Raw genomic sequence first — 72,089 nt, forward strand, 5'->3', positions numbered from 1 at the left:
AAGAGCAGTGGATGTGAACTTGCCTGGTTGATGGACCAAAGCAAAAGGGAAGGAAGAGTGAGAAAGTCAATCCAGTTCATGGAGAGAGAAAGTTAGCTCTTGCCCCATATGCAGTAGAAGGCGACGTGACGTGCGCAGGCACGCGCGCCCCAAAAGGACGCGCAGTTGGTCTGTCAACCGTTCAGGTTGGAAGCTGGTTCGAAAAAGGAAGGAAACAGCTTGTCTCTTGCTTTTATAGTTGTTTCCGATGGTCTTTTGCGCATGTGTGGATTTCCTTCAAAGGGGAAGTGACGTTGCCCATGTGTGCATACGTGTGCGCGTATGTGTGCGTACATGTGTGTATGTTAGCGTGTGTGTGTATGCACGTGAATGTGAGTGTATGTACGTGAACGTGAATATATGTACGTGTGTGTACGTGTGCACGTATGTATGTGTGCGCGTATGTGTATGACAAGAAAAGTGTCTTGAGATGTGAACGCGTGTTTTTGTGTGAGACTAGAAAGGGCTCGCACACCTCTCTTCCGTACTTGAATCCAGAGCTAATAGCATGCGTGCACACAGCATTAAAAAGATGACTAAAACCCATCACAACTTAATGAACACACACACACACACGCACATAACATTTGAACACTCTTTCAATTTCTTTCTAATAATATTAAAAACAATGAACAGTGTCTTTAATGACTTTTAATTAAGAAAATATGATTCATATAATTGAGCGGAAAAGTTGCTACAATCCTCTATTCCTAAAAACATATTAAATATCTCTTGTATGAATGTATTCCTCGCTAAGTTTTTATTTGCTTTGTTTTTTTTCTTTTCCTTTAACATGTCTCTTGTCTTTCTCTCAATAGGAGCACCCCAATAAAACTGAAGATTTTACAAGTGATGGCCCCCCAAAAGACATTCATAGTACAATGAACGGATATTTGTAATTTTATAGAAGCCTCGTATTTTTTAAATTTGTTTTTTTTCTTTCAGCCCTCTCACCACTCCTTTCAAAGCACTGGCCACATTGCCATAGCACCACCCATTAAAATAGAAAGATGAATAACCGTGTATAGTGGATGACCTCATAAAATGATGACGTCATCCATCAAACCAGAGAGAGAAAAGGGAAATGATTTTTCATGATGTTATGTTTTCATACTTTAGTGACCTCATTCACTGTGCACGCTTACCGGTTTGATTTAGACAAAACATCACAAATCATCTACTAGACAAATCGGGTCTGTTATGGTGTCTCAACACATAAAGAATAAATCGAGTACACAACATTGAATTTCATTGTGCCTCGAGGGGCATCTTTATTTAAATGTTAGAAAGAGGAGGGAAAATTACTTTTTTAATCCTTCCTAATTGGAGAGTTCTACTAAAGGATGTTACTGGGGTCACAACATCACAGTGTCTAGAAAGCTACTAGAACTCTGTTGTACATCCTGTTTGTTTGTTTGTTACCGTGCACAGTGGACATATCTTCATGCATATCCTATTTTAGTTTGGTTGCTTTGTTTTACAGCATTTCATTACAGAAATTTTATTATCCACTTTGTCCCGTGGAAGTTAATTCTTCTTAAACAATTAATCGTTACTACTAACTCTGAAACTGAAGGAAAAAATTACAAACAAAAAGAGAAAAAATAGGAGAAACAGAATTTATTAACAAAGATATCTAAAGAAAAAGTAATGATCTCTATGGGCTGCCAAAAATGTCCATCTGGCTTACAAGAGTCTTGTCTTGTAGTAGTAACCAAAACGGGGGAGAAAGAGTGAAGGGAAATAGAAGGAAAGAGAGATAGAGAAGGAGGAAGAAGGGGGGAAAAAAGGAGGGGATCACTTACTGGAAGCTTCTGGGCGCCCTTTTACGAAAGGAACATTTAGAAAGTTCGTTTCCTTGTTGGTTTTATTTTTGAGTTTGTGTTGTTTAAAGTTCCCTTTTTCTTTTTTTTTTTTTCCTGGAAATTCGTTTTCGTAGTCCTCTCAGCAAGGTAGAAATTTCTTGAGGCTGGATATTCTGGTGTTTTCTGGTATCTTCGAAAACTTCCCTGCGGCGAATATTCTGTTCAAAACATCTATTATCTTTTCTCGATAATAGAATTAGTTTTCAAGTGTCTTAGAAAACTGGGTTCTTCTTTTCAACTTCTATTATCTTTTCTCGATAATAGTATTAGTTTTCAAGTGTCTTAGAAAACTAGGTTATTCTGTTCAAAACTTCTATTATCTTTTCTCGATAATAGTATTAGTTTTCAAGTGTCTTAGAAAACTAGGTTCTTCTGTTCAAAACTTCTATTATCTTTTCTCGATAATAGTATTAGTTTTCAAGTGTCTTAGAAAACTAGGTTCTTCTTTTCAACGAATTTAATGTCTCGTCAAGACAGAGTTGTACAACGCCTTAGTAAATTCCAGGCGTCCCTTTTTATCCGAGACCGACAGTTCGACCGTTCTGGTCCCCTCGAAGCCTTGTTCACAACTGCCCACTTTAACTCAAAATATCACACACGTGCGTCAATTTAGCGCGAAAACGTCTCATCCAATCAACGGGCATAAGGGAGTCAGGTGACATAAAAAAAAGGGGGAAGCTAGGGAAGGGGGTAGAAAAGGGGTTAAGAAGAAAGGAAGGAAGAACAGAGCAGCAAAAAGAAGGAAAGAAAAAGGAAAGAAAGATGGTGGAAGATAATTTCCACACTGCAGAACATGAATGAGTTTTGCAATGGGAGAAGGAAAAGGGTTACAGTATTAATGTTTTGTACATTTTAAGTTAGGAAACCAGTCAGGAAGTGGGGGAGATAGAAAGAGAAAGGGGAAATGGGAAGAAAGAAAAAGGGAGGAGGGGGCTTGTTTTTTTTTTGTTTTGCAGAACATAAAGTTTTTCAAAAAGAAGTAGAAAAACAAAAAGCATCAATGTTAGGTACATTTCGTCTCAGGAAGCCAATATCTTCAGACAGCCTGATCTGGTAGCACCAGTAACCTATTTTAAACATATGCGGCGCCAACAGAAACAAACATGTGTACTTAGTTTCTTCTCCCAGAAAAAAAACAAAAAAAAACACCTTTCTTTCACCAGAACGTTCTTGAACCTTTGAATTCTCATTGTTTACAAACTCTTCATTTTTTGTTATCCTAACAAAGTTGTCAAATAAAAATTAATTATTTTGTAGTGATAGACTTTGTCGTTATTTCCTTTGATAGTGTCTGTTCTTCTAGATAGTTATTTGCGACATTGTGTACTCTTTTGGTTAGGAGCAAAGTGTAGTATCTGTTCTGATACTACACCTTAGCCTTTCTGTCATTCTTTCATTTGAGATTACCTTTTTATTTACATCATAAAATAAAAACTACCATTCGTCCTTTATGACGTAAACATGTCTCTATCTCTACTATTATATAAAACGTATTTTGTGTGTGTGTGTGTGTGTGTGTGTGTGTGTGTGTGTGTGCGTGTGTGTGTGTGTGTGTGTGTGTGAGTTTGTTCCCTATGGATTCGAAAATGGCTGGGCAGATTTTTATGAAATATCACATGAAGGTACTTTATGTGCCTGGCAGTGTTCTAGGATAGGTTTTGTATCGGAATGTCTTTGAAAAGTATCGTTAATCAAAATAATCTTATGAAAGAAGAACAAGCGATTTGAATCAAAGTTAATATCTTACACAGCTTAACATCACAAGTGCATTTGAGAAGTTTTATTACTACACAAGCAGAAAGGTCCAACATATAAAATCGACAGTAGGTTCTTTGATATGACAGGGGCACGCTTGGAATGAAAATTTCTTTTTAAAGCACAATTACACCATGATACTTGACTTTTTCATTATTAAACCTAAATTCAAGCCATTATCACTAGAGCACAATTGAACTATGATACTTTTGCATTTTAAACTTTAATTCAAGCCATTATATATATTTTTTTTTTTATAAAATCAACAGTAGGTTCTCTACAGTGCAATGTAGACTACAATGTATTGTGAACTAAGTCACTGCATGGAGGCATGTGAAGCTTCCTCCTGGTGCACCATGATCAATCCCCAACTAGAGCAGGCAATCAATCGATTTGATTAAAAAATGGGCAATTTCACTGATTTTGAGGACAATAAAAATATGGGAGTGTAAAACATTTGTTGATCATCATTCAATCCAGGGCAACGTCGGCTCTCCCTGCCAGTTAAAAATAAATACACATAGAGGCGAGGTGTGTTTAAAAAATAAGATATACTCATGTAGTTTTTAACTATATAAAAGGCATGCCCATTAAAATCAGGCCCTTTATTAACCTGTAACCCCAACAACACTAACTCTAAATTTTAATTACCAACACGAGAATAAAATAAAGATTTAAAACATATCAGTAGTGCTGAAAAAAAAAAAAAAAGAATAAAAAAATCGCGGCCATTTTCGAAATAGGAAAAATGGTATACAATGTCCCCTCCCCCATTTTTCTTTTCGTCTTGTTTCAATTTTTTTAGCAGATTATAACCAAATTATCTCAAAAAAAAGAAAGAAAAAAAAAAGAATAAAATTCAATATTTGAAGATTTTGAAGGGGTGCCCTATTTCTAATACAAATCGACCCCCCATTCCCATATTGGAACCAGTCGATGAGAATACAAAACCGGGAAGTAGAGTTTTAAGGTGTTTTTTTTTCCTCAAATTATTTTTGAATTTAATGAATAATTATTATTTTCTAGAGGTATTGAATCTGCTTTGAATGAATATCGCATTTAAAATTGTCGCTGAGAAGTAGTTCTCACGATATTAAGACCTTTATTATCCAATGTATTCTATACTGATTTCACAAGTCGCCGTTTTGTTTTCGTGCGCCTATTCTATTTGTGCACATGTGCAAAATGAATGCACGCGAGGAAACAAACATGGCAACCAGTGAAAACAATAAGGAATACGTTAGATAATAAATGCCTTAATATCATTGCCCTTAGATAAATAAAAAATCCTTTACGTAAGAAGGGTGTGCGTGTTTTCATCGAGTGGTTTCAATATCGGAGATCGATTTACGTGAATGCTACATTAAAAACTGAGCATCTCCTACAATATTTGTGCGCTTCTACTCTACTGGGACGAGTTTTTGTAGTCAATAAATGGAGTTTTCAGATGAAAAAAAATATGGTTTCTACTGATTTATTTTTACAATGGTAGCTTTCAAATTATGCAGTCGGAATTACCTTAATATCACTGAATCTTTCTGTATATCTGTAAATGTGAAATTGTCTGTCTGTGTGTGTGTGTCTGTGTGTGTACATTTCTCTACCAAACTACTCTGTCAATTTTCAGTCTACAGACTCGAGATTTGACATAAGGGGTATTGAGATTTGAGAAAATCTTTTTATTCGGTTTTCGTCCAGAAAATAGGCTGTCAAAGAGCCAAAGTTTAACGATTTGACCTATGAAAACTCTACCGAACTTCTCCGCCAATTTTGGGTCTAAACACTTGAAATGTTAGATGTAGGTTACTTGGACATGAATCAAACATTTTAATTTGATTTGAGCCCAATACAATAAATGTTAAGGGGTCAAAATTGGAGTCAAAATTAAAAAACTTTTACTCCTGCAGTATCTACCAAATTACTCGGCCAATCTTTGGTCTAAATATTTAGAATTTTACATAAAGTGTATTCAGACATAGGGCAAGCTTTTTAAATCAGTTTTTGGCCCAAAATTTGACTGCCAAGGGGTCAAAGTTTAAAAGATTTTACCTTTGCAGTCTCTAGCAAACTATTCAGCCATTTGAAATTTTACATAAAGGGTATTCAGACATGCAGCAAGCTTTTTAATCAGTTTTTGGGCGAAAATTTGTCTGTCAAGAAGTCGAAGTTGAAAGAGTTGACCTTTGCAGACTCTACCAAACTTCTTCGCCAATTTTGAGTTTAAACACTTGAAATTTTTGATGTAGGTTATCTGGACATGAGTCAAACTTTTTAATATATATATATATATATATATATATATATATATATATATATATATATATATATATATGCACATAAAGTTATGAACAGTACATAGGCCCGAGCAAAGCCAGGATGAATTGCTAGTTATTAATAAAAAAACAACTTTAATCGTGCTAGCAAGTGAAAAATTGTCACCATCTTATTTAAATCGAAATTAAAAATTATGTCCTTTTTTTGAACTCTCAGAGTTGGATTCTTGTGTCTTACGATCGTTTTCATCAAATTCTATTATTTATTTTCTTTAATAAATAATTTTCTAACTTATCGATGTAACTTTATTATAAGTTAATATTATCAATATAACTTTTGGACCATTTAAAAGAAGGCCAAAATAAACTAGTAATAATTAAAAAAAGTTTTTTTCATCGTACGAAAATAATGAAATTGCGAGACGAAAATCGTGTTTACATAATTGGCGCTTTAAAATAACGTTCCCATGTAGTAAGCATTTTGAACATGAAAACATACCAGTGTTTAATAAATCTAGCAAAAATCAACTAATGGTCAGATTTTCGTGAAATTTTCGATACTTATCCATTTTAGCATGAAATTACATATAAAATGCAGTTTTCCTAAAATATACGAGGGGAAATATTGTTTTTTAGTGCGTGCCCCCCCACCTATTTACTTTTTCGAAATTGGAATAAAATATATTTAAATCTATCAAAATTTCTATTTATTATGAAACAGAAGAGTTCAAATAAGTAAAAAATATTTATTTTTTAAAAATTTAAATACACGTATTGAACAAAAACTTACCTTGAAGTTGCAATTAAAAATGATATAAATTTAATATTATTGTTTTTTTTCAAAATAGCGTTTTTTCGAATTAATATATACTATAATCAGTTGAATTGCCAAGAAAAAGGAACTTCCTAAAAATTAATTAATTTTTAAAAGATTAAAACGATTAAAATTCCATTATTTCAAAATGTTCCGTTACAACATAGATTTTTAATTAATTGTGTTTAATTTTTTTTTAAATATTCAGTTTTAATATAAACATGGCTCTTGCCAGCTGTTTTATCGCCAGATTAAAACCGATTTGAAAATATTATTGCACAAATATTAAGCATTTTGTAGGCCCTCCTCATATTTTGTTTGTCTCTTTTTACCGAACAAAATATGGAAGCCAGTAGTTAATCAAATGAACATTCAGTAACACCGTATTTCATATTTAATATACAAATGTTTATAAGATTATTAATCATTAAACTGTGTAAATCTTAAAACCTAACAAAATTATAACAAAGATTAATTATTAATTGCAGTTTGAAGAAGATAAACAAAGGTTTTAAAAACTCATTAAGTCGCTTCTGCTTTTCCATAGTTCACATAGTTAACAACAGAAGCTCTTAGTATTAATGCTGGAGTCCCTCAGGGGTCCATCCTGGGCCCAACTCTCTTCCTGACTATATTACTGATCTTCCAAATCACATCCTTATATCATTCGTAAACATCTATGCTGAGGACACTACTATCTATGGTAGCACATCTAAGACCATAAACGACCAAGTTCTCTCTGATTCTCTCTCCTCTGATCTTGAGCAAGTGGTACAATGGGGAAAGAGGTGGCTTGTTACTTTTAATGCATCTAAAACCAAGCTTTTATCTTTACATCATCAACGCTCTGACCCCCATCTGGCATCAATTGAAATGAATGGCTCTCGTCTTGGGGAGGCTCCATGTTTTGACAAGCTTCTGGGCTTGACCTTCACTCCTGATCTTAAATGGAACACATACATTAAATCCGTTGCCAAGGCCGCTGGAAAATTTTTTTTTTTTTTTAAATTTTTTTTTTAATTACATTTTCACTCCAAATAAGGCACATTGCCACTTTGGTGTAGGGGGCTACTATCAGGGGCAACAACTACTGGGGTACTATGCTGGGATTTGGGCAGCAAGATGTCGGTTCATGTTACACTTGAACTTTTGCATGTCAGTACAGTTGGGGAAGCAGTGGCCTGGAATGGAATTCCAGAGTTTAGCGGTTCTGGGGAAGAAACTACTGGAGTAGAAAGATCTTTTACATCTAGGGATCTCTACTGTGTGGGGGTGAGATTTAGCTGCCTGTCGCGTTTGTTGAGGGTGTCTACGTCATGGGGGCACAAGTGTCTGCAGTTCGCCAGAGTATTCACCATTAAAATACTTGTAGAACAGGCAGAGGGATGCAACATTACGTGGATGGGACAGAGGCTGAAGCTCAGATGCCAGTTCAAGGCCTATCAGATTTGTCATTCTCTTTTGAACCTTGTCTAGGAGCAAGAGACTAGTAGCAGATGGACCAGCCCAAATGTGACAGTAATACTCCATACATGGGCGAATAGTGGTCTTATAGAGGTACAGGATACTTTTGGGTGTTAGTAGTTTTCTAGCATGATAGAGAGAGCCTACCTTCTTCGCAGCGGCCCTGGCAACGCTTTCAATGTAATTGTTCCAACTCATGTTTCCTGTGAACGTTAGGCCAAGCAGTTTGAAAGATGTACTCTCAGATAAAGAGTCACTATTGGTGGCAGAGAAGGTTTCTTGTAATCATTGAAGGAGACCAGTTATGTATGTGACCATCCATTTATGTCCTCATTCAACTACAGATTGGAGGTCATCCTCTAGTGTTTTTGCCATTTCTTTAGATATGTGTTCATTTGTTTTCCTGTTGTGCCTGTTATAGGGTGTGGTGTCATCAGCATATATACCCATCTCAGAGGCAATTTTGTTGGGGAGGTCATTAATGAATATTAGGAACAATAGAGGTCCAAGGATAGACCCCTAAGGCACTCCCGCATTTATATCATATTGTTTAGATGCATGGCCATTGAGGATAACCTGGATTTTTCTCTTATCTAAGAAGGATTTAATTATGTTAAGTATTCTACCAGTGATACCGTATGATCTAATTTTCATGAGGAGACCCTCATGCCACACCCTGTCAAAAGCCTTAGATATATCGAGAGCTACCGCTCTGCCCGCCCCCGCTTTGTCCAGTGAATGGTATATACATTCAGAGATTACAGTTAGGATGTCTGCTGTGGAACGGACTTGTCTAAATCCATATTGTTTGTCAGTCAGAAGTTTAGCATCTGTAAGGTGATGGACTAGAGCATGGTTAATTAAGGTCTCAAATATTTTGGCAAAAAGTGGGAGGAGGCTAATAGGGCGATAATTTAATTTTAGTGGTTTCCGTAAATTCTCTCTTAGCTGTCACTATTTCTTTCTTAATGTTACTTCTAGCTTCTATATACTTCAGTCTGTTTGAACTGGATTTATGTCGGTTAAATCTGTGGTATGCATGCTGCCTTTGAGCAATGGCAGTTGCACAAGTAGAAGTAAACCATTGGGGAGAGTGGGGCTTGCTATAAAATTTCTGCATGGGAACATGTGCTTCAATTGCCGTTTTAAACCATTCAGTGGTCTCATTTGCACACTGTTCAGCAGGAAGAGAAAAAAATATTTCCCCATGGGGCATCTCTGATAAAATATTTGATGGCTTCCCAGTCAGCCTTTTTATAATATCTCGTTGTTTTAAGCACTGGCTCTTCAGTTTTGGGTCTAGAGTTTAGGGCGATTTCGACCATTATCACTGGTGGATCCTTCTATCGATCCAGTAGATATCTCACTGCTGATGCAATTTTCTTTCTATATAAGAGCCAGGTACGTCCAAGGATGGAGTACTGTTGCCACATCTGGGCAGGAGCTGCTAGAAAGGACATCCTGCCTTGATAGAGTTCAAAATAGACTTCATAGCCTTGTGGGGGTGTGTGTCCTTTTCTCTTCCCTGCAACCTCTTTCTCACAGAAGAGATGTTGTGAGTTTGTCTCTGCTTTATCGTTATTTTCCTGGCAGGTGCTCGGCTGAGCTCCATTCTAGTAGTCCCTCCTCGCCAAATTTTCACAAGAAATACCCGTCTAGCAGAAAACACAATCACTAGTTTCCCCCACTCTTTATCTGTGCCTAAAACTTAAGCGTAGATTCCATGAGCAAAGCTTCTTTCTTAGAATTGCACGTCTATGGAATTGTCTTCCGTTTTTCTGCTTTCCAGCTGACTACAATTTGGTTGTCTTCAAGTCTAACGTAAACAAGTTTTTTATGAGCCGTTCCATATAAGTTAACAATTTTACCGAATCTTTTTTTTTTTTTTTTTTACATAGGCATCACCACATTATCAAGGCCCAGAGGCCACTCAAGGATAAGGGTTACAGTAGAAATTGGACAATATAGTAATCATTAGTAATGAAAATTTGGTAAATTTGATAACTTATATGGAACGGCTCATCAAGAACTTATTTACTTTAGACTTGAACACAACCATATTGTAGTCAGCCGGAAAGCAGGAAAACGGAAGACAATTCCACAGAATCTCCATTACTAACGGTTACTATATTGTCCAATTTCTACTTTACACTCTTTAACCCTTATCCTCGAATGGCCTCTTGGCCTCAATAAGTGGTGATGACTATGTAAAAAAAAAAAAAAAAAAAAGTCTGACGTCACGAAATCATGCTTTCTTTTTTTCACATTCGGTTGTTGTCCCTAACGTCGTTCTGTAGCTAAGAAGAACTAGACAACAAACGCTTTATGGGCAAAAAATAGGTGATGTTCTATTATACAGTAACTGAATCTCTCCAATAAAATATTTTATTTTTTCTAGCGTGTGAAGAAATCAAAAATAAAATAAAATTTACCAAAATAAATAAATACATTAATAAATACGAATGGAGGACTATGAGTAAGTTTCCACTGCAGAGAGAGAGAGAGAGAGAGAGAGAGAGAGAGAGAGAGGTTTGCTTTGTCGAAATTTTCTAATTTAAACGCGTGATCTTACGAGAGTTTTGGTGAGATCTCACAAACATAAAGATGGCCGCTGCTATGGAAATTGACGAGGAAGACTTTGTGGAACCTTCAACCTCATCGTCAATAGCTGGAGAAAAACCTGGAAATAAAAAAAGATTTGAAGTGAAGAAGGTGAGTATATAATATAAAGATACGATTAAAAAGAATACTAATTTTTCCTGATCTTTCTTTTCATATTGAGTTTCCCTGGCAGAAAGATTTTATGGTACTTATGTATTTTTGGTAAAGACAGCGACAGCGCTGAAATAATGTTATTTAAGATTAGGAGTGGAGTCTTTTTATTATTTTATAACTATTCTGTGCTTCCACCTAATAATTTAATAAAAAAAACCGTGAAACTTAATTTAACCTGAAAAATCTATTTAAAAATAGCGCGGTACCAAAAATACTTAAGCACTGATTTTATTGTACGCTTTCAGCGTCCAAGATTCTCTTTTTAAAACACGGTAATTTTATCCGATTGTACTTTCAAAGTTATATTTAGCGACAAAGTAAAAATATTCATTAAAAATTATTGGGCACTTAGTAGAGAAGTCCATAAATAAAATAAAAATATATAACAAACATTTCTAAAGGCAAGTTACTCTTCTACCTACCTGGATAAGTTTTCACAATGAATAAGCCGATTCTCAAATTGTATAAACATTTGGTCAATGTCAAGTTTCTTTCCAACTCCTCAAAAAAATTTTAAAATGACGACTTTTATAGGTTTTCGGGTATTATTATACAAACACCGTGACAGCGAATTAGTAAAAACAGACGTAGTATTCTGTTACGTTTCGGTGTGCTGAACACGAATCTGAAAACCGTACCCCTCGCAAATTAATAGTTTCGGAGATATTAACATTTTTAAAAGGGAATATTTTCTTTCAAAAATGGCGTACATCGGCTCTACTCTTAAATCAAAACAAGTGGAGATAATCCATAATGAAAATAAGCGATAATAAAAAAATAAATAAATTAATTATTTCCTTTTCTTTTTAATTAATTCCCCACCACTTCACCACCCCAATTTTATTTGCTCATGCGCAGTATCCCAATTTTACGCGCACAAAATCGATTTTTACCCAATTTCGGATACACTTTCGGATTTTTACCCAATTCGCTGTCACGTTATTTGTATAAATTTACCATTTCGGATACAATTTCGGATTTTTACCCCCAATTTCACTCAATTTCGCTCCTTTATTTGCAAACCTCTTTTACTTTGACTTTCGTTAACTTAATTTCCACTCAACGCTACTTTGATTAACTTTTCCAACATTATGTCTGCCTGTGACCACTGCTCTTATAATCACTACAAGGCTATTAAAGTCTTTTACGAGGAACCAGAAACGTCAGTGGATTTTTTAAGAAGACACGGTGTCTTACCAACTGTCGTCAGTTGCACACGTTGTAACAAAAACTGCACCTTTAGGGAGCAGGGGAGAACGGGCGAATGGCGCTGCAACAGTACATTCCGCATTCCTAAAACCAAAAAAAGGCGCCACTGTTCCTTTTATGCAAGTGACTATAAGGGGACATATCGGCGGGCAAGATATCGTCGTTGAAATAGACGAAACCTTCCTGGTGGTGGTGCGCCGAAAAAATAACAAAGGTCGACACTCGACCTCTGTCACAAATTTGGCTCTTTGGGGGAATAGAGCGAGACTCAAAGAAAAAATTTGTTATCCCACTTTTGGAGCCTGTCGGTGAGAAGAGAGACACAGCTACCTTACTTCCTCTAATAAAAAAATATATCCGTGGAGGATCCATTATAATGAGTGACCGGTGGGGGGCATGCCATATCACTCCCTGAAAACCCACGGGTACACTCACTATATGATAAATCATTCTCAGAACTTTGTTGATCCAACCAATATTAACATACACACACAAACAATTGAACGTCTCTGGAGGGATCTCAAAGAGTGGGTTAAACGACCAGGTATTAGAGCCACTTATCTCCGCCAGTATTTAGCAAGATATTTATTTATAACAAATTATGACGAGAAGGAGGCTCTTTTACACCATTTTTTTGTTATGGCTGGACGTCTCTATCCCCCCCAAGGAGAGCACCAACGTGTTGTTGCTCCAGTTCTCGCTGATGAGGAATTCAGCGACGGAGAAGAACACGATGACGCTAACTAATGTAAGTCTACTTTTGTGGTTTTCTTTTGATTTTTGTGTTGTCTATATATATATATATATATATATATATATATGTATATATATAATGTGTGTCGTGACAGCAAATTAGTAGAAAAAAATGTCCTTTCCTTGTAGAGTTCTGTGTGCTGAACACGAATCTGAAAACCGCATCCGTCGCAAATTAATAGTTTCGGAGATATTAACGTTTTAAGATATTAACGTTTTTTTTTTACTTTTTGGGGGAGGGGTGAGGAGAGGGTCACATAAATTTGAAAAAGAGGGGAGGGGGGGGGGCGTAGTGATTTAAACGGATTTGTGGGGAGGGGGGAAGGGAAGCCGCGTAGTGATTTCACAGGATTTGTCGAGAGGGGGGGGGGTAGTGAGTGATTTCAAAGATTTGTCGAGAGTGGCCAAAAAGTGGGTGCTCATTTTACATTAAATTATTATAGAAAGAGAAATCATATAAAATTACTGCGCCCTCTCCTCACCCCTCCCCTTCCCCAAAAAGTAAAATAAAAGGGTCACATAAATTTGAAAAAGAGGGGAGGGGGGGGGCGTAGTGATTTAAACGGATTTGTGGGGAGGGGGGGAAGGGAAGCCGCGTAGTGATTTCACAGGATTTGTCGAGAGGGGGGGGGGTAGTGAGTGATTTCAAAGATTTGTCGAGAGTGGCCAAAAAGTGGGTGCTCATTTTACATTAAATTATTATAGAAAGAGAAATCATATAAAATTACTGCGCCCTCTCCTCACCCCTCCCCTTCCCCAAAAAGTAAAATAAAAGGGTCACATAAATTTGAAAAAGAGGGGAGGGGGGGGCGTAGTGATTTAAACGGATTTGTGGGGAGGGGGGGGAAGGGAAGCCGTGTAGTGATTTCACAGGATTTGTCGAGAGGGGGGGGGTAGTGAGTGATTTCAAAGATTTGTCGAGAGTGGCCAAAAAGTGGGTGCTCATTTTACATTAAATTATTATAGAAAGAGAAATCATATAAAATTACTGCGCCCTCTCCTCACCCCTCCCCTTCCCCAAAAAGTAAAATAAAAGGGTCACATAAATTTGAAAAAGAGGGGAGGGGGGGGCGTAGTGATTTAAACGGATTTGTGGGGAGGGGGGGAGGGAAGCCGCGTAGTGATTTCACAGGATTTGTCGAGAGGGGGGGTAGTGATTTCAAAAATTTGTCGAGAGTGGCCAAAAAGTGGGTGCTCATTTTACATTAAATTATTATAGAAAATTGATCCCCCACTTCTTAAAACGTTATCTCCGAAACTATTAATTTGCGACGGATGCGGTTTTCAGATTCGTGTTCAGCACACAGAACTCTACAAGGAAAGTACATTTTTTTCTACTAATTCGCTGTCACGGTATTTGTATAAATTTACCGGTTTTCGGTGGTGTTGAAAACGAATATCACATTTAACTTTGTGGCAGAGATAGGTAGTTTTCCTAGAAACTTGACATTGACCGTATATTTTTGTAAACCGCTCGTGTAAGCTTACTGACGGCATTATTAACTTATGAAAAAAATGAACGAATCTGAGAAAAAGAAGAAACCAAACAAAAAAAACGAATATCAGTTAAATTTGTGGTGCTAAGTCCACTTACTGATCCGCGCTATTTTTTTAAATCGTATTTCCAAGTTTAATTAAATTTTTTTTTTTTTTTTTTTTTTATTATTATTCAATTGTAAGGTTAAAGTATAGAATAGTTAAAAAAAAAAAAACACCCTCCTCTCCCCATGTTAAGAACGGCTTTTTAAATGTTATTTCAGCACGGATCAATAAGTGCACGAGTACCAAGTTTGTTTTATATGAAGAAATTATTAGGTGGCCAGAAAATGGTGTTCATTTTACATTAAATTTATATAGGAAAGTGATCCCTCACTTTTTGAAAATAATTTCTTCATATCACACTACACTACTTATCTGCCCGAAATTTAAGAGTTGGAAAGAAACTTGACATTGACCGTTCTAACTTATGAAAAAAATTAACGAATCTCTTAGTAAAAAAAAAAAAAAAAACAAAAAAAAACGGTGCCGATTTTCAGGGGTGCTGAAAACGAATATCAGTTAAATTTTTCTTATGAAGAAATTTTTACTTGTACAGTTTAGTCAAGACATTAAAAAATGAAAATATCGAAAAAGGTTTATATTGTACGTTTTTTTTAGTTCGAAAGAAACTTGATATTGACCAAATTTTTGTTTGGACTTTTAGAACACGCCACGGGGAGATAACTCAATTTAAAGCGCCGACACTCCCTTCCCATCCTTCCATCAGGCTCCCTAAACTGGGGGGGGGGGGCAATTTAAAGCAGAATAAAATTATTTCAGCGCGTTTGGTCCACCGTAGTCGAAAGGCGACAAACGTTTTCAAACGGGATTGAAGAAAATGATATTTTTAACACAAAGGGCACAACATTCCTTGTTTAATAATGGTCATGCATTATTCGGCTCGCTAAAAAAAAAATTAATTTATTTATCAAAGATTTTAAAATGGCTTTTTCGTATAAATATTTAAAAATTTTGTTTTGCTTAACTTTAATTATTTTACTTAACATATTCACCGAATTTCACACTTCAAAACTCAAAAGCGGAATAATTAAACAATAGAATTTCTGATATTCAGACGTCAAAATAAGGTATGCAAACAATTTTTTTTTGTTATTTTAATCTATAATCCTGTCCTTACAACAAGACAATGTTTTGTTCAGTTTCAGATTTGGAACCCCCTCAAAACAAGGGTTTTGTAAGCAAAATAAAAATATATCGTTTATGAAAAATAAGTACACTGTTATAAAGTTTATTCTTCTCTTAATAATTGCTGAAAATTTAGTATTGATTGGATAATTACCTGATTTTTGGTAGATTTTTAAAGGCTGTCCGTCAAAAAGTACTTACCTGCCCCCCCCCCCATGTTTTGGCAGTGCCTAGAGAACTTCATTCCATAACGGATACGTACAATTTAAACTTTTTTCGGTATTTTCATTTCTTAATGTCTTGATTAAACTGTACAAGTACCAAAAATTCCTGTATTAAAATTATGGTTTTCAGTAGTAAAAAAAAAAAATGCATGATTTATTTTTGATTTTGGTACTCCTTGGGCGTTGAGTGGGTTTGTTTTCGAATACACATAGATAGGTGTATTAGAATTTTTGGAATTTTTGAGACCCCTAACAGAAAACTGCGAATAAAATATAAAAAAACTTTTAATTTCTCTTTTTAAAATGGGTTTATTTTCTGTATGGAATATACTTCCAAAATAAACTATTAAAGTTGTTTAAAAAATAATAGAAATATTTTAATTTTTTTTTTTTAAGTGTTTACAAAGTGCTGGTGCACATTCAACCAGACATTTTTACGTATGGAATCAATTGAATTTTATGAGTGAAATTTTTTTCAATTTTTAAACTTTAAAAATCAATTTTTCTATTGGTTCAATTTTTACGATATTTTCAGGGTCAATGTGAAATTGTATGCTCTTTCCAATAAACCGAATATAATTTAGACAAACTTTTTTTTTTTTACCCCCCCCCCCATTTGGAAATGTCTTTAAAAATTTAAATAATTTACTCACCAAAGTTTTATATATCACAAATTGAAGATAAAAGATCAATAAAATATTCTTTTTAAAACAAAAAGGGAAGTTTTTTTTTCTACTTTTTAAAATGAAAGCTTATGTTATGCTTATATCGTCAAGTAAATACCGGACGCTGACGGCAAATTTTTTCTGTTTCATTCAATTTTTTTTCTCTATTATAATCTAAGTAAAATTTTGTTTATTTTCTTTAAAACCGATTTAAAAACAAATATTGCATAATTTGCTATTAAACTTATTTTTTTAAAATTTGGTCTTTGCTCCTTTAATTGAAAAAAAAAAAAAGGGGTTTGAATTACATTTGTCAAGTAGTTATAAGATTCGAAAGATAGTTGATTGAAGTTCATATATGGCATTTTTAATGGCCGGTTCTGATACACCTAACACATAGGTTCGAAAAAGATGTTAAAAACAAAAATAACAAATGTTATCAAAGGCAAGATGAGTTACTTTTCTACCTAACTGGATAAATTTTTAGTGTTTTATTTAATGTAACCCGTTTATTCAGTGTTTACCAGTGTATTGGAAAATTTAAAATGACGCCGTACTCTGAACATGGCTTAACATTGAACAGTTTTTTTTTTTTTTACTATACACATAGATTCGGAAAAGATGTTAAACAAATGTTAGTTACGCTATGCTACAACAGAACACTGACCACTCAATTTTTTTAGAGGTATTTGAGGTCGCTGACAATTAGGTACCTCCAACGTGCATCAGTTTTCACCCCCCCTCCCCCTATATGTAACACTATGTAATTTAATATAACTTTGTTTTTTTTTTTTTTTTTTTTTAACTAATTAAATGTTTACAGCATACAAAAAATCGTGTTTACATTATCGACTCTTTAAAACAACGTTCCTATGTAGTGACGTTTTTGAAGCAGTGGACACGTCCATGTTTTAAAAATATAGCAAAAATCAAATAGTCGTATTTTCCTGAATTTTTTTAATATTTATCCATTATTAAATAAGCTTAATATAATAAAAGGTTTTGTTAAATATATTAAAATTTTTTTTTTTTTTTTTTTTAGGCGTTCTCCCCCCCCCCATATTTCATGGTTCGAAAACTAAACAAAAATGTAGGTCGATAAAAATTGATTTTTGAAAGCTGAAAAATCAAATAACTAAAATATAGTTATATATAAAATTCTGTTATTTATTTCACTTAAAGTTGTAAATAAAATTGGACATAAAATCAATATGCTAAACATTTTTTCTTCATAATTTTTTTTTCTCTGTAATATAATTCTTTGAATTAGAACAAAAAATAATTCTAAAAATTAATTTTTAAAAAGCTTTAACTAATATTAAATTCAAACATTACACGATATGAAGTTTAAAGAGTTTTTTAATTACAGGTTTCCAATACTAAAAAAATATATTCATATAATAGAATATAATACTATTGAGATAATAAAAATTATAAATCCGAAATTGGCTAATAAAATTGATTTTATTTAAATTCATAGAGGGTGATTTTTATGTTTTGCGCCTTTTTCAAAAATGTATGGAAGCCTATAAGTAGCATTATCTTTAGATACCTAAGTGTCAACAGAAAATGTTAAAATTAACTTTATTTTAACGTTCGTCTGTATAGTTCGTTAATAAGAATCTATTTGTTTTACAAAAAGTAAGTTTTATATAATTTTTTTTTTTTTTTGTTTATAGCAAAAAAAAAACATGTTACTTCCCTTATCAATTATAAAGCGAATGCCCGAAATAATGACGTTACTATTAATGTATACAATGCTGACGTTTTACACACCACTGTGGAGATACCTACTGACAACAAATCTGAAAATCAAACCTGTTGCAAATTTACTGCTTGCATGGTATGAACCCCCTGGACCTGGAACTATTTTGCGCTATTTCACTGCCTTCAGTAGTGTTTTCTTGTGAAGTGACTTATCACATCACGGAGAAATCTTTAGCAAACATTTGAAATAACAAAGTTTTAAAAAAAAAAAAAAAAGAAAATAGGATTTATTTTTTTTTGTTGCATAGTTTTCAATGCTTTTTGATTGATCTAAGAAATTAAGACCCATGGGTAGAATAGGTAAATATCGGCACATTACTTACAGAAAAACGGTTAAACTGTAGAAGCACCTGTTAAACTGCACAAGTTCTATAATTAACCCCCCCCCCAAAAAAAAAAGAAAACATAAGTTTTTGTAAACTCATGAAAACTTTTTAGATCAATTAAAAACTACGTAACCAAAAAATGAACCATTTTTTTATTTTTTTTTTTTTATAACTTTATTTCCAATGTCTGCTAAAAATTCCTCCGATGTGATAAATCACTTCACTACGTGCATGTCAATGCATCAAGTAAGAAAACACTACTAAAGGCGGTGAAATGGCGTAAAATAATTCCAGGATCTAGGGGTTCATACCATGCAAATGGTAAATTTGTGACAGGTTTGATTATCAGATTCGTTGTCAGCGACCTCGAATACCTGTTAAAAAAAAAAAAAAAAAAAAAAAAAAAATTAATGATTGGCGTTCTGTTGTAGAATAAGATAACATTTACCGAAGTATTTTTCAGGAATATTATGAAAAAAGCCTCCAAAGTCTATATTAATGAATTTCGATATAACCTGGAAGAAAAATGAATTTCTCAAACTGACGATATTGTCATTGAATTAAGCATTGTTTAATATTTTCACATAAATTTATAATTGCCAAAAATATTTCCTCTTTTTAAGATTACATTTTTAGTTTAATTTTTATGTAATATTCTAATATTTTTCCTTGCATGAATGGACATGTAATTTTCAGTGTAAAATAATTTTTGTATAATCTTAAAAAAAAAAAATTTAAAAGCAAGAACACACAAAAATAAAAAAAAAAAGAAAAAATGGTAAAAATTCACGATGGGAATGGACGGATGCACGGCTGGTATATAAAAAAAAAAAAGTTTTGCATCCTCTCCCTTCAACCACTTGATATTATTTTCAGATAGCCTTTTGACTTTGTTTTGTTTTTTGTTGTGCAAAGCAAGCATCTCTTGCTTTTGAAGACGGTAATGTCGCTAAATAGGGTCTTCGGGTTATGAGAAAATAAGGCATTAAAAATGTTTCTTATCTCAAACATTATTACATGAAGAGTCATTTCATGTAGTAAAAAAAAATTATTTTACTCGTTGAAACTTGAGAAATGCATGATTAAATATGTGTAAACATTCAATGAATAAAAAAATGAAGTTAAACGGAACAAATTCATGGGACTTTGGTGAATCAGTTTAGTCTGTAGCTTTATGAATTTATGTGGAGAGGGAGAGTGGCACAAATTTGGCGAAATCCTTTTCTGCATCACTTGCATTTATTCTACATAAATTATTTTTCAGTTTTAAAGATTAAATTTTGCTTAAAAATAAAAGTTGCTGAAAAACTGCATTTTCGGGATTGGCCATTTTGTACGTACCTACAGTAAATTAGGTATGGGCAAAAATATCCGAATAAAGATAGAGGGACATAGTTTTGAAAGCCGATTTATCATAATTGTTTTGTAGGTTCTCAACTATTTTATTGTATCTGAAAAATTCAAGTAAAGTTAATTTCCGAAAGGAAAAAAAAATATTTGTACACGTGAAAATAGTTATGCAAAATATTTTCATGGCGAGCTAACCAATTCAGCTAAATTTTGAAGTTAAATAAATTCATTGTAAAAATCTTTTAAAAGATAAATATTAGTTTTCTGGGTCTATTTCAAAGGTAATTAGTAAAGTCCTAAGATATTGAATTAAAAAAAACAAACAAAAAAAACATCTTGTTTGTACAAAAAATAGCTTAATTAGCACCAAAAAGCGAGGGATTCTGCCCTGCGCAAAATCGCAAGTTTAGTAAACATAGATTATAGGGAAACCCCAAGTCTTAGACACTTGAAAGGCTGTCTGAAAATGACATCCTATAATTAAAAGGAGTTGGGGGTTGCTGGTTTTCTTTTTCCCCAGACGTGCATTTGTACATTCTTATTCTGAACGTTTTTAAATTTTTTATTTTCCAAGATTGTGTACAAATCGATTAAGAGTGAAATTCAAAATCAGAATAAATACTATTAATCAACTTTTAAATATTAAAATATTCTTGGTTTATTATATCATTCTTTATATACTAAATTGAAAACAAACTTTGAAAATCTGTTTTGAACCATATAAGATAATGAAGTTTGTGTGTATGTATATATTGAGATTAATGTGGAAGCACCTTTTCTTTCATTATTTATTGTTAAGTTGCCTCATTTTGATTTTTGATGCTGATTCACTTTGATTTGTTTTTTTCCGACTAATGTATTTCTGCATTAGCAAAAGCTGGTTTTGTTTGGATCAAAAGCTGTACCAGTACCAAATCCTTTAAAACAGAAAGTAAAGTAAATTTTCTTGTTTGGTAACTGTTATTTGCTTTTCACTTTTTTTTTTTTTCTCTATTTGAAATAAAATCCGAATTGCTGAAAAAAAAAATGCTGATTTTACTCCAATCTGTTAAATACATTGGCTTAGAACGGATTGTGCAACTAATTTTAAACAATAGAAATGATTGCCTCATCCTGCCACCTTTTTCGTGTTTCTGAATGACAAATCACCAGAATGCTTTTGAGCAATTACAAAACCTTATTTACTAGTAAACAATAAATGCTATTTGTACAGAATATGAATGAAGACACTTGCCAAACAAGCAAAAGAAAATCTAAAGTCAAGGTGTTTTTTTGAATAATAAAGATTAAGTTCAAATTCTGAAAGTGGTGTAATAATTGATATAATTTTTATTAATGAAAAAACAAAACGATGAATACCATTATCACTGATTTGTATAAAAGTTGTATGCATAAATTTGATACAGTTGCTGAGTTAAAGGAAGTAGGGTTAACTAACACTAGTTCTATTAAAATATTTGTATACAACTTGCACGTACATCAGTGGTGCTTTTTTTTTTTATATTTATTGATAATAGAATGTGAAAAATGTTTTCAGAAAATCAAATACTAAAATGTTCAGTAAAATTTTGTATCTACAGTAAAAACAATGCTCATTGTTTGGGTTTTTTGCATTGTCTTAAATGAATACCAAAATGGCAACTATTAAAACCATTAAAGAATACATTATCTAATAAAGATCTTAATATCATAAAAACTACTTGTCAGCAACAATTTTAAATGTGATATTCGTTCAAAACCGACACAAATGCCATTAAAAAATCAACACTCTCGCCCCTTTTATTTTATGAAATCTGAACAAAATGTATAATTGAAATTTTTTTTATACAAATCAATCGTCTGAAAAACATTGGATTGACTTTTTTTTTTTTTTATACCATAGTTTGATAAAATTTCAGGTGAATTTGTAATTAGTGGAGATAAATTCGATATGTTTTTAAACATTTACTTTAAATATTTTTTAAAATACTTTTAAATATATACTATAATCTGAATTGGAAAATTCTCAAAAGCAAACTTTTTGAAAGATTTGAATTCCTTTAGTTTGTCATTTTTTAAATAAAAATTCTCAATTTTTAAAAATATTTTAAAATAAAACCTGACTTTTATCACTGATAAAATGGTGTCGGCAATGATTAAATAATTTCTCAACATGCATATTTTACCCAGTTAAATAATTTAAATTAAACTTTTCTTTGAAACCACTTTATATAAATATCACTTTAGTTTTGAGATTTAAAAACAACAAAATGAAAACAATTATACATTTTTAAAGTATCCAGAAAATATGATACCATTCTCAGATGTTTTAGTCATCTATGATGCTTCTACAAATACAAAGCAAACTTAAAACAGTTTAATCTTTAAAAAAAAAAAAAAATACCAGACTCGGTTTAGTTTATATTGAAAACCAATTTTTTTTTTTTCCTCCCACATTTGATAATATTACATTGGTTCAGGAGACATTGTAAATTATTAACTAGTAGGGCCATAGAAAACTAAATAGGAAATGCAGTTGGAATTGAGCAACTCTTGTCTCCCTATATTCATCAAGCAGTGCCTGTTCAGAAAATGTTACAATTGGTGATTAGGCAACATTTACCTTCACTGTAGCCTCCTCAAGCAATATCGAATAAAATCTGAAATGTCTACTAAAATTTTAATTTGGACCCCCCCCCCTCAAAAAACAAAAAACAAAAAAAAAACAATGATTCCTCATTTTCTGAATTGAAAAACGATTCTGCAATTTCTTTACAAATTCGTAAATAACATTATAAAATGTCCAAATTAGTAGACCTCTTCTAACAAAATGAAGACCAGTTTACCCTCAAAGAATATTTTTATTAAATTTTAGATAGACACCCAGAGCAATGCCAATCAAGAAAATATAAATTCTGCACATTTTTGTAGTTTTTGACTTTTAACCAGTCATACATACAGACAACTGCCCTTTATATAATCGATGATTGTAATCTTCTAAAAAAGCAGAGGTAGTGGGTGTGGAACTCTCATCAACCTGATAGTCTTGCATAGACTTTTCCATTGATGGCCTTTCTAACCACAATTGTGATTTACTTTAGATGCCATCATTCAAGGTTAGATATTAGCATCTGACATGAGCAGTTAGAAGCTTCGGAGCCTTTAAGTCACATGTTGGGGTACTCAAGTTTGCTATCTCAGAATAAAACTTTCATTTCGATTATAATCCTCAAGTCTAAGCAACATAAGCAATTTTTTTACTTTTTGAAAAAAATAATTGGATTTGCTTAATATTTTATGTAGTATTCAAACAAATTTATATTTTGTAAGAATAATTTAAGATTTGTTTATTTAAAAAAAATTATTGAAATTATTTTATTCTATTTCAGTGGAATGCTGTTGCTTTGTGGGCCTGGGGTAAGTGCATTTTAAAAATCTGTTTCTTTATTTTTTTTTTAATTAAAATGCGGTTGTATTTGAAGTCACCCTACAAGCCTTGAATTACAAAGATCAAACTTTTACAGTTATGGATTGTCCCCAAATCCACTGTAGTTTTTCTCTCTTGCATTATCTAATAATAGTGAAGACAAATTGGTTTCACTCTTTGCATAGCCCAATTTTGTACAATAAAATGTCCTTTTGACATTCACAAGGACCAAAAACAAAGATAAGCAAATCGATAAACATTGATGTCATAATCTGGAAGTAGATGTGAAGAGGACTGATCATGAGGATGCTTGGAAACACTTTCCCAGGATTGCAATACTTGGAAACGCTTGGTTCACAGCTTAAGCTTAAAGTTGGTTGACTGGGCTTGGATCGTAATATGAAAGTGTAGACGTAAAATGTAAATTTCAATAGTTGATGTTAATATGGATATTCGTAAATGCATTAGTGTTGTGATAAGTCAGCAACAGAAAAACAAAGAAAAAGTGCATAAAAGAACAAATTTAAAAGGACACATTGAGCAAATGTGTGTATTGCATGTGTCCTTGTTAGACTGGGATAGTGTTCAGGAGAGATGAGATGGAGAGATATGCTACTAAAAGGTTGCTATTATATATCTGTCTCCCTCATTTTATCTGTCATTATCTCTCGCATTCTTTCAGTCTGTGATCAGTTTTTGCTCATAATCTCCGCAGTAGTGATGTAAAAATACTGAATAACATGACACACATAGGTACAAGCAAAAATGGACAAATAAAGATGGGGGACCTAGTTTTGAAAGGTGATTTATCAAAATTTTTTTGTAGGTTTCCAATTACTTTTTGATGGTATTTGAAAGATTAAAGACTAACCTTAATTTCCACAAGGAAAAAATATTTGTACACCTGAAAAGTTATGAAAAATGTTTTCACGGCAAGCTAACCAATTTAGCTAAATTTTGAAATTAAGAGAGGATGGTGGGTGCTACCCCCCCGCCCCCCAGACGTGCACCCGTACATTTCTATCATGTACGTTTGTATCATTTGTTTACCATTTTTTAACTTATTTTTCTGTGTTCCTGTTTTTAAATTAAATTTTTTTAAAATTATTGTTCAAGATTATATAAAAATTGTTGCGCCGAAAGTTTCACATTCATACACGCAAGGAAAATATTAAAATCTTACATATAAAAATTGAAACACATAATTTAAAAAAAAAAAAAAAAAAAAAGATACTTTTTGCTATTATATATTTTTTTTTTTTTTTATGTGAAATATTAAATAAACCATGCTTAATTCAATGATAATATCGGTAGTGTGAGAAATTAATTTTTCAATTCATTAATATAGACTTTAGGGGCATTTTAATGTTCCTGTAAAAATTGTTATAATTTACGGTGCTTTATTTTCATAAAAAAAGCAAAAATAAATTCATGCACTTCTTGTACTACAGACAACCATAACTTTAGTAAAGGTATTTTTTGTTTAAAAAAAAAAAAATACATTTCCACGAAGATTTAAATAAAAAATGAATTCAATATATTCCATGATCATTATTTGATAAATACTGAAAATTTCATTAAATCGGTTAATTTCCTGACTTTTGGTGGATTTTTAAGTAAAGGGAGGTCAAAATGTTTATACATTTTGAGCATCAACATACATTTTGCATGTACCTATAGATGCACAAACATTCTGTATTAGCATTTCAGCCCGGCGTTGCCGGGGTGTTTGGATGTGTATGTTGAGCAAAAAAAAAAGTGATAGTAGGAAGGCAGGCTCGAACCCGTACCGCAAAGGAGGAAAAGAACGGGGTAACCAAACCGGAAGCCACATTTTTTAAAATTAAGGCTAGACAATCTAAAGGAGAGGATAACTTTCAAAAATATTGGCAAAAAAAAAGTGACCCCCCCTCCCTGTAGAATAGTGCCTAGTTGAAGGGGAAGATATTCATGTTTTTAGACAATTTTTCGATATTTGTCGTATGAAAGGTCGAACTTTAAAACGATACTGATTTTAGTAAAATCCATTGCCTCTATTGAAAGTTTAAGGCAAACATGCAAACAGACATACATACATTTATATATTGGTAACTAAAAATTTTCGACCCAAACTGATGAAAAAGCTTGCCCTATCTTTGAATACCCTTTATGTAAAATTTCAAATATTTAGACCAGAAATTGTCTGAGTAATTTGAAGAAACTGCAGAGGTCAATTTTTTAACTTTGACCCCTATTATGACCCCTTAAAATTTATTGTTTTGGGCTCAAATCAAGTTATTAAGTTAGATCCATGTCCAAGGAACTTATATCTAAAACTTCAAGTGTGTAGACCCAAAATTGTCTGGTAGAGTTCTCAAAAGTCAAATCGTTGAACTTTGACCCCTTAATCACCAAATTTCTGGCCAAAAACCGGTCACATCGATTTTTCCCAAATCTCGGTACCCTGTATATCAAATTTTGAGTTTGTAGACTAAAAATTGACAGTTATTGCGTAGGGAATGTACACACACACATTCACTTTTATAGATATATAGATTGCCTGCTTTCTTCATTTCTCTCTTAGGTCTGTCTCTGTAATGGAAACCTTTGCAGAAATGGTAGTGTAACTGTCAGTTTCTGCAATAAATGATGCAATGAAAATGGGGTAATATGTAATCAAGTGACAGGAGTAATTAATGGGATTGATTTTCTGAATGAATAGAATGAAGTGGTCATGTTAAATTGAACCAAGAAGCATTCTCTAGTGTTTGGTAAATAAGAAATTGTAATGACTTATGTCCCTTCATCCAATGAAAGTGTTGTGTTAGTAATGGAGTGATCATTATTAGAAGAGGCAATGAGCAGGAAGCATCTAATGGCCAAAGGAAATAATTATGATAAATCACAATAAGCATAGATTATGAAATACTGGCTCTAGTGATGACTAGGGTAGTGTAAGTAGACAATAGTATACAAGCTGCTTTGCAACCACTTTCAAGGATGTCGTGATTGGGAGATTTAATTGGAATGGAGAAATTATAGCAATTTACGAATTGTAATGAAACAAAGTAATTATTGGCAGAAAACCTGCATGATACTTTCCTTAGCATGGACAGTCTGGTCTTAGTGCTATGATGTCATTTTGTAGACTGATATAATCTTATTTCATTAGAGAAAAATTTTAACATAATTGTTTAATATCTTAAATTATTGGATGTAAATAGGTTTCAAAGCTATCTTTTTAAGAAACTTTTTTTCTTCTCTCGTCACCATACACTTTATATAACAAATGAATGGAGCGGAATGTTATTGAGGTTGGACATTTTCCCATTTTGCCTATTAATTCTTGTTTACATTTTAGTGTATATAATTTTAATTGTAATCGAAAGTTAAATTTTGAATAAATTTTTCTCTAATTCTATTAATTTGACTTTTCTTTCAGACATTGTTGTAGACAATTGTGCAATTTGTAGAAATCATATTATGGATCTATGTAAGTATTTTCATACCATCTAATTATAAAACTTTCAATCACAATTTTCTAAAGCTTAAGCCGATAATCAGCAAAATCTTGTCCCTTCACTGTTGTGATCCATAGAATCTCAAATTTTTTACTCTAATAGTTTCTTTTTTCAGACTGCTAAGATTTTGGAATTCCCTCTGCTTCCCTGACTACTAGCTTACTAAAGTTTAAATGTAATACGAATAGACATCTTGCTGCTTAATTCCCCCACACTCCCCTGTTAGACATGATCCCAAATAGTAGCCCTCTATGTTCCAAGTGGCAATATGCCTTGTTTGGAGTGAAAGAATAGTTAAAAGAAAACAAATTCTAGCGCATGACTTTCTATTAGACAGTTTAAATGCTTCCAAATTCCTTTCAATTTTATAAAGTAAAAATGTAATTTTTATCTAAAAGAAAAAGTATGGTATTTTTTATTTTATTTTTTTTAAATATAGGATTTCATTACGCTATTGCATTTTTATTTCAATATTTTTGTAATTATCTAAGTTAGATTAATGTAAGACATAACCATGAATTAGTTTCATTTGTTGATATAGATTTTAAAATTTCATTTTTATTTTTAGGCATTGAATGTCAAGCTAACCAAGCATCTGCCACAAGTGAAGAATGTACGGTAGCTTGGGGTGTCTGCAATGTAAGTATTATAAACCTTTTAATATCTTTACCTGTGATAACAGCTACACCTGACATCTAAGATTACATAGAAAACCTGGTGGAATTCATCTGTAAGCTGAATAGCGATTAAAACTCAAATGTTAATGTATTGCCCTGTTCCGGGATTGAACTGATTTTTGTGTTTAATACACATGTTCTTGTATTGTTCCTTCATTACCACCTATTATATAATGTTCACCAGTGATTATGCAGAAATATGTATGCACATCTTAATAAACAAGGACTGGACCAGTGTGTTGTGTGTGTGTTAATTTTTGATTTTTTTAAATCACTGCTATATATTCCCGTCAAAACAGGTTACTGTTAAATCAATCATACAGCATGTTATTTTTTTAATAATCATAGCATCCAGAGTTATTGCCCTTGGATCTCATCAGGTATTGGCTGGCCACTATTAGGTGTCAGGGTAGTGAGGAAAAGGAAAATGACAACCATTACACCAGAGATGTAAACATGTCTCTATGAACCAAAAATATTTATTGCTCACTTAGTGGCTTATCTATGTTCATACTTATTTACATTAATGATGCCATTAAATTTAAAGTTTTATACTTTGCCATAGCATTTGGTGTTTTTTTTTTTTTTAAGTTCAGTCTCTGTTAGGAATCGAAGATATAACTTCTACCTTTCTAATTGATTTGATGCTTTTGGAATGACATGTGCACATTTTCTTTTTAATGTTTTATGAGGGTGTCTGTGTTGATACCAGATATAGTGTGAGTATGTGATTCGGTTTTTTAATTTTATTTCTCTTTAGATAATTTTTGTATTAATCGGATTTGTAAAATTTAAAAGATAAAATAAAACACAATATGAATATACAAATTAAATTCTTTCAACTATTTCATTAGATAAACTTAATTTTTTTTATCTTTTCTTTTGAAATTCATTTAGTTTATTCTTAAATAGCTATTAATTGAATTGCAGCTATTTTTAATCAGATTGGGAAACTTCCAAAAGTGGTAGATTTAGTTTTTGCTAAACTCTTTTCTACCCACAATTTGAGATGTTAAAGTAAAAAAAATCTTTATGGTTCTGAATTTTTGAGATGAAGATTATTTCGATTCTTTAAACTATTGTTCTCATCTTGAGTGTTATTTTCCCATTTTTGTCTATGTAACCTTTGACCTTCAAGTATCTTGTTGAACTAAGGAATCTGCACAGAACCTTAAATGAAACCCTTTATCTAATCAATGCTCTTGTTCTGTCAGTCATAACAGGGTAGAAATCCTAAATAATTTGCAATTGTATTTTTAAATGCCACCTGCACTAAGGATTGAACTTCCAATCTTCAGAAGAGTAACTTTTACAACTGAATTTTATCAAGCGCTCTGCCCACTTCACCATGGGTTTTGTTGCCTTCTACCCAGTCATGACTAATGTAATGAGAACATGCTACTTCTGTGGATTAAATAAAGGGTTTCATTGTAAATTCCATGAAGATTCCAGAGAAGTAGGCCCGAGTTTACATCAACTGAAATGTTGTGAAAATAACACTTCAAATAAGAACGGTAGTGCATAAGACATAAGAAATGTGAATTTTTAAAGTTTTAGGCCACATCTTATTTGTCACATTAAAATAGTTAAACCTACAGATTCTAAACTATTTTTATACTTGAGATCCTATTACTTTTTACTGTTTTTAATTTGGTGATTGTGCAGATTAGTGATGTTTTAAACCAACATATTTCAAGTGAAAACGTTATGTACCTATGTGTCATGTTAAAAATATCCAGTAGAAGAATACTTACAAAGTAAAAATAAAATTTATAAATTTTCATGTTGAAGAGTTCTCAAGATCCAAGTGAGGTAACTGCAATTGATCATTTAGACTAAATTGTAATTCTATCATCTTTAAACACCAATGTCAGAACATAATTGTGAATGATTGTTTTTGTTAAAAGTAGATCTACCACTTTAAATTTTTTTTTTTTTTTTTTTTGAAATTTATACTAATTTCGACATGACACATAATGTTTTCATATGGAATGCGTTGGTTTAAAACATCATTAATCTGCCCCCTCCCCCAAATTGTTAATCATTCTGAATATTTAAAATAACTTTTTTTTTTTTTTCTTTTTTTTTTTTAAGCATGCCTTTCATTTTCATTGTATATCCCGATGGTTAAAAACCAGACAAGTTTGTCCTCTAGATAACAGAGAATGGGAGTTTCAAAAGTAAGTTATTTGTTTTTCTTGTATAAATAACTCCTTAATCATTTTATTATTCAAAGAGTCCCTTTCCCTCCTCCTTCTCCATATTTAAATGTTACCAGTTTCCAAGTATAATTGTTATGAATATACAAAGTTAAGGCACAATACATGTGATCTTCATTCTGTGTCAGATGTAAGAGAAATTTGTTGGGCAGACTGGTAATTGGTATGATGGGTAGTACGTAAGTGTAGAGTGAAGTGGCTCATCCGACTGGTACAATACTTGTACAGGAATGTCAGAAGCGAGATATGGATGGATGACACTTAGTGATGCGTTCGATATAAATATTAAAATATATCAAGCTCAAGCATCATTCTTCAGCCCCTTGTTATTCATTGTCTTTAAGACTCCAAGTTCCGAATAGCATGCCTATGAGAACTACTGTATGCTGATGATTTGATCATAATAGTGAAGACAAAAGTGATGGTAAGTGTCCTTCAGCTTCAGTTTTTGAATGACTCTGGTCAATATCGATGAGCCACATGTAAAAAGGGGTTAGTTGTAATGTAATGCAGCCACTTGCAGGTGAGTCTATGATAGGCTCACCAAAGATCTAAGCTTTGGATGTAACATGTCAAGAACTATCACGTGCAGTTGAGGGCCACCCGTTCACCAAAGTTGAAATAAGTGAGGACACCTTGGAAGTGGTAGACTTCTTTTTCTACCTAGGAGATATGCTTTGTACTGGAGGTAAATGTGAACTAAGTTCGAACATCAACCAAGAGAGCTTGGGCAAAGTTAAGGAAATTAAAATTTTGAACTATTCCAATTAAGAGTAAGGTCTATGATAACTGCATAAGAAGCGTAATGTTACATGGCAGTGAGTGTTAGGCTCTCACCTAGGCCTCACTTACCGAATTCCATGAAAATGATGAATGATTTAGATGGATATGCAATACAAACCCAGATACAAGACACGAGGTCAAGCATTACTTAATACTTAAGGAATTAACCATTTTAAAATTTGATGTCCTAATAAAAAGTCTTTGCTGCTTTGGGCATGTTGAAAGAAGCAAGAGGTATATCAGCACTTAACTGAACAGCAAAACAAAAGCCAGGTACCATAAGAAGACCTGGAAAGTAACCATCGAGCAAGACTGTAAGTAGTGGCAAATTGACATGGTCAATCGCCACAATCATGATCACCTGAGACTTAGCCAGATAGTGTTGAACTGTTTGTCAAAGGGAACATTGATAAAACTGGCTAGTTAGTAAATGGATTACTAAATTTAAATATTTTGAGCTTCAAAATTTTTTTATCATGGTACATGTGGTGTAATGCATACCAATAGACGATGAGTCTGATAGCAGTTTGAATATCCATCATTTACTTATAATCCCATTTGGAAAGATATGCGCCTCTTCACCCTTTCTATATATGGATAAAATAGCAACTTCTAGTCAAATAAATAGTTTACAGTAGGTATTGTTTTGGCCTTAATCGAAAATGGTTGGTCTAACATGAAACAAATTAATCTAAATATTCTTTATATCGGATAGTTTGCAAAATATGATCAGTCTTTCAAAAATCAATATCTGTTTTAAGGTTTTTTAGTTTTTCTTAATTTCCTCTATATTAAAAAATAAAGAAATTTGTATGATGTATGTACCTATGATAAAACCATGTAAATTAAGTAGTTTTGTTTGTAAATAAAATCAAATTTTATTAGTATTGATGTGATGAGTCTTTTTCGCTATTCTGAAAAAAAAAAAAAAATCTCTAAACAAAATCAAGGGAGATAACTCAAATTAAAAACTCATTAGATTTATGTTGTAATACTTATGAGTTCTCGTTAATCGCTTAAAAAATAAAATGACTTGATCAATACATATGATTTTTGGAATGTATTTTCATTTCATCACCGGTCTGTGCAGATTTTTCTTTATTTTTGTTTTAATATAGGAGAAATTCTGGACAAAAGGTTTTTTAATTTTTTATATATAATATATATTACTTGCTTTACCATGAAACTTGACAAAGACTTGCAACATTTCTTCTGTGAGAAAAGAGACATTGTTAGTATTTCTCTATCATTTTCATGCTGAATGATGTACTGAGCTCATGGGTAAAGTTAATTTTCAATAAATCATCGCCATTGACTTGAAAGGGGTTGACATGCTGTAAAATACAAGTGTCCAGTTTGTGTATTCCAAAATTAATTTAATGAATGTTTGCAATTAAGCATTTAAAGTTATTGGTAAAATTTAATTTACCCCCCCCCCCTACACTTAATATAAAATTGTAGCAATATACTACATGATAAAGACAACACCCTATCCAAGAACCTTGATTCCAGTAAAGCAACTGGACCAGACGGCATTCCAATTATAGTGTCGAAAAAACTTCGACCAGAACTTGCCCCCATACTTACAAAACTGTTTAAGCGTTGCCTTAAGAAGTGCTTTCCAACACCCTGGAAAACTTCGTCAGTATGCCCTGTATTTAAGAACTCCGTTGATAAATCCTCCCCCTCTCAGTACAGACCAATAAGTCTCTTGTGTGTCATGAGTAAGTTACTGGAATCCATATTAAATAAAGTAATCAACCACCTTAGCAGAAATAACCTCCTTAGTGACATGCAATATGGTTTCCGTTCTGCTAGATCTACAGCTGATGTGCTAACAGTTATATCCCATAGGATTAGTGAATCTTTTGACAAAGACTTCCCTTCTAGGGCAATTGCTTTTGACATATCAAAGGCTTTCGATAAGGTTTGGCATAAGGGCCTACTTCACAAGATTTCTAGCTACGGTATAACTGGAAAGGTTTTCTCAATAATTAAATCATTTCTTTCTGATAGGTTCATAATAGTGGTTGATGGGCAGAAATCTGAGGCCCACAGTATTTATGCTGGAATCCCCCAGGGGTACATCGTGGGCTCAACTCTCTTCCTGATCTACATCAATGATCTCCCAAAACACATACTAAATTCATTCGTTGACATCTATGCTGATGATATGACCATCTACGGCAACACATCAAAGGCCGTAAATGACAAAGCTCTCTCTGATTCCCTCTCCTCTGATCTTGAGCGCATCGTTCAGTGGGGGAAGAGATGGCTGGTTACTTTTAATGCATCTAAAACCAAGCTCCTAACTTTACATCAACGCTCTGTTCCTCATCTAGCATCAGTTGAAATGGATGGCTCTCGTCTTGGGGAGGCTTCATGTTTTGACAAGCTCCTGGGTTTGACCTTTACTCCTGATCTGAAATGGAACACGTATATAAAGTCTGTTGCCCGGGCTGCTGGGAAAATGGTAGGATCCTTCTACCGGTCCAGTAGATATCTCACTAATGCAATTCTCTATCTCTATAAAAGCCAAGTACGTCCAAAGATGGTGTACTGCTGCCACATCTGGGCTGGAGCTTCAAAAAGCAGCCTATCCTGTCTTGACAAAGTACAAAATAGACTTCGTGGCTTAGTAGGTGATGCTCTCTTCTCTTCCCTGCAACCTCTCTCCCACAGAAGAGACATTGCGAGCCTGTCTCTGTTTTATCATTATTTCCATGGCAAGTCCTTGTCCGAGCTCCAATCTCTGGTCCCCCCTCGCCAATCCTTCATGATAAACACCCGTCTAGCTAAAACCGCTGTCAGTAATTTCTCCCACTCTTTATCTGTGCCTAAATCAAAACGTAGATGCTATGAACATAGCTTTTTTCTGAGATGTGCACGTCTGTGGAATTCTCTTCCGTTTGCCTGTTTCCCACCTGACTACAACTTGGACGTCTTCAAGTCCAACATAAACAAATTCCTGATTAATCGCCCCCCCCCCGCCCCTTAAGACGCTTTATCAAATCTCCAATACTAACTATTACTACGATATTATCCCTTTGATTATTGTACACAAAATAACCCTTATCCCAGAGTGGCTTACGGGCCTTGATAAGTGGTGATCCCATGTAAAAAAAAAAAAAAAAAAATTGAATTTTAATTTGAACTTGAAAGTTGTGGAAGAAAAGCTATCTCTCAATTATATTGAAATGCACCCCCCTCTTCTCGTTTTGCAATTATATTTTTGTTATTTTTTAAACTCAAATATAAATCTTAAAATTTACCGAATTAAAATGTTTAATACCTTGAATTAATGTTTTGTGACCTGAATCATTATTTTGTTAAATCACTCCAAAGGCATTGTTATGCTAATTGTTTTTTTTTTTTTTTTTTTTTTTTTTTTCCAAATTTGTACTCATGAGTCTTTATATAAATTGAATACACTTTTTTAAAAAAAAATTTAGTATAATTTTGTCACTTCCCTTTTTGCCATCCTTTTATTTTTCTTGAAAGAAATTTTTTATCTTATAACAAGATAGTTCCCACTTTTGTATGCTATATATTATTACGAACTTGGGGATTGAAAATGAACAAAATGAATTTCCCTTAGTTCATGTTTTAATCTATAAAAAAAAAAAAAAAAATGTGTGTGCAATTACTAATAAATATATTTTCTTTCTTTTCAGATATGGACACTAAAATTCTTGTTACATTTATTTTTATTGCAGTCTGAAAATAAAATCCGTCAAAAAATTATCTTTTTTAAAATTTTTCTTTTTGTCAATAAACCCCCCACCCCCCAAAAAAACAGAACTGTTTTTCATCAGTTGATTTGGTCATTAGTTTCAGTTTTGAATTAGTACAAGCTCAATTTACTTAGACAATCATAAACTATTTTAGAATGAACTAATTTAGAATTTATAAGAACATTGAATTTATTAAAATATGTAGGAAAACAAAAAATGCTAAAATATCAACAGCTTATCACTTTATTTGTTTAAAAAAAAAAAATTAAACTGTTTTTAATAAGTGCAACAAAAACGCATCACAAAATATTTGAAAGCAAAGATAGAAATTTGCGCGACTATTTGGACTTTTTCTTGTACATTTCTCCATTTTTAATTATTTAAATTCTGCCATTTAATTTTGTTTAAGAATTTTGTAACTTGCTGTAAATTCAAGATATTTAACTTTGTAAACATACTTATCATTTTTATCTCATTAAAATAAATTAATGAACGTTTTGGTGGTTCTAGGACACCTTTTAAAAAGGTGCAAATTGTCAGGCCTCTAAGTTGGAAATTATAGCAATTTTTTAGGTTACATATTTTTTTTTTTTCTCCCTTGGGTTTTCTGTTCTGTTTCGTCTTTATCATCCAAGAAAACCTTTTTTGTATGATAATTTATTTGTCACTATTTCAATAAAGAGACAATCAACTTTGACTCTTAAAATTAACCGTTGAAGGAAAAATTCTAAGATTAATTTTCAACAACTATTGCCTTTAAAATGGCGACCACGATAAACGATTTTACGGAAGAAATATTTCTTCTGTTCGAATTTTGGTTCTTATTTAGAATTTGACTTAAAAATTGATACACATACTCCTCATGAAGATATCATATTCCAAAAATCAAATGGATAAAGTAACTTTTTTTTTTTTTTTTTTTTTTTTTCCTCTCTGATACTCTTAAAATTCATAAGTGAATGTATGTTGTCGCCATTATAAGACTTTTTTTTTATAGTTTGAACTGAATTGTCTCCCCTTTATAAAACATAGCTGATCAAAAATATACTCTTGCTTCCTCAAATATTTTTCTTAGTTAAAAAAAAAAAAAGATCAATTTGTGATTTTTAGAATATGGCCTCTTTGTTCTAGGTATGTACATAAAGATTTGGCTGTATTTTTTAAGTTAAATTCTAAATAACTTATTTTTTTTTTGTGGGTGGCCAGTATTCTTGTTTAGACAGCAAAAACAATTGGTGAGAGGTCCACACTTTGAATTCAATTGTGTACCTTTTTTGATAGGCTGTTTTTGAATTTTATTTTCTTTGCACTGAACTCTTGAACAGAACAAGAAAGAAATATTTTTTTTTTTTTTTTTTTTTTTTAAATAGAAAACTTTGTTTACAAAGATGACATTTGTAACATGACCATGTCATGTCTTCAAATAAACACTGCATATACTTTTCAACTTTTGTGTGTTATCTTTTTAAATATTTGCCATTTTGGCTGCAACTGGCATGTAGTGTTTATTTTATGAATTGGGCTAGTTCAGTATTAGACTTGTTTGAGTAAATTATCACTTACACCTTTTTAATACTGATTTGGTAAAATTTGAAAGAACTACTTGCTGATGTGACTCCATTTCATTTGTAGAGAAAATGTAGGTGAATAGTTTTGATTTTTTTGTGAAAAATTTGTTTGAGATTAAATACAGGGTGGAGCAGAACAACTTATTTGGAATATCATAAAGGTCTATTCAAAAAAGTAACCTGATTAAGATGAAATATTTTTATTCATAGTGTATAACTTGTGCTTAGTGTTTTTGCTTCAGTAGTTGGTATGGCCTGTTCAGGTTGCTGCAGCCTGCATTGCAACTAAACGGTCATATTGTTGACCATATTTCAAATTGTCATGCAAGCTATGTTGCCATTGCCTTTCAGATTCATAGTGTCGATCTTGCAGATGGCATCACGATTGCCCCTTATGTGGAATCGTCTGGTAGACACTCGTGCAATAAATGCTAGTATTTCATAGCAGATCTCCATCTGCTACCACTGGAGAAGCACAATAGATAAGGCTGCCAGTCCTCGGGCATTGAAGGAAAGGAAAGGCATCCACTAATGGACTTGCTTCACCAGATTTTGTTGATCAGCTGAGATTATTTCCTGAGTGTGCCTAGTGCTGTGTTCAAGCAGCTAATAGGAAAGACTTTAGCATCATGTGATCATCAATGGACCAAACCACCTGTGACCATGGTGACAGAATGGATTGTCTGGTTTGCAAAGGTATTACACCTTTATGACTTATAACCCATAAAACAATGGTAATTTAGAGAATGCAGGCGGTTTTAAAGGAAAGATGTTACTTCATTTATTTATTTATTTTTTTACTATTCAGACATGTGGACAATGCTGAGTAACCCTGCTAGTTTAGTAATAAGTTAATTAAAATTTTTTATTTTTTTTTCTTATATCAGTTGCTTGGGAGTATTTTTACTTGAAGTTATGGTTTCTTTTCTTCCCTAGATAGTAAAAAAAAAAAAAAAATTATGAAACTGCATTTTCCTATCAAACTGGGGAAAAATATGAATTAGTTTAAAAATTTTTTATTTTTATTTATTTTTAAATTATGCTTATTCAGACATACATGATTTGAATGCCTACTAAACACTAAGACCTTTCTGTAAAGGAGTTTTAGGACAACCTGGCATGAGGGAACTTTTTTACAAGTAAATCCTAACTAAATATTCCAAATAACATAATATTTAGTTCTAAAATCCCCTCGGCATGGCTACACATTGGCTTATAGGAGAAATGATGCACCTTTTCCAAGTTGTGTTGCCTTGAGGGACAACACTTACTTTAATATTCCACTAGACTAGGTGAATTCTTGTCTTGAAATCTGGTGAAACCAAGATATCACATGGAGGATATACAACAAAGATAAGTGGTCAATTAGGAAGAGAAAAATTAATGTTCTTTGTTTAACTAATTTAAGAAGTAAATGAGAACTTGCTGAACATTGAGGGGAAGGAGCCTCTTGATTTTTGAGGTCTAGGCTTAGGGAAAAGAAAACAAGTGAAGCATGCATGGTCCACAGTGAATGATTTTTTTTTTTTTTTTTTTTTTTTAATGCCAAGTTTAGCATTGTCCCCCCCCCTTCCATTTAACCCCAAAAGTCCCTAGGGGACATCAAATCCTGGTAAAAATGAACAAACGGTGCATTTTAGGCCTTAACATATGTAAATTTGAGTCTCCACCATGCAAGAAAAGAAATGACTAAGTCCATCATTTGCCCCCCCCAACCCCCAAAATCCCCAAGGCCTTAACATATTTAAATTTGAGTTCAACACCATACAAAACTGCTAAATGGACATACAAAGAAAATTTTGGACAATTATGGTAAAATAGTCCCAAAAATGGTGATTTAAAAAAAAAAAAAAAAAAATTTTTTTTATTAGCCCTAAAACAGCCCCTGGGGCATACCCAAGAGTTATCACTAAGTATAGACAAACAAAATTATATAGAAATTAGTTAGTTACAATTTTTCAGAAAGTTTCATAAATTTTTTTTTAAAAACAAAGTGTCAATTTTAGCCCGAAAGGCACCCCCTTGGGGGGGGGGGGCAACTGAAGTTTTTCCGGAAAATCCATCCTATTACTGTTTAATGTTTGTTCAAAATTCCAAGGTATAATTATTGAAAAAAGTGCGAACGGACAAGGGTGAATTTACAGGTCCGCCTTTTTTGTCAGAGGACCCAAACATATATGCATAGAAAGACCCATAATTAGCTTTATCTACCCGCTTTTTTCATTGATACTTTCTGGGAAAACTAATTTGTAAGAATGTTTTTGGAAAGATAATACCATCAAGGGATATAATTAAAAAAAATTTTTTCTTTTAATTAGGAAATGCAATCGATTTTTAAATTGTATTAAACATTTAAGTCAAATTTTTAAGTTTGATTTGAATCTATTATTTGGTCATATTGATTAAATAAAATTATTTAAAATTTGTCATTTAAAAAATTAATTTGAAGTTACATTTATGTGAATTTTGAGACAGACGATGTTTTCTGAACAAGTTTATTATATAATTAACATCTGTGCTCTCTATCCAACATGCCCACAACCCTCACTGGCCAGGTTTCACTTCCATGCATATAACACTGCTTAAACATGCCTGATAGACTTATTCCTTTGATCGACAAGTAATTTCACTGCATTTTTCAGGGGAGATAATCCTTGTCAATTATCTCCCTTATATTTGTGCGTCACTTTTTGGCCCACGGTTTCTCATTTTTAATTATTCTGCTGTTAGCCTCTTAAAATGAACTTTTCCTCTTTTGTTTTTATTCAATGGATTTATTTATGGACGCATGTCTTGTCATCACTAGTTCATATTTTATATATTCTACACCTATACCCCATTGTCACTGGGTTTAGTATTATTGGATTAGATTATTTCGGAAGTGTGTGTATGTATATTAGTGGACAGAAAATTAGCTTTTTTCCACAAAGAGCCTTCCCAGTCTTTTCAGGTCAATTTAGGAGTTTCCATCTAGTTCTACATTTTAAATTAAAAACAAAGCCTCCATCCACAAATAATCACATACAATGGCCAAGCCAACAAGTCGGTTAATGCCCCCCCCCCCACACATTTATTCCATTATGAAATTAAATTCCATCATAATACATTAATTCTTATACACAAGTGTCAGCCATTTTATTTTGTTAAATTGTTTGAAAAAAAAAAAAAAAAAAAGGGGGGGGGGAGTGCAGCTAAACAAACACGTTACTTTGCAAATACTTTTAATATCGTAAATAAAAGCTTGGATAATCATCATGCAGACCTTTCCCACATCCAAATCGGAAAAAAAAAAAAAAAAAAAAAAAAAACCCTGATGAACCTGGATTTAAAAGCGTTATTAAAAAAAAAAAAAAAAAAAAAAAAAAAAGTAAACGTTTTTAATTGTAAATTAGGCATCTAAGGAAAACTAACCCATTCATTTTTTTTTTTTTTTTTTTCCCTGTCTGGTTATAAGTCTCTCCTTGATCACTGTGAAAAATGCAATCGATGCCTAACAGCAATATTTGCAGTTAAGCTGCTCCGATTTGGGGGTTTTACAATCATATGAAACTTGCTTAAGTGCCTATATAAGTGTACATTATATTTAATAACAAAAACAGTGGTGGAAAAAATCATAACTATGACCAAAGGCAATAAAAGTTACTTTTTCTACCTAATTGAAAGAAAATGAGCAAAACAGAAAGACTTTGATGTTGTCTGGAAGACTGATGACAGCCATCTTGGATTATGACCCTTTAAAACATAATAAATATGTAGATAGAAAGTAGACTAATTATGCAACACAACATTAGCTACTTTTACTTTCTCTACCGCTCTCCCTCGACCCAAGACTGCACCATAATAAACAAAGTATCTGACAGCATAGACACAGCACTCTACTTCGACACTAGCGCCTAAGTACATGTATTTGGTGACTTTAATGTCCATCACAAAAACTGGCTTGGATTCTCTACTTACACAGATGCAGCGGGCAGCGCAACTCATAGCTTCTCTATATCTCATTCCCTATCACAAATTGTTCCTTTTCCAACCCGTTTCCCTGATCAGGAAGAACACGCATCACTTTTAGATCTGTTTTTGACCACAGTTCCTGATGATTGTATAACGAAAGCCGACAGCCCACTTGGGAACGCTGATCATACAGTGATAATGGTTGAAATCGCTCTAAACTCTAGACCCAAAACTGAAGAGCCAGTGCTCAAAACAATGAGATATTATAAAAAGGCTGACTGGGAAGCCATCAGAGATCTTATCAGAGACGCCCCACGGGGAAATATTTTTTCTCTTCTTGCTGAACAATGTGCAAACGAGACCACTGAATGGTTCAAAACTGCAATCGAAGCGCATGATCCCATGCGGAAATTCTATAGCAAGCCCCACTCTCCCCAATGGTTTACTTCGACTTGTGCAACTGCCATTTCTCAAAGGCAGCATGCATTCTGCAGGTTTAACCAACATAAGTCCAGTTCAAACAGACAAAAGTACATAGAAGCTAGAAGTAACGTTAAGAAAGAAATAGCGACAGCTAAGAGGGAATTTATGGAAACCACTAAAAAACGCATCGAAGCACAAAAACTAGAAACTCGTGACTTCTGGAAAATCTACAACAGTGTAGTAAATAATGGGCAATCAACAATTCCCCCCACTAACCAACAATCACGAGGTTGTTTGCTCAGCAACCGAAAAGGCTAACATGCTTATCAGTCGGTTTGCCTCAAACTCCACACTGGACCCTTCCAACCACCCCCTATCTCAATTTCCTATGCGGACAGACGCCACGCTAGACGACCTGAAAATCACCCCTGCTCAGGTGCATGCTATCATAAAAAACCTTGACACTTCAAAAGCATGTGGACCCGATCTCATCCCAGCTGTGCTATTAAAAAAGTGCTCAGCCGAAGTAGCTTCAGTTCTCTCCAAACTCTACAACAAATGCCTTAATGAATCTTGCTTTCCGGGCTGTTGGAAAACTGCTTCTGTGGTACCAGTATTCAAGAATTCTGGCAAAAGAACTGACCCATTAAATTATCGCCCTATTAGCCTCCTCCCACTTTTTGCCAAAATATTTGAGACCTTAATTAACCAAGCTCTAGTCCAGCACCTTACAGATGCTAAACTTCTGACCGACCAACAATATGGATTTAGACAAGCCCGTTCCACAGCAGACATCCTCACTGTAATCTCTGAACGCATATACCATTCACTGGACAAAGCGGGAGAGGGCAGAGCGGTAGCTCTAGATATATCTAAGGCTTTTGACAGGGTATGATATGAGCGTCTCCTACAGGAAGATTAGATCATACAGTATCACTGGTAGAATACTTAACATAATTAAATCCTTCTTAGATAAGAGAAAAATCCAGGTTGTCCTCGACGGTCGTACATCTAAACAATATGATATAAATGTGGGAGTGCCCCAGGGATCTATCCTTGTGTAACGAAGCCGGGCGACACCGGATAACCTTGCTTCCTAGGTTGAGGGTGAGTGGGATGGAGCTGGGCGAGAGGTCTCAATCCCATCTCGTGAGAAACCAACGAATTGTCATCGGGTGACAAGTAAATTATTTGGAGTTCAAAAGGGCCAGATTAAAGATAAGCCAGATGTCGGGTTGGCGAGGAAAACGCAAGGAGGTCTGGGAAGGGTCGACGATCCGAGTGTAAATGATAACATGATTCACTTAAACCAACAAGTTGGAGGTGATGAGAGAGAAAGAACAAACCCCGAAAACAATTGAATTAGTCCTTCTAATTTTAAGAGAACAAATTGGTTAAATGCCTAGACAGATAACTAATTCTCGGAATTGAATCGAGAGGGGGTCGGTTGGGAAGGAGAGAGAGAAAGAATTATGATTACCCGTCGAATAGAGAGATTGGGTCGACTACAGAAGGAAGGGAGGATGACGTTTAATGAAACTACTGCGGAAATAGACGACAACAGAGAATCGGACAGTCTGTCAAACAGAAGTTGGGAAACCACGCGTGCCGCTAGCCTCTTCTAATTGAGACGAAGAGAACTAACAAGACGGCCACTTAAGAGTTTTTGTTTAAATACACTGTGGGGGTTGCATTCCAAGCCTGACGAAAGTATAAGGGACGAGCCGAGCCTTAATGTATACCGAATCACTAAATGAACAGCCCAAAACTATCCTCATCGTTGTTGATTGTTTCCATTTATACTTGTGAAGACTGCCCTTCGATTTCAGCATAACCAAACTTGACTTTCCAGCCGTCGCAGATAGAGAGACGGCCACCGACGAGAAGACGATCACGACAGAAATTACCAAGAATTCCCGATTGGGTGTTACAACACTAGACGGCCAGATACCAACGTCCAATTCGGAGAGACTCAGTAGCAGAGGGAGAGAGACGGATGCTTGTGCGAGGTCCGAGGCTCGAAGGAGCGAAAATATAGCCAACCGTCCTTAGGGTTAGTGCGCATCGTTTTTCACCGTGCGCGCGCGACCCCTGCGAGGGAGAAAGGGCTATACTTGGACCTCTATTGTTCCTAATATTCATAAATGACCTTCCCGACAAAATTGCCTCTGAGATGGATATATATGCTGATGACACCACACTCTATAGCAGGCACGACAGGAAAACAAATGAACATATATCTAAAGTAATGGCAGAAACACTAGAGGGTGACCTCCAATCAGTAGTGGAATGGGGACAAAAATGGATGGTCACCTTCAATGCCGCCAAGACTAAACTGGTTTCATTCAATAATTACAAGAAACCTTCTCTACCTATCTAAGCACTAAAAATTTACCATAACCGAAACCGAGACCATTCCTTAAATAGCCAGACACACAACAGACAATTAACATTACCAACTAATAAAAACAACGACACAATCTATAAGAACCTAAATAAGACAGGCATTCAAATAACAAAACTAAACTCTTTAACAATTAGGGATCTAACACGTAAAATTATAACTAATACCAACATTAACACCAAAGCCGGAATATATTCCATACCCTGCCTTGATTGTGGAAAAATATACGTAGGAGAAACTCAACGTAATTTAAATAAAAGAATATATGAACACAAAAGAGATGTAAAAAACAACAATACACTCAACGCCATATTTTGTCACATCATGGAAAACGACCACCATTTTGATTTTAACAAAGCAACTTTCCTTAAACACATACATAACAGATCCACACGACGTTTAATTGAGTCAGCTATAATCTCCCATTCCAGCAATATAATTAAGCAAAGAAAAGGTTTTTTCCACGTTGCTCCCTTTCTGTCGAAAATAATTATTAAAGAAAACAACTTAGACACCGGTTAAACGCAATACAAAAAAAAAAAAAAAAAATTTGTAATTTCACTTAATTTTATTTTTATTTTACTTATTTACTGTATTTTATCATTATCTATTTTTAGACTCCATTTTATCACCTCCTATTCTTATTTTTAGACACCATCTTTTAAGTTACTGCGCTATTTTATCCCAATTCAATTATTTCTAATTTAAAAAAAAAAAAAAAAAAAAAAAAGATTCTTTCGTAATCTCGTGTCATTTTATTTATTTAATCTATCACCGCTATATTTCCAAACACAATTTTTAATCTCTACGATATTTTATCTTTTAGACGTAATCCACTACACTAGTTTACTCTAATTAGTTCTTCTCTCATAAAATGTATATACATGTATATATGACATCTAATTTACATAAGGAAAACACGCTGCTCTCCCCCATCATTATATATAGCCCCAATCCTCCGACTCTCTCGTCAATGACCATCCCTCTTGAAGAAGCCCGCATAAATCGGGCGAAACGTTGAGTATCCAGGTCCTTCCACCTCCATTTTATTTCATATCGTCGGATTTAATCCAGCTCAACAATCATATATATATATATATATATATATAATTTTTTTTTTTTTTTTTTAATTGATCCAAACCAGACATAAGTCCACTTGATGTAAGTAAATAAAAATGTATTTCAAGATTAAAAATTAGCTCAAAATAAGTATTAAATGGATAGATTTTAACCCAGAAAACGTCCATTTTTGTCAGAAACATGGCTCGTAGAATTTAAGATCTGAAGGACAAAATAAAGGAAGCAAGAGTTACATAGCAACCAAAAGTAAACCAAGTTCAACTTTCTACTCTGCTTAAATATAGCTAGTCCATCAGCCGATGTAATGATAGTGTTACATACAATGGGGATTTTCAGTCTTGCGAGTCAAAAATAGTTTAAAGAGTTGTAGTAAAAACATTGAGGAGACCTACAAAAAATGTATTATATTAAATATCAAAAAACAAAAATTATACTGTTATAGAATGTTTTAGAATTCACAGGACTTGTGGACATTCCATGGAATGGAATGAGACATGTATTTAATCAAAAGTATGTTTTGATAAAGCTGTTTTTTTCTGGATAGTGCAATATATATATTTTTTTTATTTATTTTTTTACAGAAAAACCAATAACATTCAGCAAGTATGTCCATTGTATTTTAAATACTCGGAAAGTAATTGTGCTATATAGTTCAATAAAAATAATAAAATCACATTGTAAAAGGCAATTTTTAATTTACTCTTTCAGGCCAGCATCTCTTGGCAGACAATGCTCTTTTTTCCCTGTTTCTTTCAAATGTTCCCTTTTTTTTTTTTTTTTTTAACCTAATGTTGTACTGACTTCTTTCTTTAAAAAACTGCTGCACATTGAAATTACAAGTTCCATTACAACATCATATATTTGAAAACGAGGCTACATCAAAGGGAGGTCACTCTCATATTCTTGTCCAGAGTTGCAAGATTGGTACTTTTAAAGCCAAATTTTGTGAAGTTTTTTTTTTTTTTTAAAGCAATTCAGCTTTTAAAACTTGTATTTATATATATATATTTTTTCAAAGCAGAATGTACGGACTAGCTAAGGAAGGAACATGAAAAGTATTATGTAGATTTAAAGATATAATTGGTTAAAACAAAATACTGGTTATGTTGATTCATAACGAAACGCTGTACAACGATCAGACTCAAAGTTGAGTAACATGTCATTATTGTTCAATTTTTAAAGAAATCTCTATTATATAAAAGGAACTGTGTGTTTGAGTTCGTTCCCTATGGACTCTAAAACGACTGGGTCGATTTTTATGAAATTTCACACAAAGGTGCTTTGTGTCTGGCAGTGTTATACAAATATCTGTACGTGATGTTGCCAACCTGATCAAAAAGCTTGATTCCAGTAAAGCAACCAGCCCTGACGGTATTCTAATTATAGTCCTCAAAAAAACTTCAACCAGAACTAGCACCCATCTTTACAAAATTGTTTAAAATGTTGTCTTAAGGAGAATTGCTTCCCATCACCCTGGAAAATCTCATCAGTTAAATACAGTATTTAAGAATTCAGGTGATTGCTCATCTCCCTCTCAGTACAGGCCAATAAGTTTCCTGTACGTCATGAGTAAGTTGCTGGAATCTGTGTTAATCAACCATCTTGGCAAAAATAACCTTAGTGACACGCAATATGGTTTCCGTTCTGCTAGATCTACAGCAGATATGCTTACAGTTATATCTCGTAGAATTAGCGAATCTCTCGACGGAGGCTACCTTTCTAGGGCAATTGCTCTTGACATATCAAAGGCCTTTGATAGAGTATGGCATAAAGGTTTACTTCACAAGATCTCCAGCTGCGGTATAGCTGGAAATGTGTTCTCAATTATTAAATCATTTCTCTGTGATTGCTTCATAAGAGTAGTGGTTCATGGGCAGAAATCAGAAGCTCACAGTATTAATGCTGAGGGGGTCTATCCTGGGCCCAACTCTCTTCCTGATCTACATTAATCATCTTCCAAATCACATCCTTACATCATTTGTAGACATTTACACTGATAACACTACTATCTATGGTAACACATCTAAGACCGTAAATGACCAAGTTCTCTCCGATTCCCTCTACTCTGATCTTGGGGAAAGAGGTGGCTTGTTACTTTTAATGCATCTAAAACCAAGCTTCAATCTTTACATCATCAACGTTCTGATCCCCATCTGGCATCAATTGAAATGAATGGCTTTCGTCTTGGGGAGGCCTCATGTTTTGACAAGCTTCTGGGCTTGACCTTTACTCCTGATCTTAAATGGAACACTTACATTAAATGCGTTGCCAAGGCCGCTGGAAAAATAGTGGGATCCTTCTATCAATCCAGTAGATATCTCACTGCTGATGCAATTCTTTATCTATATAAGAGCTAGGTGTCCAAGGATGGAGTACTGTTGTCACATCTGGGCAGGAGCTGCTAGAAAAAACTTATCCTGCCTTGATAGAGTTCAAAATCGACTTTGTAGCCTCGTAGGGGATGTCCTTTTCTCTTTCCTGCAACCTCTTTCTCGCAGAAGAGATATTGCGAATTTGTCTCTGCTTATCGTTATTTTCATGGCAGGTGCTTGACTGAGCTCCAATCTATGGTCCGCCCCCTCGCCAAACTTTCACAAGAAACACCCGTCTAGCAGAAAACACTATCAATAATTACCCCCACTCTTTATCTGTGCCTAAACCTAAACGTAGATTCCATGAACAAAGCTTCTCTTTTAGAACTGCACGCCTATGGAATTGTCTTCCGTTTTCCTGCTTTCCAGCTGACTATAATATGGTTGTCTTCAAGTCTAACATAAACAAGTTTTTGATGAGCCGTTCCATATAAATTTACAAATTTACCGAATTTCCATTACTAACGATTACTATATTGTTCAATTTCTACTGTATAATCTTCAACCCTTATCCTCGAGTGGCCTCTTGGTCTTTATAAGTGGTGATGCTTATGTAAAAAAAAAAAAAAAAAAAAAGGTATTAATAATCTAAATGATCCTATGAAAGAAAGAACAAGCGATTTTGACAAAAAGTTAACACCTTACACAGCCTAACATTGCAAGTGAATGTGACAACTTCTATTACCACACAAACTGAAAGACATGTAGAATCAACATTAGGTTCTTTGATATGATAAGGGCGCGTTTGTTTAGAGCACAACTGAAGCATGATACTTGACTTTTGCATTTTAAACTTTATTTCAAGCCATTATATATAAAAAATAATTTTATAAAAACCAACAGTAGGTTCTCTACAATGCAATATAGACTACAATGTATTGTGAACTAAATCACTGGAGAGGCATGTGAAGCTTCCTCTTAGTGCACCGTGATGGGTCCTCAATTAGAGCAGGCAATCGATTTGATTTAAAAAAAAAAAAAAAAAAAAAAAAAGGTGGGGGTCGATTTCACTGATTTTGATGACAATAAAAATATGAGTGTGAAACATTCGTTGATATTTCTTCTACAACGTCGGGTCTCCCTGCTAGTATTAAATAAATATGGGATATGAAAGAATTGTATCTCTACTATTTTATAAAAGGAACTTCGTCTGTGTGTGAGTTCGTTCCCTATAAACTCTGCAACAGCTGGGTTGATGTTTATATGAAATTTCGCTCAAATGTATCTCGCAGTGTTGTTAAATGTGTTTTGTATGGGAATGCCTTTGATATATATCGAAAAAAGCTGATAAAAAAAAACAAGGAACAGTTGATTTCGGCCAAAGTTAACACCTTATACAGCCTAACATCACAAGTGGATTTGAGGAATGTTATTACCACACAAGCAGAACTGCCCAGGATATAAAATGAATAGTTTTTTTTTTTATATGACTGGGGTGCATTCGAAATGAATGTCTTCTGTGTAAAGCACAATTTGACTATGATACATGACTTTTTTTATTTTAAACTTAAATTCAAGCCATTATGACCGCATAAGTAGAAAGGCCAGGCATATAAAATGAACAGTAGGTTCTTTGATATGACAAGTGCATGTTCGAAATGAAATAATAACCATACACAAAAAGGATGGTTTATAATGAGTAAAATCTTAGTTTAGATGAATGAATAATGCGTACAGAAACATGGCGACAAGTTGAAATATGAAATATTCATTTCAAATTGCTGACATATTTCTGTTATTTTTGCGCATGTGCAAATTCATTCATTTAAGTGGTTTAATTTAAAATCTTTCTTGTCTGTCAATAACTCAAATGGTAGGGAATGCGGCTGGAGCGTTAAATATTTTGGATTTGATTCTATTTGATGCACCCAAATAATTTTCTATTTTCTTTTTAAACTTTTGAAATCAATGCAATATGAGTCCTCGCGCGAAAGAGCAGGACACAAAATATTTTAAATAATAATAGAATAACAATAACAAAGACTTTCGCTGGTGAGGACTACTATTGACCGTAACCAGTTATACAGTCCTTTTGAAATTTTTATCTCTATTTTTCTCGTTATGTACTGAATATTTGTTAATGAAACCTATATGAAATATGTTCCTTATTAAATTTTAAAGATTTTCTATTCTGAAAAAATTAAAAAAAAATTTAATCTAAAAAAAGTTATTTTAAAGTTTTTGTTAAAAAAATTCAGATTTTCTCCTTATTCAGACCTGTATTACAGAGAGGGAGTTGCATAAAATGAGTTGTGGTGTGAGGAGAAATACAAGCTGAAATAGAGAGGAGAGTTTTAAAATATAATCTTAAAAAGATAAGATACAAGTTAGAAAAGCATTTCATCCAAGGCATGAAAATTGTTAAACAAAATGTTTTTTACTATAGGCTTTAAATATAAAGGTAAACGATTCAATTTGAAATTTATTTGTCTTCAAAGTGCACTTTTATAAATTTTACAAAGTAAGGTATAAAAATTTAATTTAAATTGAATAAAAAAAATTATCTTGGATTTATTTTATGTAATGTACATTTTGTTGCAATTTAAAAACATTATCTTTCATCTAGCAATTAATGATATAGATATAAAATTTTCAATGATCTTTTTTAAAAAGTGCAACAGAATGTACATTACATAAAATAAATCCAAGGTAATTTTTTGATTCAATTTAAATTAAATTTTTATACCTTACTTTGTAAAATTCATAAAAGTGCACTTTGAAGATAAATAAATTTCAAATCGAATCTTGTACCTTCATTTTTAAAGCCTGTAGTAAAAACATTTTGTTTAGCAATTTTCATGCCTTGGATGAAATGCTTTTCTAACTTGTGTGTGTGTGTGTATATATGTATGTGTATATATATATATTTTCAAGTAGTAAGTTTTGAAAATATATATGGCAATTTAGCTGCACAGAATATTCTGCGTTTCCTCATTAAGATTTATCAGGCATTAGCTTTTATTACGTATCAAGCACTGTTGAAGTAAACAATAAAAATATTTACATAAAATTTTATCTAGATACATGAAATAATGATTATAATATTCAATAGGGAATTGGCACTGTAATAATAAATACGAAATCTGCATGAATTAAAATATATTTAAGCATATTTTATGACCGGGAAACACCGAGTGCCCCCCCCCCCATTGTTCTAAATAAAATGACTGATTTTATAAAGATTTAAAAAATGAATGAAATTTAAAATAATAATAATAATATCAAGAAAAATATGGACGACTGATAACGTGTTACATATTTGTTTACACCGTGCACATATTAGTTTTATAAGGTTTGTGTGTGTATATGTATGTCTTAAGAAGCTTTAATTAAAAAAATAAAAATAAAGAATGCAGTTTAAATTTCCGGAAAAAAAATCAAACAAACTAAATTGAACTATCACAGACTTAGCAGCTACATAATCCGCCTTCTAAAAAGTTTATAATTACAAAAGAGAATTCATTTATATAAGGATGAAAGAAATAACCTTGACTAAAATTGTTAAATAGAAATAGACTTAGCACTTGCATAAGCCGATTTCTCAAAAGCCTTCAATTATAAAAGAGAATTTAACTATATAAGGATGAAAAAAAAAGAAAACCCTTAAGTAAAATTTTGTAAATAGATAACGGGGATCCTCAGCTGCTTACCATGTAGCTGTTTCGGAGATTTAAAAACAGGACAGCTGCTAAATACATGGCTCTCCAGTGGATAATACAACTTCTCCAATAAAAAAATGTAAAATAATACGGTTACTATTTTTTACTAATATATATATATATATATATATATATATATATATATATATATATATATATATATATAAAAAGATAAACTATTAATAAGTAAGTTTAAGATTACAAGATCTATTCTGCGATATGGTAACTAGCATATAAATGCTATGAGAATATAAAAGCTTAAGTACCTTAGGTACCAGAAATAAATAAATATATATATAATATATATATATATATATATATATATATATGTCACTTTGTGTGTGTGTGTGTGAGTTCCTTTCTTTATAGGTTCTGAAACGGCTGAGCCTACTTTTGCAAATTTCACACAAACGTAATTTATATCTGGCAGTGTTTTTAGATATGTTTTATACAGAAATTCGTCCGATGAGTATCGAAAATCAAATCCTAACAGTCTCTTTCTTATAGATAAAAAAAGAATTTTTACCGCGGAATATTTTAGGTTGCACCGGTAAGGGAGATAATAAAATCTCAACAAATAATTTCTTCTTAGAAAAAAAAAATAGTGGTAGAGCATTCGACCACAGATCAAATGATTCAGTGTTCAAGCCCGGTTGTGCCTCACCATTTTATTTTAATTTTTTCTGATTAGTGAATTCAATTTACAATAAAAGAAAAGGTACCATTTAAAATCGCTGCAAATCATTTCTTTGTTTGCATATTTTAAAACTAAACATTAATTAGAAGTCAGTTTCTAGGGCATTCATCATCAAGCCCAAATATCAGCTGACATGATATTGTAAACAAACACAGAAGTTGATGAACTACATTATCATTATTATTCATTTTACTTTTTTCGTTTTTTCTGGTGAATTAGTCCACCGGGCAAATTATTCCTCATAATATACAATATTCAAGAAAGGATAGATTCTATAATAAATACATATGCAATCTGCATAAATTAAAATATCATTTTTAAGCGTATTGTACGATCGATAAGAAAATGTAGAATAATACGGTTACTATTCATACTAATATATAAAAAAATAAAAAGATAAACTATTAATAAGTAAGTTTAAGAGTACAAGATCTATTCTGCGACATGTTAACTAGCATATAAATGCTATGAGAATAAAAATGCATAAAAGCTTAAGTACCTTTTGCTACCAGAAATATAAGTCACTTTGTGTGCGTGTGTGTGAGTTCCTTGCTTTATAGGTTCTCAAACTGCGTCCAGCTAGTATATATAATTTCTTTCAAGAATATTGGCTAATATTTGCTATAATTGACATATAAAACAGAATTAAGTATCTTACTAGTGCGTATGTATGTATGTATGTATATATATATATATATATATATATATATATATATATATATATATATATATATATATATATATATATATATATATAAACTATTAAAGTAAGGGATGGCAAGATGTTTCCAATTTTAAAATGAGCAGATTTTGCTACTAAAGTGACCTAGCTTGTTATTCTGAATTTCTCACAGCAACCATAGAGATCTCTGTGAATATTTAATTTTACGACTTAATTTATTTGAAAGCAGGGAAATAGCGAACAGATGAGTCACACAAGGGTAAGAGTAAATAACGTCGTGTCTTGTAAAATGAATAGATTTCATCATAATAAGTAAAGACATCCACCTGAATAATGATTGGTGGACAAGTAATTATACCGACATGCCCCAATGCATCAAAACACACAAATAAAAGCTTGCATATTTTCTATGCATTCAGCAGACATAATCACGTTGACACACCGGTTCCTGTTAGATCACCAAAGTTAAGCAACGTTAAGCCTGGTCAATACTAAAATGGATGATCACTTGTGAATTCCAACTGTATGCGCTTTACGATTATCTCGCCATTGTTTCCAGTCATCCTGGACTTCTTCTTGCTATTAGACTCAAGCAGTGCTGATTCAGAAAAGATGGAGTTGGGGATTGCGCAAACCTTGCCTCACAATTACCTGTGCATCTACTCTTACAAGGGGTATCCATGTCTCTTGAGACTGAACGGTGGCATTGATATCAATCGATTGAGTAAACACTTATCAACTCTTGACGAGAGAGGGCAGGAGACAAAACCCCCAATTCTCATTCGAAGCAAAGGGAAGAGCAAAACTGTTAAAGTTGATCGGTGTGTGTTGGGGGTGGGGCGTAGGGGTTTTATTAGACAACAGCGACCCAAATTCTGATTGGGAACTTTCAAAAGAAGGTTAAGAAACAAATGTTTCACTGAACTCACTGCCAATGTGGGCAGAAGGGACTTATACCTGTCCCAATTTATTATTCTACTAGGGGACTACTCTTTGCACACAACCCTAGTATAAATTTCTTCTAAAAAAAACATCGGAAAATTATTTAATACTAGATGAACCCGTGGAAATTCCACGGTAGTTGAAAATTTTTAAAGCACATTACAAATAAAATGAATAAAAAATAAAATAAAACAAATAATGACGAATTTAAAACAATTTTTTTGCAATTTTTTTTTTCAACCTTTTAAAACTAAAAAGAATTGACTAAAAAAATTTAGACTTTTTCAATTAAAATTTAACACACAACACATTGTTTTTTTTTCTGAATAATTTTTTATATAAATTATAAAGAAACAGATGTCAATTAACTTGCCATTTTTTTTTTTTTTAAATTTTAAAAAGAAAAAAAAAAACTTACAGTCTCTTCTGAACTTGACTTTTTTTTTTATAAATTATAAAATAAAATAGCCAATTTGAAACCGTAAACAGCAATGTTTTCTTTTCTGGAAAATTTTTGGAGAGGAAATGGTTTTAATGGTTTTTAACTGATAAAGAGCGGTTATAAAGGGAGGTAATTCGTTTCTCATTAATTAATGTTTGCGATGATGATGGTTAGTTTTGTGACACTGGACGTATGGACAAGTAAATTCATATTTAGATAAGAATAATAATAATAAAAAGGAGAATAGAAAATGGACGTTGGGTTTACTTTCAGCAGCCTTTTAACTCTTACTTTCCTTATTTTATCCTTTAGTCCTCACATTCCATGAGCAATGTTTCTTACAAAAGGGAAGGGGGGGGACTGCTATTTACTATTTATTGGTATTTATTCGCTTCCCCATGAAAGCAAAATGTGACACAAGGCCGTTTTTAATGTGAGGGGAAAACCAGCTCCCCTAAAACAAGGGCAAAAAGGAGGCAATCTGGCAGTATCCAAAAATAGTAATTGTTTCAGTATGAAGGGTTTCCTCGACATTGACCAAGGACCAATTAACTTGAGTGTAGCATCAGAACAGATACTACACTTTATGTTATATTTTTTATTTACTCTGAAAAGTTGACAACAAAACAGTATTAAACAAAAAATTAGGCACAAGGCCACTCAAAAATTGGGGAGGAGGTGTCTATGGCCACCCTCGTCACTGTATCTTTGCTTTCTATGCTTGATCCTAGCTAAAGTTCTCATTCACCACAATACCTAAAGCACACCGGGGGGGGGGGTCGTCCTACGTAAGATTCCCAAATCATATCGTGTGTGTGTGTGTGTGTTTGTGTTTGTGTGTGTTTGTGTGTGTGTGTGTGGTTTAAATAAACAAAATAAATTTGTAAACATAAAATTTTATAAAAATTCGTTTGTTTATTTTTATTTCATTGACTTGGGATGGGGGGGGGGGAAGTATAAAAAATATAAAAAAAATGTTACTGAGACCCTCCCAACCCTCTCTAGGTGGTAAAAAAACCCTCTGTTTTCCGGCTTGGTGTTGTTGTGCCTGAGAAGGCAAATTTAATTGAAAGGTAGTTTATTTTGTTAAAAATTATTGAATTACCAATCAATTGAAAAACCCATTTTATTTATGGATGAAACAAACTTTAATGTTCATATTTCCAGGATAGATGGGCGTTCTCTAAAGGGTAGACGATGTAACATAGTTTCAGCCGGTACTCAGGGTGCCAATATTCACGTTATTCTATGCATTGGTCCCCATGGCCTTGTGTACCATGAAATTCAAAGAGGATCTTTTCAAAAGGAAAGCGCACAGTCTTGGATGCGAGAATGAGAGCTGCAAATAGACATTATGGGCGTCCAGTTGTGATGGTTGTTGGCAATGCCCCATGTCACTCAAACATTGAAGAAGTTTTTAGTGAAGAAGAATTTCTAGGATGTGAAGTGCTTAGGTTGGGACCATACACTCCAATGTTTAATCCGATTGAACAAGTATGGTCTTTAATCAAAGCTTACGTCAAGCAGGAATTAGCTGTTAAAATTGTGAGTATTCTTGCAATGGAGAGAAGAGATGGCTTGTCAATTACTAAACAAAGGGCAAGAGCTTTGACTTCATTAATTGAGGAAGAATTGGGAATGGTTACACCCGAAGTATGCAATCGTTTCATAGCTGGAATTCAATCTAAATTTCCTGTAGCTGTAGCATTAGAAGATGTTATGTTCTAATAAATGACTTGAAGAATTTTTTATATTTTAAAATGTTAACAATTTTATTGCTAAAATAGTTTATAAAATATTTTTTATATTTATGCTTATAATAATTTTTCCATTTTGAACTGAACTATTCCCATTTTGAACTGGAAAAGATATAGTTCTTCCCTGCCATGCCTATACGTTTTCCTCAGCAATGTGATCACTCCCTTGGTAACTTGCCCCGAGATTGAACCCTGGTCAAACCAGTGATTCAACACATCTGTCAGAATCGGTATCAACATGGGCATCAAATACAATTTGTAAGACAAACCATCGAGTCCCAGCGATCTGTTGCAACCAATCTGCTTCAGCGCAGTCAGGACCTCCTGCTCAGTTACCCTGCCTTTGCAACTAACCGCCTTGAGTGTCGACCAAATAGTTGCCAAATTCAGGGGCAGGGAGATCTCCTGAGTTGACCTCAGTGTGCATCTGTCCGTGTGCTTGATGCTAGCTATGTACTTGTTTGAGCCACACATGGAGACCTCTCTATGTGTGTCTGCATCAGAGTTCACGATTTTGTTGGCTACTTTCCTAAACCTAGCCCTAACTACTTGGCCCTCGTAACGCTCACTAGCTTCACGTTAGAAGTCCAGCCTAGCTAGTTCCTGACCTACAGTATCCCTGAAACCCGTGGCCCTAGCTAATTTTTCCTCTAGCTGCATCTTCGTCCTGGCCTTTTCTGCTGCGAGATGTTGAGAGTATGTGACGGAGAAGTTCCTAATCTTAGTTTTTAGGCTAACTCACCATCTATTCCCTGTAACTGCCACCACCAAAGCTTTTTGGATGAGCCTAGCTAGTTTTACTCGGAAGTCTTGTATCTCCAGTAAGAAGGTATTCAACTTTCAGTACCCTCCTAGTTTGGGCCTATTCCCCAGATTTAGATGGGCCATAACTAGTTTATGGTCTGACTGTCCTAGCCAATGGAACGTGGGACAATCTAGGAGCTCTATATCATCTCTTTTTACTAACATCCTATCCAGATAGGTATTTGGGTAGGAGTCTATGTTATAGGTCCACATCCACATTTCCCTCCCTGAGTGCTCGACATGGAACCTGTCGACCAGATCGCATCCAGCCATCAGGTCAGCCAGGCTGGTTTCAGACCTCTCCAACCCTCTAGCTTCGCCTCCTATCTTATCTATACTGGGATCAAGGATGGTCTTCTAATCCCTCATTAAAACTATATGCGTCAGACCCGTGATAAAAGCATCAAGATCGCGGAAGAAGGAGACCCTCTCTTCAGTGGTGCTAGGTGCATGAACTGCAATGACCCGAAACATGCACTTTTTGATGGCAACATTGGGCACGACCAGCCTCCCTGTGTCGTCCCTATGGATAATGTTTACCGTCGTCGACAGGGTGCGTTTCACAAGCAGGTAGACACCCTTCCCTCGTGGGTTCCCATATGCTGAAAAGACATCACAATCTCTTGACAGCACCTGAGAATCCACAGATGAACCAAAGTGCGTCTCCTGTAGCATGGCCACATCCATTCCCAGGGACAGAAGATCTCTCCAGACTTGAGCTGCCCGATTTGAGGACCTCAAGCCCCTCAGATTCAAACTTGCCAAGGTAAGAGCTATGGTTGGTCACTCATTTATTCAGTGTCACCCACGGTTCCAAAGTCATCTAGTGAGCGGACACCGATGCAGTGCGCCATACTCTGGGTGGTCAGTTCTTTGGTAATTTGATTGCATTGCACAAAGCCACTAACGTCCAAGAGGAATGTTAATTTTAAAGCCCGGTACAGTAACGAGTGTACCAGGATACGGACCCTTCCCTTGCATTAGGTCGAAAGTTCTTCCAGGGAAGGGTCACTGTCCCATTGATTTGGTTCCCAGGATTGCCTCTCTGGGGGCTCCACCATCTGCCAAACTGGGGTTTGTAGCCGGCGGGCGACCTGATGAAGGCTGTTACGAGGTGGCAGCTGGGAAGTTGTTGGGAGATTCAATGTCTTTTCGCCCAGTCTGTCGGCAGTCCAGCAACGGCTTTATATTTCTCCTCTGCCAAAGTAGAAGGTCTGTGTTCACCAACAGGTGGTCGATCTTACATATGTCCTCCCCCGATTTAAAGGGGAGGGCTTTGGGATCCCTTTTCTTCAGTTGAGAAAGAGATGCCAATTGGCTTCTTTTCCTCCCTGGGTTTTCATGGTCTGCTGCTGCTGCTTCGGCTGCTACTGCTACTTCGGCTGCTGCTGCTGTTTTACCTGTTGCTTTTGCTTCTGCTGTTTCACCTGTTGCTGCTGCTGCTTTGACTGCATTTGTGGTTGTTTCGCCACCTGTTGTTGCAACCATGGCTGGTTCTTCCCCCTCCCTTGTTTTTGTGACAGTGGCTGCTGCTGTTGTTGCTGCCACGGCTGCTGCCTTGCAGCAGGTGTTGGGGCCATGGTAGAGGTGGTTTAGGTTTTCGTCCTGTGACTCACTACCATGCTCCAACCCTCCTTTGTTACCTCCGGGGGTTTAGCCAAATTCGGGACGAGTTGTGGGGCCAGCCTTAGCGGGGCTCCTCTGAGAGAGCCATCTCTTCCGTTCTGGGGGGTGTTGCTGGCATCTCTCTTCCAGCGTCTGCAGTCTCCATGGTCGGTTAAAAGTGAGGTAGAAGTAAAGTCCAAAATCATGGTTTTGACTGACGTGGAGACGACGTCCAAAGTGGGGAGCCGATTTTTGCACCAAAAAGAAGTGACGCTAAAGGCGGCAAGAAGGGAAGATAGAACTGAGAGAGGGACTAGGGAGTTAATTGGAGGGAAGAGAGAAAGCGTTTCTGACCTTCCCTCATGGTCGTAATTATCAGATAGGATTCTCCCATATGGGGGAGAGCAGAGAAAGATAGACAAAGTAGGGGGTGTGGACAGAATGCTACCCCAAAAAAAGAATAAAAGCTTCTCAGTGTGTTCTGGGCACGAGAACGTATCGCCAGAACAGCACTTCCTTGTGCGAGCGAAAAAATGTAGTAAGAACAGATACTACACTTTGAGGTATTAAATCTTTTATTCAGGTTAAAAATAAATACAATATAAATTAAACACGGACAAAAAATTTAGCCACAAGGCCAACTGAAAAAAGTGGAAGAATGGGGGGGGGGTCGTTGGTCATCCTTGTCACCCCAGAACTAAAAAAAAGTTTCTCTTAGCTAGTATTCTCTTTCACAATCACCCTTTTGTACTGGGGAACGTCTTACTTAGAGCCCAATCGTTTAAAACATTTTTTTATTAAAGTGTAAAAACAAAAAAGATAACAATAATGATAATACAGTAATTCACTTGTGTCAAGGGAAGGGGAAGAAAGATGAAAAAGTGGTTAGTAAGACCTTCCCAACCCCATCTAATTGATAGACAGCCCGTTTAACTTCAAGTGGTAAAAGAACCTGAGGTCCTGTGGGACAGCTCTAGGTAGGGGTGCCCCCTAGAGAGAAAAGAAAAAATTGGGAATTGAGGGGGGGTGGTGTTAGTGATTGATTTCTTTCTCTCCAAGATGGGTAAAATTCAGGGGAGGGGGACAAAAAGAAAAATTTCAATTAGGAGAGGGTTGGGATCTTAGAGGCTTACTAGTTGGGGCACTCATCAGCTGACTAAAAGGCTAAAAGTAGAATCGGGGTGGGTCCAATAGATCGCGCTCCACACCTAGGTTTCCCACCTGACTACAACTTGGATGTCTTCAAGTCCAACATAAACAAGTTCCTGATGAACCGCCCCTTACGTAAAACACTTTATTGGATCTCCATTACTAGCGATTACTACGATATTATCCCATTGACTACTGTACACACAATAATCCTTATCCCCGAGTGGCCTCCAGGACTTGATAAGTGGTGACTTCCTTGTAAAAAACCCCCCAAAAAACAAAAAAAACACATATTCAAATGTGGCTCCTTTTCGTACATGCAGACTTGCTACGTGTGTCCATCTTCTGTCAAATATAATGGAATACAGCCTTCTTCTATAACATCTTCACCCAGAGTTGGTGTTTAAAGAAAGTAATCAGATCCTGATCAGAAAAAGACGCCCCTCCCGGTTACCTTGAAGTCACGATGTCCAAATCGCCATTCTTGCCATGGCCATTGTAATGTAGAGCATTATCTTTCCCGCTCCTACAGTGACCTCATGTTGTCAATGACGTTGGATAAGGTAATCGGGCGAAGATGCTCAGGATCGATGCGAGTTGTCACCTCACCAACATACGACCAATACTGACGGAGTTTATGGCAGTCGAAGATAGCATGATCAGTCGTTTCTACGGCCGTTGTTTTGCAACAGAGATTGATGTGGAGGCTGCTGTTGTTATTGTTGCCTCGATTGTTGGGTTAGTAGTGAAACGGTGGCAGATGGGGTTGTGAGTTTCCATTTCTGGCCCGTCACCATGCTCCATTCCTCCCTCTTGGACTCCTGTGCAGTTCTGGATTTCCTCGGCGCTAGGGTTGGTGCCATGGTTTTAAGAGTGGTAACAGCTTGATTGGACTCTGGTGCTGTCTTGGGGTTGGGACCACCTTTGGTGTCGCTTGAGTCAGGGTTGACTTTTTAGGGCAGCTCTTGGCCATGTGACTTTGCTTGTGGCAGAACCAGCAGTGTGGACAACGGCCTTCCACCACTACCATCATGCTGGCATCCTTGAAGGTCAGCAGCCTGATATCGCCAAGAATCCCTCTCTCTTCAGCTTCATTGCCAGCCAGGTGTACGCTGGTTTCCGACTGTATCAAGACCAACTTTTCCACCTCTTTGAACTGGCTGAAGAGGGATCCCAGAATTTCTGCAAGTATTTGGGTTGGTATGTTGAATATCTGCACCCGACTCCTTCTCTACCCTGGTATTCTGTCATTAATTTGACTCTCCCATGCTTCATTTCTTTGAGGGAGAGTCTCTCCACATCCTCCTTGGTGGGTAGGAGGGTGTCCAACATGGCGAAGCTATTCTGGTATATGCATAATGCTGGAATGTTCAATTTCTGGAGGAGCCCCAACATGTCATCCTTTTTCATCCCCAGGAGGCGGTATGTCGGAGGTGACGAGGGACAGGATTCTACTCTCGATCGCCTCCCAGGTGCCTGGTACTGGCTTTATTTCTTCCCCCTCTATGTGTTGTCTGTACTTGGTTAAGTACAGGTCTCTGTACTCTTGAGGGGACAGTTGCTTTTTTGCAGTGTTCCCCCATGCAGATCCTCTTGTTGGTGTTGGTGTTGGGTCTTTGGTGGGGTTGGATCGTTTTTGGGGTTCTTTAATAGAGGTTGGCCCTGTCTGTTTTTTGGCGACGCTTCTTCCCCCCCCCCCGAGTCCATATGCGATCCTTTTGTGGGAGTGTTGCTTTTTTAGGGGGGCGTCCCCCTTTCCGCTTTCTTTTGGGACCAACTCATTGGTTGATGTTTCTTCCGGGAACAGCTTGTGGAGCATTGTCCTCTTTATTGTCTTTGAGTGCATCTGCCTATTCTTTGTTGGTGAGGTCCAGGCGGTATGCCCCCTCCTTCTCCTGATTTGCTCCCCTTTTGGGGAAGCAGCCCTCCTGGGGAGCACTGTCCCCTTTATTGGCCTTTCAAGCTAGCGGCTCTTTCTTTTTGTGGTCAGAGTGGGATGCCCCTTTTCGCCCTCGTGGGAGCTGTTGGTACATTTTCGCCCTTTAAGGGACGTCCATTATCGATTCTTTGTCTGGGCGGTACGCCTCGTTGTTTGTTAGTGTTGTTGCTCCTCCTGATGGGGAGTTTTCCTCTGGGGGAACAGCTGTTTCTGTGGTGATAACCGAGCTGGGGGTATCCATAGTGGTGGTCTCCGGGCTGGGGAGGTGTCCGTTTGAAACTCTCTTTGGTTGGTTTCCGTCTCCAATGTTGCCAAAACAAGTGTGGTAGAGATGGTGTCCGTAATAGGAAGCCGAATTTGGCGCCAAAAAGAAGTGGCAAGATAGGAGATAAAACTGAGAGAGGAAGTGGGAAGAGAGAAAGTGTGTCCGACCCTCCCTCGCGGCGAAAGAGCAGAGGAAAATAGACAAAATGAGGGTTGCGGACAGAACGTTAACCCCAAAAAGAACAAGCGTTTGTCAGTGTGTTCCGGATATGAGAATGTGTCGCCAGAACAGCACTTCCTCGCGTGACAAAAAAATGTAGTAAAAACAGATACTACACTTTGAGTTATATATTTTTTATTTACTCTGAAAAGTTTACAACAAAACAGTAAGAAACAAAAAATTAGGCACAAGGCCACTCAAAAATTGGGGAAGGAGTGTCTATGGTCACCCTCGTTACTGTACCTTTGCTAGTTTATGCTAAAGTTCTCATTCACCACAATACCTTGAGTACACCGGGGGTCGTCCTACCTAAGATTCCTAAATCATATCGTGTTCTTTTTTCTTTTTCTTTTTTTTTTTAAACAAACAATAAAATAAATTGGTAAACATAACATTTTACAAAAAGGTTCAATCTTGTCTTGAAGGCCAAGAAAGAAAAAGAGGCTTTTTTTCTATTTACACTTTGATCTTGTTCCGAAGGCCAAGAACAACAGAAAAAAACCAAGCCTTTTTTTTTCTATTTATTTAAAAAGAAAATACAACTATGTTATATATGGATGTTGAATTGCATTTGCATGCAAAAGATCTAGCTAATTTGCATATTCTTTTTAGCGTTCATCTATATATTAATACGATAGCATGTGTATTATTTCCTGTCACGCTTACGTCCGTTAATTGTGATGTACTTCCATTTCTTGTCATAAATAATTTTACCAAGAATTCTTCCAAAGTTTCGATTATAGCTGCTGCCACTTAAGTCATGTATTCTTTTTATAAATAATTTTATGAAGAATTCTTCATAAGTTTTGGTTTCGGTTTCGATTATGGCTGAAGGAACTCAAATTATATATATATATATATATATATATATATATATATATATATATATATATATATACTAGCGGGGGTACCCGGCGTTGCCTGGTTGTTTGGAGGTGTGTTTGTAGGGGGTAAACTAAAGAATAAGCGAAGTAATAACCCCGTTTAAATAAAAACTTCTTTAAAAAATCAGCAAAACCAAAACAAACAAACAAACAAAAAAACCTAGCAAACAAACGTAAAACTTCTTTAAAAAAGAAATCGGGAAAACACAAAGCATAAATCAGGGGAAAAAATGATGGACATGTTTGGAAAAACAAAAACAAAAAAAACAGCGAAAAGCAAAAAAAAAAAAAAAAATGGCATAAATAACCCCCTCAAATGAAGGGAGTAAAATTCCATTCCAGTTTTTCTAAGCAACTACAAAATAAAAAAAAAAACATCTTTCGTAACCATCCTTTGTGGACGATCCCGCAATAGTGTTAAGTGGTGGCGGGAAGGAGGAATTTATTAGATAGAAAAGATTTTACCACTTCCATAGATGTTAACCGATTTTAGCAGTGAACTGTCAGCAGAAAGAATATAGGAATCTACTATTAGCAAGAAGTTGAGAGGTAATACACCTCAGATATTGTGCTGCAGTTTGTGCATATTACATTTGCATGAAATGTCTTGATTTTTAATCTTATTAAGGTCAAAATCAGAGGGGAAAAGTGAGTTCATTTTTTATATATATATGTATGTATGTATATATATATATATGTGTGTGTGTATTTTTTGTTTCATTAGTTTTTATTTCGGTTTCGATTCAAGCTAATGCACACAAGTCATATGAATATATTCTTTTATTTTTGAAATCGCAACTTTATAATATATAAAAATCAATAGAACATTAACTCTATAATAATATATAGGAAATCTGCAAGAGTTAAAATATATAAAAGAGAAATACTTTTGCAATTTTAACAAAAAAGCTTCAATAATATCAAAGCGTTTCCATTTACACTGAACATCTACAGAATGCCAACATTAATATATTACATATGAATGAGCCCCTGTGGATTTTCCACAGGTCCCGCTAGTTTTAATTAAGTCCCTATTAGTTTTTTCGGTTTTCTTATGGGATGATCATCTTTAGTTAACTATTACGTGTAATTATATTCATGCAGATATTCTACATGATTTATACTTGCATGATATTTGTGTAAAAAGGTTATTGTAAACACAAACCTCTTTCTGCATATATATTTATATATGCGTATATTTATTTGTTTAATAAATTTTGCCTACTAAACTCCTCCGTTAGTTTTTGATCTACAGACATGAAACTTAATATATAGGGTATTTGAACCCACACGAAACTTTATATTTGGGATTTAGCCGAGGAAAATCGGAAGTGTGAAAATTAAAAAAAAAATAATGAAATTTGCCAGGTTAAGGTCAAACGATGGCATTACAAATATGCATGCGTAACGTAATAGCTATTAGTTCATGTGTTAATTTTTAGTCTTGCAGCAAACATGTATCCATAGTACAGTCATTAGCGTCAAAGGAAATAGTAAATCGTAAGTTAAACATTTTGGTTTCCATTCTCGGTTGTGGCGCACAAGTCATTTTTAAAAAAAAACTTTTAAATCATTACTATATATTGGGTTCAATATAATATAATAATAATAATAATAATAAATACGAAATATCCATTAATCAAAATATCATATTTAAGTGTATTTTAGGACCGGGCAATGCTTGGCGGCCTACTAGTATATATATATATATATATATATATATATATATATATATATATATATATATATATATATATATATATATATACACACAAAAGGTCATGAATAGTCTAGTAAATTATACTAAGGCAGTAAAAAACTTCTCAATTTTCCAAAAGGTCAAAAAAGTTGCAATAAATTTTTTTTTTACTGGGTAGAACGATAAAATTGTCGCCCTAGAAATGACGACATGATTCCATTTCCGTTTAATGAAACCCAGCTTTCTTTTTTTTTTTTGTAAATCATCAACTAGTTGGCCAGTTGTGTACAAATCCCAAGAGTGATCGGAGCCTTCTACCATGTCTGAAAGTGACACAATGTTCAACGAGCGAGATTGGAGATGCGCTGCTGTACAACTCATGCTCTCTACTGACCCAAGTTATGACAACAGGACCATTGCCAGCACCCTCAAAATACATGGCTGGATTTCCACGAATAACAGGGACGTGCCCAGGGTAATGAAAACAAAGTTTCCGGCCACGGTTATGGTCTTTGGTGTTGTTTTAAGTGAGAGCCACATCATGCCACCTCACATTTTCGAAGTTGGCTTAAAAGTCAACACGAAAGTATACCTGGATGTGCTGAAGGGCGTGGTGATCCTCTAGTGCAATCAGGTAGCCGCTGGCAGACCCCGGGTTTGTTAGCAAGACTCGATGCTGGCCTACAAGTCCAAAGAGACCCAGGCTTGGCTTCAGAAGGAGTGCTACGACTTTGTACTCTTCTCTCACTGGTCCCCACTCCTTCCTCGACCTTTTAGTAAAGAAGTGATCATCTTTTGCATTTTTAGATATAAGTACAGGGTGGAATGATAAAATTATTTCCATAGAAAAAACATGATTCCATTTCTGTTTGATGAAAACCGGTTTTCTTTGTTGCAGACCATCTACTAGTTGGTCAGTTGTGTACCCAATCCCAAGAACGATAGGCGCCTTCTATCATGTCTGATAATGACAATGTCCAACAAGTGGGATCAGAGATGTGCTTCTGTACAACTCTGGTTCTCTACCAATCTAAGTTATGACAACAGGACCATTACCAGCACCGTCAAAATATATCGCTGGATTGCCATGATTAACAGGGACATGCCTAGAGTGATGAAAAAAAAAATTCCAGTCACAGTTAGTCTTTAGTGTGGTTTCAAGTGAGAGCCACATCATGCCACCTCACATTTTCGAAGTCGGCTTAAAAGTCAACACGAAAGTATACCTGGATGTGCTGAAGGGCGTGGTGATCCTCTAGTGCAATCAGGTAGCCGCTGGCAGACCCCGGGTTTGATAGCAAGACTCGATGCTGGCCTACAAAAAAAAAAAGACTCAGGCTTGGCTTCAGAAGGATTACTATGACTTTGTACCCTTCTCTCACTGGTCCCCACTCCTTCCTCGACCTGAACCCGCTGGACTACTTTGTTTGGTCATACGTCGAAGAACCTCACCAACATGATGCCCACAACACCAAATCCAGCCTGATCACTGCCATCCGCCGAGCCCGTCGGCGCTTGTGGAAAAGACATGCTTCTAGTTCCGGACCCGTATTGAGGTTGTGATTGAGGCTGAAAGCCGCTACATTGAATAGATGTCAACTCTACTTCATAATCAAATTACCTGAATTGATTTTTTCAATAAAAGTTTTAAAATAAAGCTTTAGTGTTGTTTTCTTTAGGGCGACACTTTTATCGTTCCACCCTGTATAATGTTTGATCATTTACGTGATTTATTGCCCATCAACATGATCGGCGGAAATTCGCTTTTGACATTGAGGTAAACAAGAATAAAATTTGATTTTAGCTTAAATGTTATTAAAAACACGGGCATTTTTAACAATAGTCAAAAAAAAAAAAAAAAAAAAGAGTGGGGGGGGGAGGCAAATAACGAATAAATGTTACCAAAGGCAAGAGAATTATTCGTCTACCTATTTGGATAATTGTTTTATGTCTTAACTTATTTTAAAGCGTTTTTGACCTGCAAACAAAAGTAGTGTCAAGTGTACTAAAAAAAAAAAAAAAAGCAAAAACAGTTAGCTTCCCTACAGCCATATCGAACCTCGATAATCACTCAAAAATCGAAATTAAACAAAATACTGGAAGAACATTGCATTTTCGTATGATTGGTGAGATTTATTGGATGTGTTTCTATTTATGCCTGTGATATGTTTGGATAAGTTAAATGTAAACAAGATGGCCATCGAATTTGATCTGATGTCGTATTTAAAAAAAATAAAAATCAAAGCTTGAATTTTAACTCGAAATGATTCCGCAGTTAATATTTATTAATAAGAACATAAATTAATATTTAACAATAAACAACAGCATAAAAACACTTTTAATACATGTACTGAATTTTTCTAGCATCCTTCTCTGGTCGCGATCTTTAAACTTTACCCTAGTAAAAATATATTCCCTCCGGTCGCATCATATTGAAAGCTCAAATAATTGATGAAAAATGCTGAGTTTGTTCCGTTTGACGATCTGAAGAAATGAAGGACGCTAAACATAGATTTAATATATTGATATTTATTTTTAATGTATTGTAAAATAAATGTCTAGACCAAGAGAATATTATTTCTGTGTTGTGATATGAAGGGGAGGGGCGTGATGAGATGGTGGTTTTAATTTAATATTTCCATAAAAAATAACCGAGCTTGACATTTCAATTTCATTTTTAATTTCCTGACTCAGTATCTTTCCAACTATTTTGATCCGATAAAAATGATTCCCCATCAACTGGTGTGAAAATGGCTTCAAACCGTAATTGATGCACAAGATTTTTGTATCTTTGACTAGCCGGCGTAGCAATCCGGCGTAGCCCGGGAGTAAAATAAAAAAAGAAACAACAACATGACTGACTTGTTTACGAAGAGACAGAGATTAATTTTGGTTTTGAAATTAAATTACTTTGTGAAACAGAAATGAAAAATACGTTTATTTTTTACTAAAAAAGTTATCGATCATCAAGGCCACCAGGCCACTCAAGGATCAGGGTTAAATAAGTGTCACGTGGATAACAAGTCAGCACAACGATGATTGATAATGATGGTGCTGAATCAGCAGAGGTTGATTATTTATTTAAGAGGACGCCTAAACAAGAATTTGTTTGCATTAGATTTGAAAACGACCATGTTGTAGTCAGCTTAGAAGCAGTCTCACGGTATTATATTAAATTATTAAATTCCACAGGTGGGTAACTCAAGGAATGAAAATTTGCACATGGAAGTTTTGTCTAGTTTTAGACACACAGAGAGAAAGTTTGTATGCATGTGTGTGTGTGTGTGTGTGTGTATGTGTATGTGAGAAAGAGAGAGAGAGAGAGAGGGGGGAAGGAGAGAGAGAAGTTATTGACAGAGGTTGTAGCTAGACGAGCTTTATGTTGTTGTGAATGTTTTTCATGAGGGGAAGCATAGCTGTAAGCTCATTTGAACACCTACCATGAAAGTAGACAAAGACTAGCAACGTCTCTTCTGTGAGAAGGGGTGTGGGGAGGGTAGGAAAGGGCATCACCTACTAGATTTCAAAGTTGGTTTTATACTCTGTCACGGCAAGAAAAGATGCTCTGAGCAGCACTTCTTCAAATGTAGCAACAGTACTCTATCTTAGGACATGTTCAGCTCTAATATAGGTGGAAGATTGTGTCAGGAGTAAGGTATCTTTGGGAACAGTAGAATGATTCAACCAATTTTTCAGTGACCTTGACAATGGATTCGTTTTAGTATTTGATGTTAATGGATTGATTGTAAAGTGCAAATAATAGCGTGTGATTAATGTGAAAACTTTTCTTTAATGTTTATGAATATAAAAGGTTTTTCAGATATTTATGGGTGCAAACCTCAAGGGAAATAACTCATTACATGATTATTTCCCTTGAATGTATAAGAATATTCAGTGAGTAAAGGAAAAAAATCTTTACGCCAAGAGGTTTCTTTTCTGAAAATACTTATTTCAGAAAAAAAAAAAAAAAACTGACACGAAATAAAATATATTTGTGCCAATGAAAATGGAAGAGAAAAATTAGGCTAGTCTGAATCAAATATCGATATGTAATGACGGATTTCTATTTTGAATTGAGTTTGAAAATCGGGCCAAAATAATTTTGAATGCTATATATTTATTCTTATTTCTTCTCTGTGATTGGCATGACGAAATATTTCTTGTCAACAATTCCTAACTATAGATGAATAATCGATATAAATAAAAGGCGTCCGTGTGTATGTGTGTTTGAATGGTAATATAAATTTATCTATTCGTGTGTTTGTTTATGTGCATATCTTTATTTGTCTGTGCACGTAGGTATGTTCCCAAATTAATCCGATAAAATAATCTTAAACGGCGATGAATATGACACTGAGTGGGACTATGAACATTACTATGATGTATAAATTCTTAAATAGTATCAGTTATCTATTATTATATTAAAACTGGACTAATCAACGTTTATTTCCCTAAAGCTTTCCCCCAGATACTCTGATAGTACTCTTATTTCAATTCCATATTAATTTATGTAATTAGCTGTAATTTGTAATTAACTGAACAAGTCAACCGTCTGTTTCTCTCTTAGCTATCTATGCAATCCTATCATCATCTCTCAATTTGCATTGATTCAAACTCTCTCTAATAGTTTTTAATGTCTCTAAGTATTTAGAGAAGGATGCACTTTTAATACGCCGTAAATATATTTTTATGTTCATGAACATATTCTGCATATATTGATAAGAGTTTATTGATGGCATTTGATTTAACAAAAATTATATATACGTATATGGGGTCCATAAATGATGAAAGAGGTCTCAGGGGGTGGAAAAGTAAAACAAGTTTAGAAATCTTTGGTGTAGACTTTTCTAACTTCCGATTTTTTTTTTCAATATACAAAATTGGTGATTTTAACTTATTTAAAGCAAAACCTTTTTTTAGTGTACTTTCGTTTTGTTTGGGTTTAAGAAACATCTTTGTTAAAATTTATATTTCTTCTCTTGAGTAGTATAATTAAATAAAAGTTTAAAAACAAAACAAAACAAAACAAAACAAAACAAACAAACAAACAAAAAAATCGGTATTATTTTCCTAATAACTTTACTACGCAAGCGAACTGCGTTCGATAGGAACTGTTACTTTCCTACGTTAGTATAGGAGTGTGGATGACACAGAACTGAATGTAATAGCAACTTTATTGAGCGGCCATCTTACAATAACAAGGCTGCTGCGAAGAAGGTGGGCTCCCTCTACCGTGCTAGAAAGTTACTTACCCCTGAAAGTATCCTGTATCTCTACAAGTCCACTATTCGCTCATATATGCAGTATTGTTGTCACATTTGGGCTGGTGCATCTGCTACTAGTCTCTCACTCCTGGATAGGGTTCAAAAGAGAGTTGCCAACCTGATAGGTTCTGAACTGTCATCCAAGCTCCAACCTCTGTCCCATCGACGTAATGTTGCATCCCTCTGCCTGTTCTACAAGTACTTTAATGGTGAATGCTCCGACGAGCTACAAGCCCTTGTACCCCCCTCGACGTAAATACTCCCGACAAACCTGACAAGCAGCAAAATCCCACCCCTTCACAGTTGAGATCCCTAGATGTAAGAAAGCCTTCTACTCTGATAGTTTATTTCCCAGAAATGCTAAACTTTGGAACTCCCTTCCGAGTTCCTGCTTTCCCAACTGTACTGACATTCAGAAGTTCAAGTGTAGTGTGAACAGATATCTCGCTGCTCAACTCCCTACATGTCCCTGCAACTTACTTATGTTCCCGATAGTAGCCCCTACATCAAAGTGGCACTGTGCCTTGTTTGGGGTGAAAATGAAATTAAAAAAAAAAAAAAAGAATAAAATTCCCCTTTTTTGTTGGAGAGTTATCTAGAAAGGGGACGAGAGTAGGGACGAGACTAGGGGTTGGTTACACGTAACGTCTCCCCCTCATCAGGGAGGGTGTTTGTTCATTTTGTTTCCTTCTTGGGTGGGCGAGAGTCGTAGTATGTGAGAATAGGTGAGTTTGTGATTGTTTCTTTTACAGTGTTGAAAGCTGCTTTTTGGGAATCTGATCATGTCCTCATCTTTTCTAGGAGAGGTATCTCGAAAGGGGACAGGACCAGGGAGAGCAGTGGTCAGGGTTTGGTTACACGTCACAGGAACAAAGGGCAAAGTGCTACATTTATGTATTTATATTCTCGGTTAGTAAAGGAGAAGTTCTTCTAGACTGAGGTAATTTAATTTTTATTTTCAATCCAGAGCTTTCGTTTTTTTTTCAGCTTTCCTCATATTAAAAACCGATTTTGTTTCTTACTTTTCCCTCGCGAGGAGGCAAGTAAATAGGAACTACGTCCTTGTGTAACTTATTTGTCCGTCGAGTTTTATGATCTCATTAAAAAAAAACAAAACAAAACAAAAACACACAAACAAACAAACAAACAAACAAAACAAACTAAATAAAAAACAAGAAAACAAAAATAAAATCAGGATCTTTGCCCGAAAAACGAAACGCAGAATAAGAGATGACGTAATTTTACTTGTTTCCGGTTTCTTTGTAAGCACCACGCGACTTATATAAAATAGAGCCGGAAATGAAGCCATTAGGAATGTCCTTGCTATTTACGAGGTCACCATGATCTTTGCAAAAAATTTAGCACAGATAAAATTTAATCGACAAAACCTTATCCGGATCTCTTCCCTTCCCTACGCTTTATTACAGAAATTAACCGCCTTTTTTTTGTTTCTGTGAGCCTGGATGACATATCAAGGCCGGTCAAATAAATATTTAGAAAATAAGACGATGTAATTTGCTTGAATCATTGTGCGTGTTACATATATACGTGTTACATATACAGAGAAAATCATTACTATCCAAGAAGTTGAATTATGCCGATGTTTAAAAGGAGGATAAAGCGAAGTGATTTTTCTTTCTTTTATAAAGAAATGAAATATATTATTATGGAACACGGTTACACACATTAGATCAGTATGTAGAAGTCGACTAAATTAAATTAGACCCCCGCCCTAAAACCCCCCCCCCCAAAACCCCTCATTATTGTCCTCCTTCCCAACACCAGCATATTTCCACTTTTTTGCAGTGAAATAACCTCCTATGATACCTCTATATACATATTTAGAAAATCAAATCAAATCCGTATTTCTTCAATTTAAAATTAAGTTTTGCAATTTAGCCGAATCGTCCGCGAACTCAAACAAAAAATCGAATACTTAGTAAATGCTTTAAGGCCAATTTTATTTACTCCCCCCCAAATTAATGTGCAGTACCGCCCCCCTTTTTTATAAGAGAGTCACCACTTATCAAAGCCCGAAGGCCACTTGAGGGTAAAGATTAATGAATGCAAAGTTGCAGTGTGGTAATCGTTAATGGGCCGAATTTGATAATTTAAAGGGACGGTTCAACAAGAACTTCCTTACATTGGACTTGAAGGCTATGATATTGTAGTCGGCTGAGAAGTAGGTCAGCGGAACAATGTTCCACAGGCGGGAAGTTCTAGGAAAGAAACTTTGTTCATGGAATCTGCGTTTAGATTTTCTATACATTGAAGGGGACAGCTCCCGGTAATTAAAGAAACGAAGTAATTAGGATCGAAAATAATATTTATTAAAAAACAATTCCGGAATCGAACTCAGTGATCAAAAGTTAAAAATGAATACATATTGCTATTTAGATGCGATTCTAGGAATGTAGAGAATTGTCCATTCTAGCAGAAATAACTATGCAAAAAGTTAGGCCAGAGCAGGTAGAATAGGACAATGAAAATTAAGGAATGATTTTGTGTTGCATGAAATGTGTTGACATTGTTGGCCACGTTCTGACGTCACAAAAAATATAGATTCAATATATAGTAAGTTAGAGTTGGAAATGAGTTGAGTTGGAGTCGCGACTTGAGTTAAGGAAGAGAGTTGAGAGAGAAGACTGGAGTTAGCCAAAACCCTTTCGGAAGCGAGGCAGAAAGGCGAAGACAAAACGTAGAAATCGAAAACAGGCATCGAATTCCCACCATCCTCATCACCAGATGGAATAAATGTATTCATGTTGTTTGTAAGCCTTTGTCTTCGTCGTCATTTCAACCGCAAATAATGTGGTTTTGTTTTCGTCTTGTATAGTGAACTTTATAGAAAACCCCTTTTAAAGGTGTTGTTTGTGTCCCCCTTTTATATAATGTATCTCTCCTCTGTGTTTAAAAGAACCGCCTATTACACATCTCCTCACCTATATCAGCCACCTGTTAAGAATAGGAACTCATCAATATTTTTTTATTAATATATTTCTGAAATCATTTTTTGGGTTGTCTAGCTTTTTATCCTGTTAAAAGCAAGCATAATTTATAGTCCGTTGATTTAGAATGAGTGTTTTATGCCAAATTGATGATTGAATATCGTTAAATTTGTGCTAATTTTTACCTATTACTAATCCCTATTAATTCAAAATCTCTAACTGTGTTTGCGAACGTATACCATAATACTTAGTTTGCTGCACGCACCTTATCATACCAAAGGTACACACAAAATTTCAGACAGATCGACTCAGTAGTTTCCGAGAAAAAAGTGGTACGGCGGACAAACACAGACTAGTATATATATATATATATATATATATATATATATATATATATATATATATATATATATATATATTAATATATATATATTAAATATTTAATTTTTTTAAAAAATTAAATTGTTAGGTGAAAATACAAAATAATTACAAACCACTTTCCACCATCCGTGTTAAGAATGTTATTTCAGCACGGTAACATAAGTACCATATATATATATATATATATATATATATATATATATATATATATATATATATATATATATGTAAAGTAGTAGCGTTCGTGTGTCTGTGCGTACAACTCCCAATGGCCAAAGAAATATAATGCATAATGCCTATGATATGATACTTCTGTCAACGAAGAGATTATATTTCATACGTAATTTCTATATATAGCATTCTTAAAACCACGTCTACATTGATTCAGTTACGATCATTAGCATATCACATTAAATTAAACCTGTTTAAATAATCAGTTCGATCATATTACTTATTCGACATAATAGTTTTGTTTTAACTGTACCAATGAAATTTTAAAAAATTATTTAGTTTATTTAAATTTCAATTTATATTCAATTTAACTTATTTTATCTGAAATCTGAAATCGTTTAATTTTCAAACAAGAAAACCAAAGGGGAAATAACTGTGATAGTTTAATTGAAATTTTGTTTTAAACGAAGCACGTTATAACACATTTTCTGTAATAGATTT

The 72,089-nt window shown here is 34.5% G+C and overlaps 1 protein-coding gene across 1 annotated transcript; it reads left to right on the forward strand.

Moving 5' to 3' along the window:
- Positions 1-10,473: 10,473 nt before the first annotated feature.
- Positions 10,474-34,293, forward strand: LOC145258071 (RING-box protein 1A). The gene is made up of 6 exons (XM_080115801.1): positions 10,474-10,922; positions 23,333-23,360; positions 26,792-26,842; positions 27,439-27,509; positions 29,642-29,727; positions 34,224-34,293. The coding sequence occupies exons 1-6, from the start codon at positions 10,815-10,817 to the stop codon at positions 34,234-34,236; spliced, it is 357 nt and encodes a 118-aa protein (XP_079971927.1). The 5' UTR covers positions 10,474-10,814; the 3' UTR covers positions 34,237-34,293.
- The last annotated feature ends 37,796 nt before the right edge of the window (positions 34,294-72,089 follow it).

The sequence above is a fragment of the Euprymna scolopes genome, chromosome 3 (assembly GCF_053919585.1).
Source record: "Euprymna scolopes isolate OS-2025 chromosome 3, ASM5391958v1, whole genome shotgun sequence".
NCBI classification, from domain to species: Eukaryota; Metazoa; Mollusca; class Cephalopoda; order Sepiida; family Sepiolidae; genus Euprymna; species Euprymna scolopes.

Bases quoted from the DNA above. Each gene is read 5' to 3' on its own strand.
- LOC145258071 (XM_080115801.1), top strand. From the start codon at position 10,815: ATGGCCGCTGCTATGGAAATTGACGAGGAAGACTTTGTGGAACCTTCA. The intron at 23,361-26,791 runs GTAAGTGCATTT...CTTTTCTTTCAG, and splicing joins TGTTGCTTTGTGGGCCTGGG to ACATTGTTGTAGACAATTGT. The intron at 26,843-27,438 runs GTAAGTATTTTC...TTTTATTTTTAG, and splicing joins AAATCATATTATGGATCTAT to GCATTGAATGTCAAGCTAAC.